The sequence below is a fragment of the Homalodisca vitripennis genome, chromosome 4 (assembly GCF_021130785.1).
Source record: "Homalodisca vitripennis isolate AUS2020 chromosome 4, UT_GWSS_2.1, whole genome shotgun sequence".
In the NCBI taxonomy this organism is placed as follows: Eukaryota; Metazoa; Arthropoda; class Insecta; order Hemiptera; family Cicadellidae; genus Homalodisca; species Homalodisca vitripennis.
In genome coordinates this window covers 48,407,357-48,479,445 of record NC_060210.1, presented here as the reverse complement: position 1 = coordinate 48,479,445, position 72,089 = coordinate 48,407,357, and positions in this window count along the sequence as shown.

The window sequence follows — 72,089 nt, the reverse complement described above, 5'->3', positions numbered from 1 at the left end:
GAAGAGGTGATCTAAATACTACGGTACACGCCAACATACTTTCTCCACCTCGTCACGAAAAGCCATTACTCGGACATCCATAGTACAATATTAATGAATATCATACTTCGTATGGGAGTATATCGCATGCTTTGTCATCAAGAAAATGTGTTATCAACATGTCACTGTTACAATCCAGACAGTTAGTCGTAATGACGCACACATTGTCTCTGCAGCCCAATACTTCAAAGCAAAGTTTTTTAAAAAACTCTTCTAAAACTTAATTAATTAACTACTTTAAAGTTCCAGGAGAGGCCTTTTAAAATAACTAGACAGAGTTGGAAATTTTTGATGGATGTTAGACTGGTTTAACGGAGAAGTTTCCACTGTACGTGCATAAGTTTTTTGTTAGTTCACCAATCTTACTACAAAATATCTCTAACTTCTGTTTAGTGGCAAAAAAACCTATTTTCTGGCCAAATTTGAGCCCAGAACATGGCCTTCGTGATCAACATGCCCACTACTTTTTCACCTACCGTATCGTCACTAATACCTAATTGATACCCACCACGACATTACTTAAAAGTGGAAATTAATTGAAATAAACGAAATAGACATTATTTCACTGTAGTAGGCTTCTCAATGCTACGTATGCTCTATTTATTGAAGCACAATGGAAAATCAACTACAGTACTACAAATATTTAGATCGGAAGTTGATGCTTTTTGACCAAAGTTGGTTTCTGAGAATAACATACCTTTATTAGGTATATTTTTCTCATTACGGGCCACGGATAAGGAAACTGGGCCTCTACATAAGAGATTATTATTTTCTAAATCAAATACAGGAAAAATTCAACTGTATAAAAGGAAAATTCCTTTTTCAACTTTTCAATAATGAACTGGATTGCGTGCCACTCAGTAAAATAATAAAGACACAAAGTAGTATACAACCCCACTAGGTGTTAAAGATTTCACAACAAAACTTCGATATTAGTTTGCTTCGTGAGTGGTACCCTCTTTAACCAGAACTCTTTCAAATTCCATTACGTTTTGTTTTCTTTTGTTTCTTCTGTTTCTGCCTTTACACAAGTATTACTTGTTTATCTCAATAATCCATAGATTCATGTCTTCACATCGTATTCTTTATGAGTTACGAGCTAAAAAGTTAAAATTTAAATACATCTTCTTCAAATAATAATTTTTATTAATATATTTAGTTAAATATGTTTTAATACAATTCAACAAAATAATATTTATAAATTTATAGATTTTAAGGCTGAAAACTGACTATCACAACCAAACTGTGTACACAGGTTGTATTAAACATAATTTTTTTTGTTAATCCATAAAATTATCGCATTACAATTCTTTTAAGGCATGAGTAGTTTTTAAATCTAAACTGTACATGTCTTAACAATTGCCATTAAGTAAGTCGTTGGGTTATAACTTAGTTAAAATATGTCACTAAAATAAAGCGGGGATACTAAATTATATGGCTCTTAAAAATCTAATGACTGCAATCTTCACAGAAGAGATATAATGGTCATTAATAACCACAGGTACTTTAAATGCAATTCATCAAAACTATAACAGTCTGTTTTATGGAATGAACTTTGCATAGATAAATCTCACGATGAAATATTTTATGGCTCACATTCACTCTAATATTAATGGCCAGCGTCGTATAATATTAACGTGCCATAAATGTCACCTCCAATTCCACCGATCGATTCTCACTACTATTATATCTTTGAACTTAGCCACAATAGTTATTATAATTTAACAAACTTTTGAAGACGTTAAAAGCTTGGTCTGTTTTTTACCCAATATAACTGTAGTTCTGGTCTTTATAGATTAATAAAATAGTTTTACGTTATATTAAAAAACGTGAGCAAATCGTGTCACCCACTATTATTGAATCATGTTTAAAAATAGAATATGTAACACGTATTTTTATGTTACCTACACGTACTGCTGTTTTTTATTTGAAATATTTCCTTAATCTTTTAAACTTCGCGGTAATAATTAAACTTATTTATAATTTACGCTCTTGAATTTATTAGATTATTAAAATTAGACATGTTCATTAATACAATATACATTAATTCACTATTTTAAATAAATACAAACCATCATTAGATTTACACATATCACAAAGCGATTCGAGCGCAACGGGGTTGAAAATAAATGGTCTATTAGGAATGTTTAGTTGTAATTGAACACCTAATAGGTTATAAAATATACAATAAGTATATTATAGGGTACTTTAATTTTAGTTTAATGAGGTATTCTGAAAAAATAAAGCAAAACGTATGTTCTATAAAAAACATTAAACACTTTTATGATAAGCTGGAAGAGTATTGCCAAATTATACATGAAAACTCAAATCAATATTTTGATGCCAACTTTAGGTTTCCCCATAAAATAAGTGAGTAAATATGTAAATGTAAAAAATATGCTTTGTTCAAAGACGATTTACTTCCGGTATAATTAGAAGAGTGAAAAATCCTTACTAAAATTCATAGAAGGTTTCATAATAACCGTTTATATTAGATTTGCATTATAGAAGCCTTGTTGTTTTTGGACTCTAGGCTGAAAATTATGACTACCGAAGCACATTACCGTAATATTATATTGCAAAAGTGACATATTACAATGTAAATAAACCCAATAAGTTTCGATTACCGTATGTAAAAACACTTACAGCTTTGTTCTTTCAGGTGCTATTTTTAATAGTGTTCAAATAGTATTTATTATACATCATATGGTTTTAATTCACCATTGTCTCAATACATAGTAACAATTATATTGTAGCTCTGTCTTTGCTATTTGCACTCCACTACTTTAAGCGCTGTGTACTTAATATTTCTTTATTTAAATATATAGAGAATGTTTCAACATCTTTGGAGAAATTTCGCGGAATCAGATCTTACGTTTATTTAAAATATGAACTATTAATCTGGGATAAAATTATTATTTTCACAAATTGTATTAATTATAAAGTCACTATTCAAAAACATGTTGTAGTAGCGTTATTTTTCCTTCATTAAAACCTTCAAATTTATATATATATATATATATATGTGTGTGTGTGTGTGTGTGTGTGTGTGTGTGTGTGTGTGTGTAATGGTAGCACATTCACCCGGCAAGTGAGAGATCCGGGTTCGACTCCCGGCGGAGCAAGTACTTTTTGTGATTCAATGTATATTGAAATTATATATATATATATATATATATATATATATATATATTATATATAATATACATATATAATGTTTATTATTATCTCCAAATTTACCTATATTCAAAATTTATTATATTATATTATGTTATTATTTTTTTACATTATTAATTAATCAAAACTTGTTTAAACGTAAACGTTTAGAACGTTTATTATCAGGTGTTTCTTCTTTTGCTTGTTTATTTTATTCAGTGTATGTTTATACAGTGTACATGGTCAAGTTGTAGTTACAACGAAATATTCTACAGTAAATAACTGTAGTTTTCTTTTAAAACTGCTCTAATAGAATATATATATATATATATATATATATATATATATATATATATATATATATTCTATTAGAGCCCTTCATCCCTTCATATATCCGAACGTATTTTTGTGTTACAGTTAGTAGGATATTATTTCTGCTCGATCGAGAATTTATAAAATATCGTTTATCGGATTGAAAAGCCCACTTATTCAGTCAAAAGGAATATGTCTCTAGGGGTTGCAATATAATGTGTCTAAGGTGTCACAGTCGCGTTTGCTTTGTTGCGTCGACCTAGAAAATATTTGCTTAAGTATAAGTAGTATTCGAAACATAATTTAGTCAAGAAACCTCTATTCTCTTTTTTAATACCGTTATAATTTCCAAAAACTTCATCATACCTACTTTTTAACATTCACTTAAAATATTATAGATATATTTCATCAATATCTTAAACGTTTCTCAGCTCCTTGGTAAAATTTAAGTTACCTAGGATACTGGAAATTGAAAAAAACTTAATTCTACTAGGGGCTGCAACTTTATTTCGACTTCGTGTGTAAAAATCCATTTTATATACGTGTAAAATTTCAACCTATTGGAATGTACAAAAGGTAGAAGATTTGAGAGGGATTTTTGCATTTTATATTAAAATTACTGGAATAAATCATATACAAAAACGTAATCTATGTAAGTAATTGACTTGACACGATTGTTGCACTAATATTTACTCAAACAAGTCACAAAAAATAACCATTAAAACTAGAACTACGTATTTAGTGCTCGGACGGCGTGTACAGCCTAGCTACCTAAATATATAAGTAGGCGTTGATGTGTAAAAAACTGTGAAAGACTTATGTTACATACTTTATGAAAAGCACATCCTTTGAACATCTCCGAGAAACAGAAATCAGGCTTATCTGCGGCTTGGCTTCGCAAAGTCTCTACCTTACGTCTAACGAAGTATATTAAATCACAGTATTGTTGGATGTATGATTTATAGTACTAATAATGCTATTTCTTATTATTTTTACTTAGCTATAAATAATTTTCCGCACTATACTCCTTAAAAATAAAATTGTGTATTTATTATGCATGTCAAAACAAACACTATGAAATATCGGAATAAACATAACCTATAACCAATTAATATTTGTACCATATTTTTCATTTAGGATAGTTTTAGTCAGTTCTATTTTTCTTAGGCAAGTAATTTATTAAGATATTTCAAGAAACATATAATTTGGATGGAAATTATATATACACAATATGACGTATATTCCGTTGAGAATTTTTATATTTAACATAAACTATATACTATTAGTTGTAACAGATAATTGATTTTGAAAAATAATTTAAGATTAATATTTTCATATTATGAACATTGAGACAGTAAGATAAATTTCTAACGCAATAATAGTCAACGGATCGAAACGAGTTAATACTTATGGCCGTGGTAAAAGTGGACCCTTTTACGTGAGTTATCAGTCAAGTAAAGTCTAATAAGATAAAAAGATAAAAGAAACATCCTAAAGTATCAAATAAATATATTGATTACACAAAAGCAGACTATCATTTTAATTGCTTTGTAAATGTCATATATTTGTTTATATCTGTATGGTAAGGTCTGAACAATTGACCTAGCTATTTTGACACGACTACGTATATCTGAGAAATACAGTAAAAAAAATTACTAGTTTAAATAAAGTAGTAATAAATTATCTTTTATATATTTAAATGCAGATTTCAATCATTGCTGTTCAATAGGTACATAACATGCTCTTAGTCAATATTTACTAAATATTAATTATATTAAGCCTAGCATGATTGATAACATTTTGCTCAGAATCGTAACTAATACGGTTCTCGTTTTCCACATTTAGTTGTCCTGCAGTAACACTATACTGATTATTTGTTGTAGGAGGGTAATGTCCATCAGTGTAACTGTAATAATAGATTTCACTACCACGCCATTCACACCTCGTCATGTTTACTGTTTCATAAGCTCAAAAAAGCTGTAGTATCCGTTGTGTTATTTCGTTTCCATTAATATAAATAGCCAACTGTTGCATGAAAACGGAATTAAGTCGATAGGAACTCAACCTAACCTATCCTGAACTAAACTATGCCATGTGGGCTGATGAGATGACACAATTCTAGTATACTCCAGCATACGGTACCATGTGATTCGTCCTCATGCAAGTTTGTCGATAAGTTCAAGCAGTCCGATATATGAGTGTGGTACTCGAGTATATTAAATTTTTAAATTTGAATAATCTGAACATTATTTTCTATGAATAAACTAAACACCATTTGAGAACACTGCGGAATTTTAAAAGCATTCACGCATAAGCCACGTATATGTAAATAGGGCGGAAAATGTTTCATTGTATTCATTAAAATAAGTATTATTAAATACTTACTACTATATATTTCATGTTCTTCTTGTATGTCTTTCCAGAGTTTCTGCAATACTTGTAGTGTAACAACTATTTCATGAGATGAACTACTGAGTGCTAACTTTTGTAGTCGAAACGTATGCAGACAAATATCTAAGTATTAGTTTACGTTTTTCTGACGAGTTGATGCCAGATTTTGCATTCTATTGGTTACTGGGCACCTTGATATCTCCGTTTACAACGACATCTTTACAAAATAAAGTAAATAATTTCGAAAAGGAAACTTAGAATTTGTTTAGTCATCCAACAACGTCTTTAAAAAGTGAAGTAAATATTATAATAGAAATTCTCAATTTATCTGAGACATAACTACCGGTTTACTGTATTAATTCATAGATTTCAACCTTAACGAATATTTAAATATACTTGGTTGCTTGGACATACTTAACACTATTATCTTAGTTTTTAATACAAGGAAATAATTCAAATACTTTCAACGTTATTTAGAAGACACTGTGTTGGACTTTATCAACAAATTTAATCTAATTTGACTTAAGGTAGCAAGAGCCAGCAACTTTATATGGTATTGCCAGCTTATAAAATGTTAACGATTTAATAAATATTTTACAATAAGAACTTAGCTCTAGAACAAGAATGTTCTTATTAATTTGTCTTGCATGTATTTTAGTAAATTTAGAACTGATTCAAACAATGAGAACTTTTTGCAAATTCGCTAGATTATCAGGTTTTCTACATGTGATAAATTCGTCAAACCTTTCATACGTAACATCAATATTCTGTTATGTTATATTTAAACAAATCAAATTTTGCGAAATGACAGTTATATGGTATTCACACATCAATAGTAATTTTAATTTAACATCACTATTACAGTGATAAATAATTGTAGTATACATGTTTTATAGCAAATATTACCTTTTGGTCTTAAATGGTCCATAATATTGATTTAGTTTTTCATAAAATGTCTGAAAATGCATTGGTTGAGGGAACGTTGCAAAAGTTAAACACACTCAATGTTTGAGAGCAGAAAGGGCATGTCCACTCCGTTGATGTTTGAAACTCTCTCGATAACATTAGCTAATGAAAACCATAGCTAGGCTTGATGGAAATCTGTAATTGAAAAAGTTTAAGTTACGTTTAATAATAGTTTCATACTTCAGTTATATATAGTTTGGTGTCCTAATGAAATAGGTTAATATTTTGTTACCTCAGTAAAATAATATTCTACTGAACTGAAAGAAACTGTTTTTTTCTTAGTTATTAATGTTAATGTCCCACATATGTGTGTCAATACCTTATGTACTATGACACGTATTTCACAGCAAAAAGAGGAATTTTAAGTTTAGCCTACTTGTCAGTCACTGCTAACATGCTTTGTTGAAATTTCATGATGCGTCTTCCTAGGAAGCAGTACATCAGGATATGGCTGATGTTGAACACCTGAGTTATTTAACTGATATTAAAACGAGCGAAGACGAGGTTTATTTACTCGTTACGAAAAATGTTTTTGAAAATCATAAAAAGATGTGAAACACCAAGGTAACTTTGCGGGTAATTTTTATATTTGGCAATTATTGCATTTACCTAACTAAAACTAATATTAATCCTGTTTTATACACCTCCGTTTTATGTTGATAAGTAGCCCATAGTGTTGATTAACATAACAGCTTACTGGTCTTGATTTGACAACGCTACTACAGAGTAGATAGTATCACTCCATCGTCAGCGTAGCATTAGGATAGTCTACTCTACGATAAGTAAAGCAATCTTACTGAAAATTTATAACCCGCTGCCACCACAATTCGAGTACTTTTTAGTATCTACCTATTTATTATTCAATTCCAGATAAAAATTCCAATTCTACTTTCGCTAGCATTTACAGAGCATGTTTCATTCATAATCTGCTCGTACAAATAAATCCTTTTAATCCTTTCAAATCTCCACAACCTTCCACTTTGGATCAATTAAGAAGGGCGGGACTCCTATGAACTAGCTGACGCAGAGTGCTCTGTGAAAAGAAACTTACAGTCCATAGGTAGTTCAACTCCAACAATAATCTCCTACCTACGGCCAAAAACAAATAACATCGAAACAAATTTAACGTCATGAACTGGTATTGGTCAACTGCCTCTTACTGTAAACTTCACGGATAATGATTTACTGTGACGGACAATACTCAATTTCACCTGTCGACAGATATCCTTGGTACCCTTCCTTATAATTCTAGTATAAATTAATTAAAAGAAAACGATAATATACTAACTGCAAAATCCTTCATCAGCGACGTACGATCCGAAACAAGCCACCTCTAATGGCTGACCTTAACACCATCCTGAATAGTTATCAACCACTATCCGTTAAATGGTAGAAACTCAAATAAAGTGTTATATGTTTTTACCCAGTCGTCAAAGAAAGGCATAATTTGCCCTTGACCCGAAATACCTCAAACTTGAAGTTACCTACGATTGCTGAAAGTAGTTGTTTTGTGACCAATTTAGGTTGTTTAGACTAATGTATTATAAAACTTATAGCAGTTATAAAAATTACTTAGGCCAATAAATTACAAGAAACAGAAGTAAAATATTTGATGACTATAATACGCTGTTCCAGACTGTAAATGTCAAAGAATGTATGTATTTAGGCTGATATTTAAACGGCCAACAATACTTTGGAGTGTATAAAAGATAATTGATCTGATCAAGCAAAGTTTCTGTACATGCTATACCAGAATCAAGATCTATTAGAAATTAAGTTAACATTTTACACTTCTTAGCAATTGTAATACTGAAACAATACTTCCATTATAACGTATTTACTTTCGATTCAATGAATTATTATAGGGCTTTAAATGGTTTCACTCTCCGACTCCAGGGCCTTAATACATTAGTCTTGAAGCTTAAACTTAAATTTTAGTCATACCGAAATTGATCCGGAAGTTGGTATATATTCCATTGACAGTACGTTTTTCAGTTTTTATCTTGCCCTTGAAAAGTAAACATGAACAGGAAACTAAAATGGATTGCAACCTGTAGAAGAGAAATACAATTTTTTTATTTGATAATTTCCTGAAAAGATAATGGTTTTATACACGTGTTTTTTTTTTTTTTTTTTTTTTGACAGCAGTCACCAGATAAACTAAAGAGTTTTACCTATTAAATATGTTTTATTCAATATGAAATCCCCTACAAAGCACCAGGAAACTGTAATTTTTAAAAGTTAAGTTCTATAGTAGTTTATGTGTAACAAATGAAACTATAACTCCCCAATGAAATGTTTAATGCACTTCCCTCCATCTGAAGTGTGAAGACAATGTTAGATACTTTAAAACCCCCCTCAGAGAGTCTACCTCATTAGTAATTAAGGCATTCTACTACTAATATCCTTAAGTATTCAGGTATTTCGATTCATAATCCAACACTACACTTTTACGCATTAGAATTTCAATGTTGATGCTTCTTAATAGTACCTAAATTAACGGGACATGTATACTTCTTATTACTGTGTCTAATAAGGTGTCCTAAAGAGTAAACGACACTGTAGATCGACACATCATATGGCCGAGGGAGTTGATGGCCTCGTCCAATGGTTTACTGCCTGTACAGTTTGTACTTTATGACCAACGATGACCCTTTAGTGCTAGTAGCAGTGCTTTAGACATGTGCTGAACACTGAGAATCATGCTAAAATAATCATAGTGTGACATTTTAGGGATACAACCTAATAATTTAAATCTTAAGTTCCAAAACACTTAGTTATTATTATTTTAATAAACTACTCCACTTAGCTTGATCTGCATATTTTAACAGTTTTATAAATTCATTACACTCACAACGATTTTTGGACCACGAGTAACATGGCACTGTTTGTATAGTCCATATTGATTTTGATACTGAATTTAAAAAGGTATTCTAAAGTTTTTTAAAACACTTACAGTATACGTAGTTGCAACCCTGTGACAGTGAGAAAGAAAAGACTCTAGAAGCAATTGGATTTAACCAAAGATTATTTTTATCTTAACAATTTTAACAAGTGACTGCTTATTTGTCAAGGTATCATGAACAATACTGGTGATAAACAATGTACTGTTTTCCGCTATAATATACTATAATATCATGATTGAGCTAATTGATTTGACAATTTTGTCCACGCAAATCGTTTACAATAGAAGATTAACTATAAAATAACTTCAAGATATACTGTTTATATATCCTATTTAAATCTCAAGATACATATAAATTCCAAAAGGAAAGACGCCATTTTGTTTGCGAAATCTCGTTTTTTATGACAATTACTGTAGCAGTTAATCGCTATATCGTAACTTGGCTAAAGTTTTAAAAAGACGAATAGCCACGTCCGTCCACTGAGATATAACACATTGCTTAACACTCGGAGCACAGTTAAAATCCAGCGATCTGGTACTAAAAGTGCCAGAAAGTTTTTTTTATTTTGCGAAGAACACTATTTTAACTTTTAATGGAAAGTACTGTACGACATTAAAATTTTAAAAATATCCACTTCTCATCACATGTTAAGTACCGTAGACTTATTATAATGTTTTTTGTGAAAGACTGACTCACTTTTTCATAAAAGATAACATTAAAATTTGTTGATATAATTTCTATTTAGCGCACTTTTTCTTTGATTTTGATACTGATTCCAGCAGCTTGAAATGTTCCATGCAACCTCAGCGAAGCCTTTTACGCGACACTCACTGTGGCGTACTTTTTTATGAACGACACTACCAAAGTATGGTCCTGTCTCCAGTTAAAAAATCGAACACGTCCCTCTAAATTAAGTGAACAGTAGTACGAATAAAATTTAAAGAAAAAATTATTGAATATGTATAAGTATCCTAACAGCTGAAACACAGATTACTAGGATCTTAGAAAGTTTTAGGAAAGAAAACGCACGGTTTCTCATTGCAATCAGATACAACAAAATATTTAATATTACAGGAGGACAACACATTATTATTTATAGCCGAATCACTGTATTAAATTATTAACTTTATGTCCGATACTATCACACAAACTTTGCATACCTTCATTAGGCTGACGCCTTTGTATATTTCGTCAGAAGTAGTAGCCTAACGAGGGAGGTATTGGGTGGGGGAAATCTCTAATATATTACCAACAATTGCTCCCAATACAAGATGTTAACAATTCATTTCTTTCAATATAATGCTTTCTTTGCATAGTATTAACAGTTAAAAATGTTAATAACTACGAAGGAACTATTTTAAAACTGTCCAGTTCCTACACTATCTCACTGAGTGAAACAATTTTTTGGAGCATCCGTGGTGATATTATTAACTTTATCATTAAAGTTAATACCCATCCAGTTTTAAATACTGTGTTCAATATTGTTTTCGTCCAACAATATGTAAATATATATTTTAGGTGTGGTAATGAAAATATTTAATTTCCTATGCAAATTAATAAAAAAACTATTAAATGTAAAATATATTGTTTGTTTTCACCAGCACTTTCATACTGTGTCAACAATATAGCCAGCGTCCAGGCTACCCGTATTAATTAAAAGGCACCAAATCGGGTGATACAGTCTACTTCAATAAAGTATCAAATCAGCTAAACGAGTCTAGAGGATTACTTCAATATTAAAACATTTCTAAAGTAATTATCTGCTAAGCCCAATAATTAGTGACCGGCTAACCTGGTTTTAAGAAAAATCAAATTTTATTACATTATGATTTAGTTATTTTACAAAATTGTGAAAGAAATCTGATGTATATAAATATTTATTACATTTTACAGATTTATGATGTGTAGATTTAAATAATGGGAATTTGTTTATACTTCCTTAGCTTAGCTAAGGAGTCCTTTGATAGAGATCAGGCTTTTCGATCACATGTAACTTTGTTCATTTACATATTTTATAACGGAAAAGAGATAAATATTATAGACTAAACCAAAGGGTAAGTGTTCTCATATATTTTATCCACCACAACATATTATTCGACTGTACTCGATAAAATTTACATAGGTAGGCCAGTGGGATTACATAACATATTCTGAATATCTTCGAAAGTGTTATCATGACGTCAACATGCCATACTAATTTATTAATTATACAATTTAAGTTAATAAGCCCGTATAATTTATCATCATATTTCATAAGTTTTACATGGAATAAATAAGCAGAATATATAATACGACTGTGTCCGAAGAGTTTTGCAGTTTTTGTTTTAAACGGATGTAACAGTTGGTGGTATGAGCGGACAATACCAACTGGATATTGTGTTGGTGGAATAATTTAAAAAGTAACGTTCTGTTTTTTCGTGAGGTTTATACTACTATTTATGAGTCAAAGAGTCATTAAAAGATGAGTGCATATTAGATGCTTAGCGAAAGCCAACTTTTTAATGACATGGTATAAATACCACTGGTATGTAGTGTATCATTATTTTTTAAACATTAGATTTAACTACTATTACTTACATGTTGTTTCATTGAAACTAAAAGTAAGTAATGGACAATATAATTCTGATAAATTTTTTTTATTAATTTTATTTTATTACTAATTAAAATTAAATAGCCGTTCAAACAGTTCCAATCCATTTGAATTTATTTTCCGTTTAACACATACACAAAATATGTGAAAGTATAATAAAAACATTTTTTACAGATTTTTTTACAAAAATAGTAATAAAAAATTATATATGAATGTAAATATTTAAATATTATTTGAAGAAAAAAAAAATATATTTATTTACATTGTACTAAGTAGTGGAGTAAGAGATAGACCTGCCAACGTTGGCTGTCAACGTAGATTGTGGTTATATATCAAGATTGTGCTTACTTCCTCCTCGATAGATTTTATTCTTCTCTGAACATTATTTATAAATATGGGGAAACCTAAACTTTTTAAACAATTACTTTCGAAGGATTGCACGATATGATGCGTGAGGTATACTCAATTGCGTTAAAAAATGTCTGAGTTTGTTGTTTACAGATTTTTTTATAACTTGCTTTAGAAATTATTTGAGATAGAAAATTTTTTCACTGAGAGCAGAGGTTAAAGATGTAAAATTATATAATATCGTAAGTATTAAGTGCAGCGCATTATCAACTTTAAATTAACTACTTTAATAGAGATCTCAAGAAATAACAAAGATATTTACCGGATATTTATAAGCATGAGAACTTAAATACTCATACCTAACTAAAACAATGTCTCTGTAAACGGCCCTTCAAAATTTTGACATTAAAGCAATGTTACATGACAGAGCTTACTTTCACCGTCTGCGACGTGCCTCAAAAATGTGTGATGTCAAACATTGAAAATAATACCTTACTCCGTTAGGAGTATATTTAATCGTACTATAATGCGTAAAATATCAGGTTGCATGTAAGTTCTTTATACATATAATGGTTCATCGTTAACATTATGTTATATAATTACTTCAAACAATACTACTACTGTTTTATAGGTCTAAATTAGTAATATTTTGAATTGTGTACACATGTTTATTCTAATTATTTCCAAGCTAGCAAATATTTATTGTGTGTTTAGTAAATATTTTGCAACCATATAGTAAACATAATCAACGAAAATCAGATTGTTATATCATTTGATGTAAGATATATATTACTGCTGTGTAAGTCGTCATTCCAAGGGCTGTCTGGTAAGGTCTATTACGATGACGGATGGGATCATATAAGAGCGGAAATGTGCTCCTGCAAGACCCACTAGGTTTTGCCACTTTAACGCGTAATATCGTCATTTATCAAACATTTTTAATCCTTCGTTATGGAAACTACATTATACTTGAAGTTTGTTGTTGCTCGTTTTTATAACACTTTGACTGTATAGTCAATCAAGTGACAATTTTTATTTTTTTCATATATTAGGCCTATGTGTAGCTATAATTGGTGTTTTTGAAGTGACTGCTCTTTTGGCGAGCTGTAAATGTATGATTTGCAAGGAGAAAAAACTTTATTTTCGTGTGACTCATGTTTGTTTTACGTTTGCATTCAAATTAGAGTGACAGCTTTACCGAAAAGTAAGCAAACCTTATAAACTCAATATGCTTTATTACTCTTAACTAAAAATAGTTCACGTGTTGAATAATCTGTTAGGATAAATAAAATATATTATATGTGATAAGGAAAATTAAGAAACGCTCCTTTAATTTAGAAGTGTTTTACAGTGATTTGTTTTCTAACTTTTCGATCTGTTTACTCATATAATTATTGACGTAAATTTTGTCTGAGAAATTGCATAATCCTATATATCTATCTTTTCCTTTGCAGAGTTTCCATGGTGATGGAATTAGTCTGGTAAGGTTACTTAAACTTTAATTTAAAAGCTATTAAAATGTACAAAATCAATCCATACTCTGATATTAGTAGCTATGTTGGCTTCAACACAATAAAATTAGATTTTATTAGATTTTTGTATAAGTAACAAAGCGATAAGGGTAATCGTATTCTAGAAGAAATTGAGTTTTTTTGTTGATTATAATTCGTACTTCGTACTTCCAATTCCGCAGGAGTTGGCCCAAACTGGGCTTCTGCAGGTCAAACTGCCCCAGGAAAGGGTCAGGGTGGGTAAGGTACAATGCCCTCACAAAATATTATTATAATATCTATTCAATTATATGTGGAAATACCTTACATTCACTTTAAAAATAAATGAAATAAAACTAGATTTTAATACAATTGTTGCTGAAGAAACGTTAAAGCTATCCATTGACTTTTCAGAAATAAAATATATTTCACATAATAAAATGACAAGAAGACAAGTACAACGAAGTATTGAACAACAATAAAATCAATATTTACAATATACTCGTATTTAGCAATAATGCATTCTAGAATTCTCTATTTCTTATTATAGTTATTATTGAACAACACTTTTATTTTTAGAATACAATGACAATGAAAATGAAAGAATTATTTAGAAAATAAAAACTTATAGTGAAAATTATGTGGACCAAACTGTAGAAACTAATAGAAACAATAATAACGAAATGTATAAATATTTCTTACTTTAATATTTAGAAGTATTATCATTGCAATGTATTTAATTTATTAATATTTATAAAATTAATAGAAAATATTATACATTATGATGAATAATCGAATGTCTTTCCTCAGGTACAAGGTACCATCTATTCTTGTAGATTGGGGGTAAATTAAGCCTCGTGAACATCAACAAAATTCTAGTTTTTTCCCGCTGTATTGCACTTCCCACCGGTTCACTGTCTTAAACCTCTTATTGACCTTAATGAACAATTTCAACTTTAGTGAGTCCCTGTCCAAGAATTAGCGGAATACAAATCCGGTCAACATTGGAGGTTTGCTGTCATATTATCTGCGGCATTCTTTCACCGGACTTGTTCTTTGCCAAGACTTTTCTAGGTCTATTCATGAGTTATAAATTGTTTGAAACGTCTGGGCTATTCTGCACGCAGCCCATTATCATTTTCATACACAATATTGCTGGTGTATAAAATCTACAAAATGTTTATCTCATTACAGGTGCGCATGCCATTTGGCCAATACACAATGAGAGGCTCGATGAATAGTTCATAGACATTAAAGGCCTCATCACCTCCACGCGCTACGATATAAATACATTGCAGGCCAACCAAGCCGACAACAAGTCTGCTTCTACTATGCACGTGGGACATCTCCAGGAAATGCTCAACGCAATTACGGTAAATAATACAGCCATGGCGACATTTAATGGTATCAACTGGCTGTCTAACTATTCAGGCCGCCTGAATCATCAAATATCGCACCGGACATTTTTCTTACCATCTCAACCAGCCAGATGTTTATATACGTCACAATGTGTACCGTTTATTAAAAAGCTATCAACGGCTTCAGGACCATCATATATACTCATCTACTAAATATAGTAATGCACCCCTTACTGTTTGGACTATTTGCTTTCTGAAAGTTCCTGCCTGTCTTTAACAAAATAGCTTCTAGACCCCAAAATAGGTAGCAGAGTCTCCATTGAACAAAGTCACACCCAAATCTATAGGTATATTTGGGTACAACATCTTAGTCGAATTTCTAAAATATAAGGAAATAAAAGTGCGCAGCTCTTTGGTACACACATCAAAATTAGCTCCCGATAGCAATTGCTCTTCCTATCTCTGACTGTTATAATGCACGGTGCGATTTCAAGACACTCCTTTAAATCGGCAACATTTCAGTCTACTCAATGTACCAATAACGCTATTCCTGTTATCTTAAAAACAGTTTTAGCCGAAAAATTAACCTTGCTGGAAAACCGGATCTCAATTATTGTAATAGATGTTACCATCGAAATTTCATTTCATGGTTACATTTTATTTTTGATGCATGAGATCCTTATATTGGACAAAATAACCAGAGCAGCCTTTCATTGCATTAAAAAACATACCAAATGGTTGCAGTCAAATCAAATTTTGAATACGAAATTAGATCTTATTGCACTATCTACTATAAATGGTCGGAAAATGAGTTTCTTCAAGCGTTAAATTTGTGACAGATGTTGCTAGGTTACACATACAAACAACAAAGAGACAACTAATAAAGGAGCTAACATAATGCTTCAAATTGCCTGATTTGTGTGATAGAGCAAATTATTATTTTTGGATATAAAACTTATTTTATAATATTATTTGAAATACTAATCTCAAAATCACTACTGAAAACATTTAAAACTGGGTTTTTTATATCTTATAATAAACTAAATTCAGCCGGTTCAATGAAAGAAAACATTTTAAAACTTTTATCTGCACTTTTGTTGACAAAATGTTTGTTGCTGGTTAATTCAGTGTATAATGTCTCAATGTACTTTTTATACATATAAGTAATGTTTACATAAATGGTTATTGTATCGTTTCAATATAAAAGATAAAATGTTTCCCTGAAGAACGTTTTGAATTATTTAACAATCGTGCTTCAAATTCTTTTTCTAGAGATCAGCGTGTTAAGTTGCTCTAAATCTGAGAGGATATAAATCAGATTCATCCCCAGCGTTTTGGTTAATCCTGCCGGAAATATTTATGACCCAAACGTTCACAGCTCAACTTAACCTCATAAACAGACTGATGCATATATAAATGAAATATTAGTTACACAATTCGAATGAAACTTTTTTATTTTAAAAGTATAATTAGTTGCAGTAACATTTATGAATAGTACAGAGAACATTTTCCCAAAGGATATCAGGCATCCAAAATCCAAAATTAGGATAATTACCTCTAAATATATATGGAAACGAATTTATAACATTTCTTCTTACTTTTTCCATAGTTCGCGATACAGGCTAATTCCTATTTTGGAAATCTCTCCGGACTACGTTCTATTACTCCTAAAACAACAAATAATCTCTTCTTAAACTCTAAGGTAGTATATTATAAATTGAAAGAGCCTGTTAAATGTAATAATTATTTATTAACATTGCATCATTACAGCATGATTATGAGTTAAAATAATTTACCCACTATTTTCAATTTGTATTTATTTTTATAGAGTGAAAGCATAACAAAATTAACAATACTTATTATTTCAACATCGTGGAATCAACAAAACCAATACTGTTTAGACTTTTAACTATTTATGTAGTATATTTTTTTAAATTTACTAATACCTGAACAGTTAAAGTAAACTATTTGTAGACATTTTTAACTTTGCGCATAATTTTACGCAGATGATGAATAATATCTCCCGATATACTATCTTGTATTTATTTCCAGATGCTAATGGCATTGCAACTTTGCAAACACAATTCTTACAATATTTGTTAAAATTTCCTAAATAGATATCTTTAATGAAAACAATCTACAAAAATTTCCATTTATAGTCATTATTTTGGAAGTTTATCACGTATCACCAACTATAAACTTTATAAAGGTCTTATAATTAAAACGTTTAAATTGTTAAGAGCCGTAAGCCAAACAGCAACCTATAATACAAATTTCCTATTTCTAACAGTATATAAAAGTCGCCATTCTTAAGTTGTCAACTAGTTCAAGTTGTTATCTCAGGATTTGTAGTTGCATATGAAGGTTTAATTTTATATCTTGGGTAGTCGGTTAAAATCCATCACTGCAATAACTTAAGGTGCTATTGGTATTGTAGAAACTTATTTTACAATGTCAGTGTGCCTTAGAAGAAGCAAGCAAAAAATCTTAGAAATTTACTTACATATATATTAGTAAGTACAAAAGGGATTAGATTACCAAGAAAACTTTTTATTTAGTTCAAATACATACAAATTGAGTACATTTCTTAAAATAAATTGTGGTAACCTTGCAAACAGCCAAACTCTTTTGTATATACTAAATGCATGTATTGATTATGACAATATGATACACTTGGTAATGCTATTCCTTAAATGCTTTTCCCAGTTTCTATTAGGGAGGAAACCTCGGAGACTTTGATTTTCCTTCGCCTCACTCACCAAGTTTGGATTATAAAAAGGTTATAACAACAGCAACTTTCTTAAAGTGACGACCTGAATCTCTGCTCCGAAATCTTTTATAAATTGACTGTAGGGTTCACACAATTATTTTCCAGTGTGAAAAAGCCGTGGCTATACTGAGATTAGATCCGGTTCCCTGGAGTGGTAATCAGAGACTATAATCACTTAGTTACCAGGGACAGCACGTAACCTAATGATGCCTCAGTATCCCATGACATATATCTATGACACGGTAAATGCACGAGCCTGATCTGGACCTCCACCTCTTCGTCGTATATCATCTTCTCTCCATTCTAACTACCGATAGTTTTTTACATCTGACCTTGTAATTTAATTTTAATATACCCTTTATATGTTTATCCAAATTTATACATACAGGCTTAAATATAAAATAACAAATATAATTTATATAATAAATATATTTATTTATGAAATATATAATTTATATTATATTTATTATTCTATATATCTAAATTTTGCCCCACTAAAAATTTAATGTACACATGTTTGGAGAATTATTAAGAAACCAGTTTGCTATAAGTACTTCTTTTATTTTAAATTTTAGATATATTATTTCAGTTCATCACTTATCGGATCCTTACCACGTGCGTTTCATCATTCCCTTTTTACAAAAACGATAAAGCGCCTAGAAACTATTACAGATTCTGATACATGCATACTTTGCTCGTAGGACTTTTGGTAAACCAATAAAAGGAAGCTTCAACGTTCCAGCAATAATTGTGGTTACCTTAAAATGACGCTGACGTAAAATTAGGACTGGTGTTCTGTTTATTGGTCGTAAAGGCCTTTCAACACTATTATTTCCTAGAATATACTCCATTGATAGTCCAGGTATGATTAGATTTATCTAGCTCGTAAATTTAACAAGACATACTGACGAACTCCATGGTAAACGCTGGAAGTTACATAATAAGTCATGAATAAGTTAAATGCCATTTTATTAAAAAAGAGACAAATTATAGCTTAAATGGCACGTATATCATTTGAATAAATATCCTAATTAGTTAATTGATGGACAGTTATTATAAATACCGTTTAGTAATGATTTCGTTTCAATAAAAGTAGACTAAATTATTAAGGAAATTAGTAATAGTTAATTGAATTAATAATGTATTTTAAAAATTTCTATGACATTAATAAGTTTTCAATGTTGTTAATGCAACAATAAGAAAATCACTACATGAAGATCTACATGAAAATGCAACAAGAAGATCTACGGTGTGTAATATCTTAACAGTTTTATATTTAGTCTACTAAATCGATACCCTGAGAAGTAACTTACGTCCAAATTTGTTCATTAAAATAAGAAACGTTTAGTTAAAATATTTCTCCTCTGAGCTCATGGTACGTTTTACTGGCAGTTCCCAAGCAGCGAAAGGAGAAGCCTGTTAGATGGCTGTAGGGAAATAAGAAACTTTTCTGAGATTTTTAGTATTAAAATCATGTAAACATCTTGCACCTATATTTTATAGCTTATGTTTAACCTACAATGAATTCAGAATACGATTAAAGACAAAAAAGATACACTCACGAGACAAAATTTCAAATACTGCTTGCGAAATGTGTTTGTGACGGATCATTTAGGTATATTTAGAAAGCTTATGTTGGAAAACACTTTATTTAATTTAAGCCTTTAATTTATAGTGAGCCGGTTCTAAGACTTGAGCCCAGTTCTCCCCGGCTCATGTTGTGTATTTATATATGTTGTGTATTTATATAGTATTGTAAGTGTTGTTCGTTGTGGCTGCAGAAGGCACTGACTGTGCAGTTTGAGAGCGCTCTGCTCATACTCATCAGGATGCAAGGAACTTCTACATTCTCGCCTGTTTAGTGTAAGTACGTAATACATTTTTGCATCTTTTAATTATATTTGTTAATTCTTGTTTTAAATTTTACCACAAACATAGTGGCTTAAGTTTCTGTTTTCCACTCACGATGACCAGAAGAGGAGCTCTTGCCTCCTGCTGCTCTCTCATAATGGGTGGTCGCAGACAGTTTCCAGGGTTTTGCAGCTCTGCTGGAAAGCTGGCCTCCATGATGAAACCCCCTAGTCAACATCTGTGATACGCTGCTATTTGTTATTTATTTTTTGTTTAATTTATGTATCTGTTATTGTTACCAGTTATTATACATAGTTTATATTTTGTTACTTATTTTTTAAGTTTAATTTAAGTGCTATTTAGTCTTATTTCTTGGTTTTCATTAGGAGCCCGCCCTAAGCCGAAGGATACCGAGTGCAATTGGCAGTTATTGTTTTATATTATGGCTGTTCCTATTTTTTTTATTTATCCAGGTGCACCTAAGACCTGCACGACCTGTATTGGGTTAACTGTAGTAATGATTTTTTTTATTGTCTGGCCAGTTTTGTTACTTTGACAGAGAGGCCCTTATCTTGGATAAAGAAAACTTGTTTTGTTATACTCTGTGTTGGTGACCACCAGACTAGTAAAAAGTGAATCTGAGCACGCTATCCACGCTATCGATATAATATTATTGAAATATTATATCGATAGATAACGAGTAAGAAATAGTTTTATAATTCTCTTTTCGATGGCAAACTCACTCATAAATATGTTGAGAAATTTCTGCATAAAATACTGGACCAATGTACTCAATTGTATGAAATTGTATAATTTTGATTAAAAAAAAACACACACACAAACCACCGCACAAAGTAAATTTAGGGAGTGAGCTGTTTGGTAATCAGTTCAAATTACCAGTATCTAGGAGCAGGAGTTTGAAATCAACTCACATTAAAAACAGAACTGGACTTAAATCAGTTTCTTTCTTCATTATTTACTCCTTTTTTAATGAATTCAAAACTGTATTAAACAATCGTGCTAATAAATACAAAATATTGAAAAACTATTATTGCAACGACGAACTAACTCTACATGAATATAATATGCCAGTATGAAAATATTGGCTAGCAATCATTATGAGTGAAGTGAAGTGCCTATATTAAGGCACTTGATTAAAGACTAAATATATATTTAAAAAAATTCAGTTGCATTAAAAAAACATTCCGTCTAGTTAGAAAAACCAGTTATAGTTGCAGAATGTTGTTACGATATAAGCTCCGTTATGAAACAGATTGTTTTGTTTCATTATTATCTGTATTTCTTTAGCATACAAAGTTATCAGAAAATCTAAAATTAAAATTTGTTTCTTATGTTTTTAAAATACCTACGAACGTAAAATTATCCCTTTAATGTCTGAATTATATAGTTGGGTATTATATGACTCCTTCTAGTTTTACTTCTATATACATCATTGTTATAAATAAATCAAATATATTAAATAATATTCTTATTAGCATTTTCATAAAAGTTAAAATTATATATACTATTTTCATATCCCGATATAATAATATATCATGATAAAACTATATTTTATTATTTATTTGGCCTCAGTATCCCCTATTAGCTTGGGATAACAAACAATTACATATAAAAATATAGTTCATCATTCGGTTGGTCCACTTCGGTATTGAAAAGTTTTACGACTTGTATTTCATTAGTATATCGTGTGAAAGCTAACTTCCTTTTTACAAAATACAACCACGCAAAAGTACTGTTGCATTTTCTCTGAATCCATATGCCTCATATTTTGGCAAGTTCTGGATCGGCCATGAAAGAATCTCTGGGTACAGCTTTGTTTCAACTAAAATGTCTGTACAAGAACATATAACTCCTGATTCAAAAAGAATTGTTGACAGATTTTTATTTCATTTCTTAATTATTTTACTGCATAATTTGAAAATAATTCAATAAATATAACTCTATAATTAATTATTATTAATTGGTATTACAAATTGTAAGTGAAAAATCCTACTTATATCAAAAGATTGTATAAAGCTGTGGGGGGAAACCTGTTGGTTTTTCTTACAACAGGTATAACGAAGTTATTTAAACTTTTTCATTAATAGCAAAAATGTACTGCACATAATATAGGTTTAAATTTTTTGTACGTAGATTGTAGCCACTTATTTCTTTTATAAAATAGAAGAATCCATTGTCCCATTTGTCACAACATATAACCCGTCTACAGAAATACTGGCTTCATTAGTTAGGCTTTAGTAGGCATTAGTAAGGCTTCATTAGTTTATACTTACTTTAATTCGATTAGTTACAAATATGTTGAGGTAAGGGCTACTTAGCATCGTTTAATATATATATATATATATATAAACATTGAATCGCAAAAAGTACTTGCTCCCCCGGGACTCGAACCCGGATCTCTCACTTGCCGATTGAATGTGCTACCATTACACCACAGAGCCCTAACTTTTTACGATTAATTTTTTTGTATTTGGCCGTTTCTTTCAAATATTCGTTTAAATAGCCAAAGTAACATATGATCGGAAGACCAAATACCTGTCAACTTACTTTTATTTACCTCTACCAACCTGAGTTTAGATGTAGCTCAATTGGCCGTTCCTTATTTAATTTTGTTCTATGGAACCAGTGTATATTCAGATTAGCTTTTATCCGTTGCTTACGCGCAATTATATTATGAATAACAGGAATTTCATCAAAAAATATTTTTTAACAGGATTTTACTCATGAGATACGTGATATAGCAGTTCTTGAGATTTCGTCGTGCAGCATTAGGCCTCTTTCAAACCTAGATGTTTCACCCATATTTCATAAAGATTCCGCCAGTCCATTTTTCTGAGATTCTACTGTTCTTCATGCATATAAATTCTTTTTCTAGTATTTGTAAATTTTCTTTCCAGTAAAAATGTATCAGTTGATGATCACTCTACACTTTTTTTGAAACTACTTGTCCATCAACACGTCTTACGGATGTAACAGAGGCTCTTTCGGTATATTTTCAAATCCTTTTACATCGCTTTATAGATTAATACTTACTAGAACCTATTTGCAAAATCTTATCATAGACTAATTCCTATTATATTCGTTAATTTACTTTAGTGCATCCTCTAATTAGTATAATATTCTACGAAGAGAACCTCAAGTTACTCATTTACTTCCTTATACATACGAGAGTCGTTACCTTTAGTCTGTTTAACGGGATATGGTAATTCGTGAACACCATAATATTGATATTCACAGAGCTCTAACTTATTTTTTACTAGTTTAGACATAGTACCACTTTACACTACCTTCCTTAACTAACCAATTTATCGTGCTCGATTCCTGTATAACTTATATATCCATTACTCACTTCATAATCACTCTGATATCTATTCCTCTCCGCATTACATCAGTAACAGGATAGGCACATAAGACACACATTTCGTTGGTACAAAGGGAAGGTAATATAAAACACGCGCCAGCGAATAAATTATAAACAAAATAAATTATAAAAAGTATAACCAAGATTAATTCTTTCATGACATATACATAGATATTTGTATTACTGATTACAAATTTATTACTGATATTTATACTAACGGAAAATGAAAAAAAAAATATTTTGCCTAATATTTCACATACTAGGGACTGTTAGGAAGGTTACTTATTATAAAACTGATAATGATATTACGACTCTAAAGGTTGGCATTTTGTATATTCCTGCAACACTTTCTAATATTTAGAAACTCTATCTTCTTTCATTCATGTTCAAGACACAACTTATGTATGCATTGAGATTTGTTTATACAATGTGTATTTACATGAAATTAGTGGGAAATTGTTTCTTTAAACACGTACTTACAATAATTCTATAAACTGAAAACAAATTTCACAGCTGTTAAGTACAAATCTTACGCGCTATTTAAAACTAATGTAAATACAAATATTTTTTAAATCATTTGAGCACCCTAAAACTTTTATTTTGTAACAATGAAGGTATTAATAGATTCCTGTATGTTTAAGAATTGTTAGTATCGAAAATCATTGGCAGTCTTTAACTGAAGAAGTATATGTACTCTGAACTGTATCTAATAAAAGATATCTATGACATTGCAATAGTTATTTTCAGCAAAAGTTATTTTTAAAACCACTTGCCTTAGTGGCTTAGGTCCAGACACTATAAAATTATATTTTTAATCTATGTTCATAAATTTCAACGTTATTTTACATAACTATGTTACGTTCTGCATTTGGGAGATTAATGAATATTAAGTAATTTAATAACTCAAGGTTTTTTTATATTATAAATTTATTTGTTATACAATATTCATTTTTCAAGCACTCATTCATTGTTTCTTAATGAGCCCGTTGATTCGTAAATAAAATTACCACCAAATCATTTACACATGTAATCCATAATACACTGTTTGCGAATATCAATATTTAGTTATAATTCAAAACTGTTTAAAGATAGTAAAGAGCAGCAAAAGCCCGGAATGGTATCTGGTGACGTCATATCTAATCCATTATTCAGCAGCTGACCTGGTACATGTACCATAGCTTCTCGGCTGCTAAAGTAGCACCTGGCAGCAGTGAGAGTAGCAGTTACAGTTGTCCCTCAAGATAACCTCAGACATAACCTTATACATTATTCAGTATAAGCCACGTCATATGAATCCTGTGTAGGTGGATGAAAACTTGTCAAATAATTTGATATATCCTCAGTTATATTTGATATGCTAGCAAAAAGACCATATTATGCATCCAAATTAATTATATGTATTACTAATAGTTATACTTACATCAATTTATTTTTCAAATTATAACATTGTTAACAAATACTGTGTGTTTCCAACCATCCGAAAATATACACTTCGTTATTGAATAAAATATAAAAATGGGTAGGAAGATAAGACAGAAAAACTTATCTTACTTATATAAAACACTTCAAACGAGAAATACGCATCTTTTCCATTGGCTTTTCAAAATATCATGCTTACCATATAAAATTACCATTTTAATGTTTTCCTAAAACTATGGCCTTTTCATTATGAGCAAGTCGCATATAAAAAATTAGGCACGATTTATAAATTACTATAAGACAAGTGTACATTAAGAATGTAAACCATTCATTCGTATCCCTATTTTGATATTATGAAGCTAATTAAATCGTTTAGTTTCTGGAATGTATCAAATAGCAAATATTGATTATTATAACAATATTTCATGCGTTTTTTAGAACGCACATCCTTTATTAAAGTTTTGTGGAAAAATAGATTATGGTAAAAACTATTTTTAACACTGCTTAAAAACGTCCAAAAAGCCTTAAAATCCTGTTACCTTACCAGACTATTTGCATTAAATAACAATCTTCAAATAAAGCAATTTTATCAGGTTAATAGCAAGTTAAACGCTCGCTAGACTTCCTTTTAGAATGGATGTTTTGCGTTCAAGCCACAATGTGCAACATCTTTGCCTGGAAAATGACCCTCAATTTACCGATATTTGCCATTTTCAATAACGCTATAATAGTGGCAGAGGCTCAGTTTACATCGGGATCGAACGTTATTGTGTATAAAGACATTCGACATATTCTGCTCAAAAGTTAAATGAAAAAAGATTTGCACTATCCAGTTATAAACGTCTGTTGATTTTCAGGAAGCAGAAGGGTTTCCCTTAATTTCAAGAATAGTATACTAATAGCCTAAGTAAATGCATGCACTCTCATGATTGAATAAAAGTATTTAATATATAAATATGTAATTTACGCACTATAGCACTGTTAATGTCACAATACTCATTGCTTTGGTTCTAATCGTTCTGAAACATAATTTTATATTAAAATCTAAAATAAATATTTATATGTTAAAGGAAATTGGAGCTTTAATTTCACTAGCATACATGGTCCTCAAAGTTAGTTTAAAACCGATACTGTTCTTAAGAGACTGTGGCACATTCCATGTTAGTGAGCAACAATTACTTATAAACCTGTATTGTTCTCATTAACTCGTATATGTCTATTAATTAACAACAGTGAGCTTCCTGTGGTCAGTAATACCGAGTAATGAGTATTATTAATTATAGCAGCAAGGATTGGCAATCTTACCAGCTTCGTTGGACGGCACAGCCAACAATCCCCTTCTACTGACGTATCTACCATTGTTTCCACCCTGGTGAGAACTACCCGAGATTGACTTTTGGTTTGGCACTGCACTGTTTACAAGCTTTGTGTAAAGTTTTGGAATCATGGTTGTTGACTACTTGTCTTTATTCCTTTTTAATATCAATATTTCTTAAATTTCCTGTAGCATTAAGAATGAAATACCTCACTTATTGTTTGTGCACTTTGTTGACATGTTTTTGTGATGTTACGTTGACAACTGGTATTGGGGTTATGTTAACCTGTGGCCAAGGGATGTTTACATGTTTGTATGATGGAAAATGGATCTCTGCGGCTGGCGTTCAGTGTGCAACCATTTATTCTCATAACTTACATTCATTTCATGAACACACAGATTCTCCAGATCATCAAAAGTGCATGGGTAGGCACAGAATGCAAGTCTATCTCATACTTGTGGGGATGTTTCCAGTTTAATAACTTCTGTAAGGTTTTATTCGGAATACTGACATAGTAACGGTTTATTATTACGTCTTATACTATGAATGTAGAAAATATACGTCTCATTGCTCCTCTCCGGTCTGGTTATTAAGTCCTACTTGAACTCTCTCGGTGTCCAATAGGTATAAAGTAGTCCATAATAGACTTTTGCAGCTTGTCAAAGCTATTACAACTCACCTTTAGCTGTAAAAACATATTGTATAGGAGTCCGTTTGCATATCTAAAGCTATATTTACAGTTTCACCAAAGGTCAATTTATTCTCGTCCATCATTTTCATCATGACTTTCAAATAGCTTAACAATTCACCTACCTTCCTTCCATTTGTAGACCTGAACAGTTTAGGCACTGTTATACTAGATTTAGATACTTCTTAAACTTTTCGAAAAATACTTACAGGGAGAATCATTTGACCACCTGACCTCCCAACTAACTCATGTAATCTGGTTGAAGATTTATCTGTAATTTAAGCTCGGAGGCTTCTTCCTCCGCCCAAAATAGTATTCTAAACTAACTTCAAGCCCTTGAATTCGCACCTAAAACTCGTCTATGATGGTTTGCATATATGACATTAAGGTTGCAAAACAGCTCTCTCTTTCATACAAATATGTCATAACATTTATATGCAAGTGTGGTAGCCGGCCTTCGTTTGCCCAGTGGGAGGTGAAAGGTCATCTTCTCTTGGGTTCCTGGCAAGGAAGATTGTATAAACTTTTCGAAATAAAACAGCAGAGTGGAACTAATATATGATTTTTGATAATTAGCACACAATTTGGATTAGGTTAATAACACATTTGGTTTGATTAATACATAATTAAAGATTTTTAATTTGCCTTTCAAAAAGTTTAAATAGGGGTTTAAATAGGGGAGAGAGAGAGATAGAGTGAGAGAGAGAGTGAGGGGGGGTCTAATTTAACGTCTGCCGCGACCCACACACACCAGCCGTCCCCTGAGCATAGCTTTAACATGGCCTGATCCTCTCGTTGCCAAGGCTCCAGACCAATCAGAGCGCGTTTCGTCTTAGGATGGTACTCCGGAAGGTGCTGCCGCCTAGGCGATTCATATAGTCATTAACAAAGTACATGGTGCTTTTAGACTGCTCGAGGCCTGCGTTCAACACAACATTGCTCATTTCAGCGCATTCCGTACACGTGGCTGCGACAACACCCTTTCTTTTGAATTGGCCTTTACGCCTATATTTTCCTATATTAATCCGGATGGCACTTGATGTGTACAGCGGCATTGTTACATATTATGGAAGTCTCGGTTTCCAATATAAAGGTGACTAAAACAATCACTAAAGTAACAATAAGAAATGTTCCTAGAATTCTCAGCTCAATATTAGGTTAAACACATTTTGTTGTTGAAATTTTGGGGCGTTAACACCAAGGTGTAACACAAGTCTAAATGTTCGTAATTACATTCTACTCTCAACAAGCCTACAGATTTAAAATTAAATTTGGATTTATCCAACATAATTAACAGTAAATTATGTTGGAAACCACTATTGTCTTTTAGTTCTTGTGTAAGGTTTAGTAAGGAACTAAGATTATTTTTAAAGTCTGCCAGTAGATTGCTATTATTGGCATTTCCACTTGTTACTCTTATTTCAATAAATAACTCCTTTTTTAAATTAAGGCAACGTGTAATAAATACATGTTTTGATATAACATTAATATTGAAAGTTTAGTGTCTATTTATTCATCAACTGTAAAATAAACTTGTCAAAACGTGTTCAAACAATTCCCCTGTTCATGCATGTTTATTGCACGATTCCTAGTAATAAATTGTTCTAGCAGAAAATTGCTTATAAACAACACGTGCACTACACTAATTAAATTCCATAGCATCGAAATTACTAAGCATATTATAAATGTATGTACTATATTGTCAATAACTACGACAAACATAATTTGTACTTTAGTTCAAAGTAATGAATTTATTTCCAAGGTTAGATGTAACTTTAATGAGCCCCTTTAAAATGAGAGAATTTATGTCCATGTTCAGAATATTAAGAAACCCAAAGATAGAAAGCCTTTTATATTTTTCTTGTTTTAGATATAAAATTCGTTTATACACAAAAAATGAAATAAATAGGATAGCAATTACATGAAAATGTCTTCTTATATTCAACTCAAAATTATTAAAACATGCTTAAATCTGTTTAACAATCCTTATCAAAAACTGTAATTACTTTATTTATTTTAAAAGAAATAATATTAAACCTAAAATAGGTTTAAAATTATATTAAATGCTTGTAAAAATTGCAACAAATATAAAAATATATAAAAGTACAAAATGTGTTAAAATAGGTAAAAGAAAAAAATTGAAAAATAAAATCCATAAGTTAAAATTGATTTAAAAACTATTTGAAAAGTCTCTTGAAACCAAACAGTTACGTTAGACATCAACCATTGAACATATTACTTCTTTTTTTATTTAACATTTTGTTGGATTAAATACCAGGAAATGTTATTTATATAACGTACAATGTATGTATTAAAGTTAAATTATTTCATGATATCAGACGAAGACTTGAAACTAATGAATATAGTAGAGGTTATCCAAGTTTTAAATGAGTTAAAACTTTTTTTAATAAAAAAATGCGGATACTTAACTGATCTATCATACACTTAGCCAGTTCATCAGCTCGAGCCAGGTGTGACAAAAAGGTAGAGAAAGGGAAAGAAAGTGATTAACTGATGAACATGAAACAAACAAACTAGCAGGACCACAGCTAGAATCGGTGGTGGTTCCAACCTAGCCATCGCCATGCCGAATAACGTTAGATACAAGTCGTTTCCTTATCTGAACAAAGGGACCTAGTCAAGGGCAAGTTGTTACAAAACTTTTACTCGACGGTACAATCGCACCATGTGACACAACTGGAATATGGAAGGTTGACTATAAAACTTTCTCGGGCATTATTGAAGTTGTTCATAGCAATGTTTTTAAAATCCATCTCATTATACCGCATTCAGACTCGCAGATCCATAAAACCAACGCAACGTCGAAATCTAAAACCCAATTTTTAAATTATAGTGTTTTTACCATAACAAATTATAACATATAATTTGTATTGAATAGTGTACTAAAATTAATCACAGATTCCACTATAAATTAATCAGTTACATATACTCTTCGTATGGACATGATTTATACCAGCTTGTTATGTATTGTACTGCTGCACTCATGTAAACACAATATATGACATTGTATTTTCTATAATAATTTATTTTCCAAAATAGTATCTATGTCATATTAAAAAATTGTCTTATCGACACGGACTATTTGAATTACTGTAATATATTTATATACATTTATAATCTCCACCTATTTTGAATGTAAATACATGCATTTTATAACAAATCCTATTGAAAAATTAGGAGAATGTACATGCCTTAAAATATCTGTAAACTATCATTTTAAGAGTAAATATTTGTAATGCCTTGATGTATAATAAATAGCAGGTTCTATTAAGAGTAATGCACTGACTGTTTGTAGGTCGACACTACAGTTTTCATGAAGTAAATATCTAGTAGATAGTGTTTGTACAATGACCCATCTTTCCCGCTACTTCCAGGTACAATTAGATTGATGAAAAATGTTTCACTAGGTATATTCCTATCTGGCAGTTGCCAGAGGATATACAAGCAGTAATCTTAGTGATATAACTAATTTAATATTATGGAGTACTCATTGAATTGTCTGTACACATGGATCAGTGTATAGCGTTTTATTAGGTATTTTACTCTAATGATTAATACATGTAGTTGAATTCAATATTTACTTAGTTAAATATCTAGGAGAAAACATAATCAGAAGTTGATATACATATACAATTTCAATCTCTATGTTAAGCTTACATGTGACCATAAAATTTTCTATGTATACTGTATGACAACGCAAATTTTAATGTATTAAGGCACGTACCACTTTATATCCCCTAAATATATTTGATTATACTGCAATATTTAAATATTATCTCCCTAAGATGTAAAAATCATTATGAGAAAATTAAGTTTCGAATTTTAGTTAAAACTAACAAATCAAAACACAGAATTGTGATATGCATAAGGCAGGAATCACAAAAAAACTATATCTATAACAAGTATAACAAAAACAATCTAACAAAAAAAATCTATAACAAAAACAATCAATTATAAAATTTTAACTTAAAAATATAGGTTATATAAGTTTTGCACTGAATATGCGTATAATAACCCTTGAGAATGATTTAACTAGGATCAGGCTTTTCTGATTTAAACTGCGTTAGAAAGCATCTACAATGTAGCAGTCGTTGATATGGAGTTACTATTAATTTTAATGTTTGGAAAAGTGAGTACTTTTAATGAAAACAATTAGTTGCCCCTAAAGGTACAGGTGTTAAATTATGAGCCATTATTAAACACAATTTTTTTATCAGCGAATAATTTTTGCATTTGAATGTATAATGTTACTGACAAGACATATTCGAAAAGAAAATACATGAAAATTGCTTTGTTCGTGCCTTGATAATTATTCAAAGGATAACGTTAGAATGTAAGGCTATTAAATTGGGTATGTAAATGAGAATTGTTAGTTAGCAGAGGCTTACAAATAATAGTTGAATTTTATTTATCTAAATTCCATCCATGTCTAATATGTGTACTAATAGCGAACTTCAATATATTATTATTCTGAGACACAGAGCTCATTTATCTTTAATATTTATTTTTAATACAAACAGAATACTTGTAGAACGAGAAAAACAAATCCTTGAACCAACATTTAGGTCAGTGGTGAACAACACCTACTTATGTTATCTAATACCAAAACTAGGAACAATTTTATTACTTAAGGTAGACGTGCCAGACCTACAGAGCACGCGCCTTCTCTAGTTTGTGTTGTTGTTGATATCACATTTGAATAGCGATAATTCAGTTGAACAATATAGACTACATATTCACATGTGTTTCAATATGTTCGTATTTATCTAACAAGTAAGGTTAATTATGAATTTGTCTATAAACTACATTTACTAGAGGACCACAAACAGTACTACTGTTTTAAAAATATATAATGTAAGTCTAAGCGTATATAATCACTGCTAGCATACAAAATTTATTTTATAATCTACATGAATTTACAATCCAATATCTCGTCTTATAAAAATGTATTACGCTTATAAAATATAAATATTTATTGATTCACAAGTACAAAATTAGAACTATATGCCGTAATAATATATGGGTACAAATAATATGAGTCAAAAGATTGCCGAGCGAGCCTGCTCCCAGCGATGGGTGATCGCTGTGTGATTTTGTCTTTCAAGCATTACACGTAATCGGTAATTGGTTGCTGTTCGGAAATCATCTTTAAACTGGTGATTCCCAAGCTTCTTTTAATCTTACCATTGCCTGTTAAATTAATGCCGCAACTTCAACTTTATTGCCATCTAATTTTACAAAATTTTGTACTTATTATTAAAATTGATTTATAATTCGATAACATCGAAATGAAATATTATTTCTGAAAATTTGGTTCAATTGCGTTATTAAAAGATCCTAATCATGCGTAAGAACTAGAGATATAATATTCAGATATCTAATTTTTTTTTTTTTTCAAAACGTCTTACAGTGGAAAAACGTGGAATTCAATACCGCGTCCACTGTGACGGAAACTTGAAATTTTTGACGCCCAAATAGTAGAATAAAAATGTATTATTTAATTCTGAGGCTCCGTGTACAATTAAATAAAATTGTATTATTGTTTTGTAGAATTTTAAAGATCGACTTCTATGAAACTGCCCTACACTAAATATTATTTTAAAGTTGATTTGCATGTCTTATGAAAATATGAATAGTATTGCATACTTATGATTTTTTTTATTTATATCATAATTAGTCATTATCGATTAGTAATGAGTATTAATGCCACAATTAATATATGATTATTGGTATTTGAATAATATCTGTTAGTCATTTTTTATGCATGGTACAGTCGTAAACATAACGCAGAAGCCTGCCAGCACTAACTGTAAAGCGATTACGCGAGAAGGCGCTTAGTACTCAATGTTAATCCCTGCTGACAAAGCCAACAGGAAATGTGAGCAGATATACAGGGGTCAGGTAATAGTGATTTAGAGTTGAGCATCAGGCTACGATTTCTACGTTTGTAGCGCTGTAAACAGGTGAGAGGTACCCAACGTCTATCTCTGCTGGCAAATCCGACATGACATGTATCGAAATATACAAGGCTCTGATAATAGTAACTCAGCATAGAGCAGCAAGCTGCCAGCTCTACTTATGCAGAGCAGTAATCATGGGAGAAGCGTATCAGCGCTCGTTGCCAATCCCTGCTGATTAAACCGACAGGACATGCATTGAGATATACAAGAGTCAGGTAATGGTGACTCAGTGCAAAGCAGAAGCTTGCCAAATCTACGTATGCAACACAGTGATCTCGTCAGAAGCTTCTTAGTACTCAGTGTCAATTCCTGAGGACAAAACCATAAAAAACGTTAAATTTTAACATCCTATGTCACAAATCTTTCCCTGCGATTTTATAATCAGTTACTGATTCTTCATCTATAAATGTATTACAAAAAAAATTAAATATATAATTGTGTTATTACACTAATCAATACGTTGCTCATTTAAAACAAGGTGGTATTATTGATAATTTTACATACTTTCTTATCTTATTTTAATACATTAATGAATTGATATGCCATAATAAATTTACATTGGTGTAGCTAATGTATACTTGTATTAATAACAATGATTTTATTTCCCTCGTATAAACTATATAAGAGGTTTTAAATAACTAATTCTATTACATTCTCCATTTTAAAATGTTATGTTGATTTCATAAAAATATTATATTTTTCTACTAACCACTAAAAACCGTGACCTATCAGGTTTTGTTTTAAGACATAATGTTTGGACGCTGCTTCAAAACATTGCAATCCTCAACAAAAGAAATATTTTAGCTTTTTGACAAATATATTAAATGTTTAATATACGCAATTTAATATAATTTAGTCAATACATATATAGACATAAAATTGTAAGTAAAATTTAGTTTTAAATCTGTAACATACACAATTTTAGCATTAGTAAAATCTCCCCTTTACTACACTTACAGAATAAGATTTCTTTAAAACAAAAACATGAATGAAATAAATATTTAAAAACTAATCTTAATAATCATTGTTATTTAACCTGTGATATGTAAGCCGTTAACATGAGAGAAGAGTGCTGCAAGTGTCTTATTACAGCATATTTTCCTTCGTTAAAATATACACGGATTGTGATTTTAAATGATTCTTAAATCCAGAATCCTTTACTTAGAACACTATGTTCAAATTGCATATTCTGTAGACTCGTAGATTTTTAAAAATATTTCAAAGAATTATTACATTGATGAGATTTTGTTGATCAATGTTCGCTTAAGGGATATACGATTACTTAATAATAAAAATGTATATTTTTATACTTAAAGTTTGAAAATGTAGTTCTAAGGTGACTATGATTATGTGGAAACGCCATTTAAAAATAATTATATAACGAAACAAGTTCTATTTTGACATTCTTATAAAGTTAATCCTAACGAATAAATATATATTTATTACTACTTACATTTAATTTTTTTAATCTTTAAGTTCATTAAACAAAACTCTAACTTGTCTGAAATATGAGCTATAACATTAATATTTGTACATTTGCAAATGGTTTTTCCATAAGGTATGTAGCTGATACGCTCAGTTAAACTGGTATTTTGTGGAAATTTGACCGTCCTACACAGGCTGAATAATCAACAAAAATAGGAAGATCACGACCTATTATTAAGCCTGAGTGCATACAGAGGCACAATATTGTTAATTATCGGTAGTCAATGAAGTATCCAGATGGTTCTTGATTTTTTTACCATCTTTGATTATTGTTGAGGACTAAGTACTTCATTTTGATGATTTCATATTTTGGACTGGATTCGATCCATTATATTACAATTAGATACACGATTCTTTTACATAAAGATTTAATGTGATAAACTGTAATTTTAAGTGCTCAAACTACTAATATCCGTCTGTTTAACAGTGGTATTTCGTGTCCACAAACTTGTAGATCAACTTGCAGTTCGTAGAAATTTTATTGGTTTACACAGAGTCGTATAATAATACAAAATGGGAAAATTACTAACTCTTATAAACCTGAATATATACAGAGAGGCTACATTGCTTCATAATGGTAGTGAAATAAAGGTGGCGTTGTATTATTCTACTTGAATGTGTTCAAACTGCTAATATCCGACATCTTAACCGTATTATATTGCATCCACAAGCAACTGCCATAAATTAAAAGTTGTTCTGTTGATTAGCTAGTTAGTTAGGTATTTGATGACCCAAGTAAATTATTTAATACTCCAAGATAATGCTCACCTATATCAGCGATACAACTAGCGTAAAAGTGTCAATTAGATAATATATTATTTAGGAAAGTAAATATTACGGAACGCTATTCTTGATTAAATTATGGTTTTTTATAATTTATATTCTTTACAAATAAATTTAGGTATCAGTTATTTTTGGAGATCATTTATGGCAAATGAGAGATTAAGTATAGTTTTCACAATGTTAGCTTTTCTGTTTTCAGAACAGCACAAATTACGATATTATTCAAAAGTTAAAATATATTAAAGAGGTATACTAAAATCAGAGAGAATTTAGACGGTCATCAGTGAAATCAAATAACTATTTTAATACTCAATTTATCAGAAGACAATCATCCTGATTTATGCCTTCATCCAGATTATGTGAATCACACAACTTCACAGGCACGAACTTCACAGGATGTATATAATCTACTCTAAAGTGCGAAGTAAACTGTATACATCCTGATGACGGCAATTAGTTTATTAGTGAAAGAGCTAAATTATTATGTCAGTAAAGAGAGTCTCTCAAAATAGGCTATAAAATTTTCGAACCATAGATCTATACTTCATACTTCAATTTCTGTCTTTGTTGCTTTGATTACATCACTTCGTTTGATATTTCTTAAAGGCACTGTATATGTCCAACGAGTATAAAAAGTCCGCATTGGACTGTCCTCTGGATGTAATAGGCACTGAAATTGACACACAGAAACTATTTTAAAGTACCGTAAATAATACCGCAATCCATAAATTAATTTAACATAGGTTAGATTTTAATAAAAATTTAAGCTATTTTAATGGCTTTTGTTTATTGAGGAATTTAAATTGCTTGATTTATCGATGCTATCTAGTGTATTTACGTAAACAACAGTAAATATTTGTATTCAAATATCCTTCCATCTATTTAGAAACAAAATTAATTAAATTTAAAATATATCCTAATAAAATTTTTACGTAAAGTATTCGGTAAAAGTGTTTTTAATTTATAACCCTTCAAGGATTATCAAATGTATTTGTACCACCTTCAACCAACATGTAACATAGTTTGATCTCAAGCATTTGTTAAGCGATGTGGAATGGGTGTATTCACACGTAACGTAAGGGTGTATTCACTCTTATTTATATTCTCAATATTGCACATTTCACAAACTTCACAAGCTCCACTTGGTTTTACATTGCACTGCATTTATTTCGCAGTGTGTTCTATTAAGTTATTGTATAGTAAGGTTGTATACTATTATAAAATGTGGTATGAATATCATATAATAATATAACAAATATTTATAGGAGTATCCGTTTATACAAAGTATGTAACTCGTACAATATTTTACCTTATTCAATCTTGGTTAAAAGAACCAATACTTATAATGGATGATTGCAAAAGATAACCTGATTGCGGGCATTGTCATCTTTATTGGTACAGAAACATGTGGCGCTTCGCTTAGAGAACTGTTGTCTACAATTCCTTTGTTTAATCCTTGAAGCTAACGTTATATTTTATATAACGTTTATATTTTATATTTTTTTAACGTATAACGATGCAAAATATCCGGTATACTGTTTCAACTTTTTTCAAGTTTATTTTCACTTCATTGGTAAGATTAGACGGTAAAACACATTTTGCATGCCTCATAACGATCAGCTAACTTATTATTGGAATTGCAGATAGTTGGGTTATATGCTGTAGAATACGTATGTTATTCACAGTAGAAAATTATTGTGTCCTAGGTTCATGAGTTATATTTAGCTTGAGAAAAAACATAAGACAAAAGTTAAACCTATTAATAACTCGTTTGCTTGTTATAATCTATAATTCTTTTTTTAGGTAATGTGTTGACTTGAACTATCGCACTCTCTGATTAATACAACTTACAACACATTCATCAATAACCTCTAGCTTTCCTGAAAAATGATTATGAATAATAATTTAAATTCCAATGCATAATCTTGTAAGCAATCATTCTATCCTTATATACAATAAAAAAGTAATTTTCCATCACAATTCGCCCAGAGGTAAATAGTTTTACCGTTTTGCTGTGTCACATATTGGTATGCAGTAAGATAATTACAGGGTGTACATTAAAACCTTTTAAGTCGTAAATGTTATCATTCTTTTTACTGTGGTTATTAGCTAAGTTTAGCTAGATTTTAAGATTCATTATTTAATTATTATTGCCAAGCTAAGTAAAAACTGAAAATATTAAGTCTTTACTCAATTGACAATCCCTTACATAAGGTTAAAAATTGAATTTTTAAGAGTAGATCAGGTTAATTTTTTTTCTGAATATACAGATCAAGTCTTCACAGAGTTACCTTATCAAATTGAAAAGAGCTACCTTGCACAAATATATAACGTGATTTATTACTTCTAAAACCTGTGTTTTAACTGAGAAACGAATACTGCGATATTTATAATCTAGGATAAAAATCAACTCAAACTTACACACAGAAAACACATACATATCGCAAATAACGTATTTTAAACCATTACACTCTTTGAAAAGAATATTTATAATTTGGTTTTGAAGTTTCATATAATAAGTAAACGAACATTTTGTAGCTTACTGCTTCAGTTTCATTATTCAAAGTAACATCTTACAACGGAAATGCTTTTCAGTAAAAATTATTATTTACATATTGATATCAATTAAATGCTTGCACTTACCACGCCATTAGTTTCATGTTGCTGTTTTACACTTTTTCTATGTGTCTGTATCACTGACAAGCCTTAAATAGAAAGCCTGGTGAGACAGGATTTATGGATAAAAATTTACTCAATTTAAAATGAACCAGTTGGTAAATAAGTTTATTTACTCAACTTCTGTTTAAGAAAAAATGTTTCTTTATTACTCGTTTCTTATATATTAAAGGAGAAATTAAAGCTTCTGTAAATTTATTATATTGAAGATTAATACCTGTATCGGGTCTGACGTTACATCACAAAGTATTAAAGTTTGGAATGTTGCCTACAGCCATAAGATGCACAGAGTATTTATTTATATACAATATTCTTTTATATTAATAAATTTATATTTTTACACGGTCATAAAACTCTCTGTAGTCTGCCCGTATATCTAACCTGTAAATATCGAATTAAGAGAAATATTTTAGATTAAGCAACAACTGAAGATCTGAAATAAAATTATATAACGATCCATACATGTTTCAATCATTCGATTTTATAAAAACTGTACAGCTTATTTCGAGCAAAAATCTACTAATTGATAGCTTGAGAACGAATGGCACATATTTTATTTGTACAGTTTTAAATCAAGTAACATAAATGAAATCATAAAAACAAAAAAGCTTTGGTTGTGTTCTCAGATCACGTTTGCATTGAGATGTACAGCCGACGGCGTACGGCCGACATTGAGAATATCTCTTCATTGAATTCATCTTGTTGTAAGTGGATATTACAACTTTTCGTACGTACTTTAGACCTACTAAGTTAAATTGTAATGGGTGTAATATATTACATTTAAATTCAAATGTATGTGCTATGGGTATTTTGGTTACAGCTATAACCAGAGTCAGAATTTTCCATCTTCTTGTAAATCTGAAAAGTATTTTTTTTATTATACTGTCTGTCTGATATGAAAAATTATAAATAAGAGTAATAATACACATTTTAGTTTTCTACGAAATTTCATCATTTTAAATTTCGTTGGGGTTTACTCATTCAAATATCACAACAAAATACGGCCTAAATATTAAGTTCCAACTTCTGGTTTTTACCTATTCAGAAAGACGTTAGTTGTCGCAATACAGCTATAGTTATAGTTATAATTTACATGTCTTCCATAATTATAATGTTAATGTGATAAGAGAACTATGATATAACAAAACATTAAATTGCTTTTAATATTAGCTAATTTATATTTTTATTTTTATTAGTGCTGTTGTATTAGCATATAAACAGCTATAAGAAAATAATTGATAACTTATAGCTTATATGTTGTCCGTATTAGATATAGGGTATACATTTCGACAAAAATTTACAACCAATATACTGAAGTGGGGGAGATTCAGAACTATAAAAGTGTTTTACGAGTGCGGTTCTCCTCTTTAATCTCGAATTTCGTACTTCAAACGTCAGTCTATTGTTACACACGTTTATTGTCTGATAAGTTTAATTGACTCTATTTATGTTTCAGCTTTTGACTTATGGATAGTTTGAAACTTTTGGATTATCGATTAATCTGATTTATAATCATAATATCTCAAATTAATATACGTTGTGAAATCTGTTTAAAATGTTATGCGTAAATGCAAATCATTGTCTTTGTTGCATGTTTTAATATGTAAAACTGACGTTTATAAAATGATGACTTATAGGCTGAGTGAAACGCCCAACAGCTGACACGCTTAACAGTTCTAGCGGAAAATGGAACCCACCAAATTGTTTTTCATCTCCGGCTTCATCAGTTTCCGTACCCACCCGAGATAAAACATACTTCCAAGGACTTTTTATCCAATACTTGGATATTCACGGTCTGTTTTCAAATATAGCTTTAAATGATAGTTGGGTGGTGTTAGCGAAACCTATTTTTTCAAGGACTGGAAAAGTGTCATTACTGACTTTCTATGCATCTGTGTGCACGATATCTCGAAAACGAGAAGATATATAGACTTTAAATTGTGCATGATGCTTCATTTTTTAGATAACGAGCACTGAGAACCATCACAGTATATGTCATTGGATGGGATTTAGCTGAGGGTTATTTACTTGTTTTAACATTGGTTTTATGATTAATCTTGATGGCATTTTAGAAAACTATTAAATTAAAAATACACTCAGTACGCTAATAATAAACTAAAACAGGTGAAATTATAACACATGTAACCTTACTATCTTATAACATTGTTTGATATTATATATCTACGTATATAAAACTATCTGGTCAATGCAAATAACATATTGAAAGAAATGTAGGGCTGTTAGGAATGTTGTTTTATTTGCAAAAAACCTTTTAGAAAAATTCCCAACTATTTAGTAAAATATTCTTATGTATCAAAGAAGAGTCGTCCAAGTTTAAATTTCTAAAATATTTGATAAAAACATGACTTTAGTAGAAAATCATTAAAAATAAAATATAATTTCTTAATAATAACCATGCTTACAACGAATTAACATAAAACTATTATTTTTGCCTCAAAGGCATAATTACTGATTTATATGTAACATTGACAGATGCAATAACTCTACGTAATCTTGCAACATTTCCTAAAGTTATGCTTTAATAAATATATATATATTTATTTATTTATTTAATAAATAAATAAAATGCTGGCCACACATGTCTCGTTAGTTGTCCTTGTCATCTGCAGAGGACGCTTGACCCTCAGAAGGACAAGCTGATCTCCACGCTTGCTGTCAACTTGACCCGTCTGTTCCCCACAAGTCCTTCGCCACTGATAGCTGCTGTCTTCAACGCGCTCTTGGAGGTCTTGCCTTCTAATCTGCTGACTACAAGAAGAGTGGTGTGCGATTTGAGTGAGTGGGTGAGTCTCCCGAAGTCAGGTCCGCAAGATGTTATCCACCGAGAAAATCAAGGAGCAAGGTCCTGGGCCCCGCTTGGGTGCTGAGGTGACGGGAGATTTCGCGTGATTGAAGGAGATCTGCAGCCGTCAGCACTGGCGACCTTTGTGTAGATACACCACGATGAGCCGGGTCTTGAAAAAATCCCACACTGGGGTAACCGAGCAGGGTCCCTTGTCGCTCTTCTGGGGCTTGATGGAAGCCCCTAGCAAGAAGGCTATCCACGATATCCCTGATGGTCGGGCCCAAAAGGGACGTGGCATTAGACCTTCCCACTCCAAACATGCTTATAGATTCCGGGGGCCTTAATAGGAAGGTCTGTAGCACCGGCATCGGTGGCGGGAACCTCTAGGGACTCGCCATGTTTGGGATGGTAGAGGAGGTTGCTGAGTTGTGTCGCTCGCAAAAAGCCTTTCCTCCGCCTGCTCCGCGAGATTATCGGACATAGGAGGAATCAGGCTGAGACGGATTAATCAACCTGTACGGCTGCTTATCGGTCGGACCTTTGCTTCACGGAATGGTTCGATAACAACTCTCACTTGGAGTGTGGCGCCATTGCTGGGGAATCTTGACGTCCGGGAACTCTTCTGATCCGGAACGACGGCCTGTCGGAATTGGATGGTTCGGAGTGGACTCATGCTCATCGCCTTTCTGGCAGATAAACGGACGGGGTTACCAGTGGTCTCGCAATGGTTAGGAGTTCCGTTGACCGGAACTCGGTGGACTGGAACATCTCGTCAGCAAGGCGATTTGATGGGGAACGCAGAGATTTCTGGTTTGGTCTTTGCATCGGCGGTGGCCTCGGTTCCCCCTGTCCCACTCTTGGAGGGTACCCACTGGCGGCCTCGGAGCCCGGCAGTCTGTTCGTCCCGTGGGACCCGGAACTGGCCCGCGCTGATCGGGCTACACCTCTTCCGTCTAGAGAGCCAACACGTCTCGCACCCACAACCACACCGGGGACTGATTGCGCTTTCGCCAACCGCGGACCGCAAAACCACATTTTGTTTAACAGATACTTGTATCGCCCCAACTAGTTACGGCTCCCGGTTCGAGCCGAGTCGGGCCGGCAATTGATTGGATATCGTAGGGAACTGACGGGACGGCTCGGCACGGCATCCGTCCTATCCCCACCGAGGAACCCACACACCCACGCTCCACATCGCTCGGTACCTGTAGGTACTAGGTAGAGCCGGCAGCGTAGCGCACAGAGCCACCGCCACTCGGGATTCGTATCGTTCCGGTAACTATGTCCACTGTACCCGTGGTCCTCTGCAGCACACACGGGTCACTGTAACCCGGTGGTCTCTCTACCTGCACCAACAGATGAAGTTTATACTGTATCCGCACCCGTTCCGGGACAGCGTGTCACTTACCACATTCCCGCCGTTTTCACAGTGACAGGCTTAAAACTAGAGACTTCCACTTCAAAAATCTGTGGTGTCCTTTTTGGTGCCAGCCTCCGCGGCCCCACCATCGCTGCTTGCGTCTATATTAGTGCTCTCTGTAGAAGGCCGGCGTATTCGCCCACCTAAGCTCCCGCCCAGGCCCTCCCCTCTGCGCGCAAGTTATGCCACGCCATCCCCTACCATTAGCCTACCCCTACCCTATTAGTATACCCCTACTTCCTCCTGACACCCTACGGATCTAATCACGTCGCTTTTCAAGTTAATGCGCTTACGATCGGCCAGGTTTCAAAATGTTTTTCTTATTTTTCATTCAAGGATTTCCCCGATAGTTTGGTGCTTGCTATCAAATTTTGTTTGTGTGTTTTGTAACCGTTTGGAATTATTTGTGTGAGTGCTTAATTGTCAATAATTACATTAATAGATCCGAATTAGATTTATAGCTTAATTTAATGGCTCTGAAGAAATAATCAAGGCGGCCACATCACAATCGAATTATTGGTAAATTTTTGATTAGCCTATCTAAAACTACAGAATTTCATTATAGTTATTTTAAAAATTACATGTATTGTATCGGAAGTGGACAACAGAATTTCAATTATTTTTAAACAACTAAAATAAGGTAGTTCCTTTAATGGCTGAAGTAAAGTGGCCACCATCACACATCAAAATATTTGATAATTTATGAATAAGCCTATCTAAACTATTAAAGTACGTTCCGAATAAGAATTAATAGTTATCTATAAGGCTAAAGTTAAAATATAGCGGCCACCTTTCACAATCGAATTATTGATAATTTCTGATTAAGCCCTATCTAAAACTACAGAATTTCATTATAGTTATTTAATATTACCGTATAAGTTTCGGAAGTAGGCCAACAGAAGTTTAATTTTAAAAAACTAATTCCTACACTATTTAAGCCATAGTTTATTCACACATGTGATTTGTTATGCTACCTTAATTTGAAACTTGATGTGACCAATTTTGATTGCAGATTTAAAAATGTAAAATTACAACCAAAATTATTTTAAATCCAGTTAGTTTAAAAGCTTGATTAGTATTGCTACTTAGAGGTTATTTGAGGTTTTTATGCGAACAATATACGTCACTTCAACAATTTGCAATAAATTGAGTTCATTTGACTTCAATAAGTAACTATAGGTTTTTTATGTACAGTCAAACATTCTTCAAGCCTCTATTAATGTAGATATTACAATTAGCACTCAAACTCACGAATAATTTTTTTTTTTTTTTTTTTTTTAAATTTTTTTTTTTTTTTTTTTTAAACACGATGTTACAAAACCAACACTGCAAATTTTGGATAGCAGAACAAACTGTCGGGACACAACCTGGAATTAAAAATAGAAAAAACATTAGTAAACTTGTGATCGTAGGCGCATTCTGCTGGATCCAATGTAAAAACATGGCCAAAGATGGTCCATTCCTGTTTAAGGAGTTCCAGCTTCAGACACACGCACAAAAAGAATATATAAAATGTAAAAGATAATGAAATTCGGTATGTTTAAAATAGCCTAATTAGAAATATCAATATTATATGATTGGTGGAGGTTTTGACAACTTATTATACTTCAGCCCTTTTGGGAAATACTTATTTTAGTATTTTAGTTTTAAAATTAAAATTCTTGTTGGACAGTTCCGATTACTACTACTTGTAATTTTTAAATAACTATAATGGGAATTCGGTAGTTTAGATAGACTAATCTGAAAATATCTATAATTCCAATTTTGTGATGGTGGCCGCTTATTATACTTTAAAGCCTTTACATAACTATAATCTAATTTCGGTTAGTAGTTTAGATAGGCCATTTCAGAAATATCAATTAATTCGGATTGTGATTGGAGGCCCACTTAGTATTCTTCAGCCCTAAATCGGAAAAACCATCTACAGTTGTTTGTGTATTACTCCTGAATGGAATTAACAAAAAAAATTTTTAACAACAGAATTTAATTTAAAACCCAATTCCTACACTACTAGCCCATAGTTTATTCACACGCATGTGATTTGTATGCTACTTAATTTGAACTTATGTGGGACCAATTTTGATAGCAGATTAAAAATGTAAATTACAACAATATTATTTTAAAATCCAGTTAGTTTAAAAGCTTGAATTATGTATGCTAACATGGTTATTTGAGGTTATGCGTTACAATATAATCAGCTTCAATAAATTTGCAAAATGAGTTCAATTGACTTTCAATAAGTAACTATAGTTTTTTTATGTACTTCAAACATCTTTCAAGCTCTATTAATGTAATATTAACAATTAGCACTCACACAATAATTACACGATGTGTTACAAAAACAACACTCAAATTTGATTGCAAGAAAAAACTGTCGGGACAACCTGGAATTTAATATAGAAAAAACATTTGAAAACTGTGATCGTAGCGCATTTCTGCTGGATCCAATGTTAAAAACATTTTCCCAAGATTGGTCCCATCCGTTTTAGGAGTTCAGCTTCATTCACACGCCACAACAAGAAATATAAATGTAAAGATAATGAAATTCCCGGTAGTTTAAATAGCTAAATTAGAAATATCCAATAATTCGATTGTGGATGGTTGGCCACTTATTATACTTCAGCCCTCTTAGTGGAAATAACTTATTTAGTATTTAGTTAAATTAAATTTCTGTTGGCCAGTTCCGATTACTATACTGTAAATTTTTAAATATTACTATAATGGAATTCGGTAGTTTAGATAGAATAATCAGTAAATATCAATAATTCAATTGTGGTGGTGGCCCGCCTTATTATACTTCAGCCTTTACATAACATAAAATCTAATTTCGGATAGTAGTTTAGATAGGCCATTCAGAAATATCAATCAATTTCGTTTTGTGGATTGATGGAGGACTCTTATTATACTTTCAGCCCTATCGGAAAAAACCATCACTAAAGTTTGTTTGTGCTTATACTTCCTGAAGAATTAACAAAAAAATTTTAACAACAGAATTTAATTTATAAAACCCCATTTCTAACACTGACTAGCCATAGTTATTCACACAATGTGATTTGTATGCTACTTAATTTGAAACTTATGTGGACCAATTTTGATTTGCAGATTAAAAATGTAAATTACAAACAAATTATTTTTAAAATCCAGTTAGTTTAAAGCTTAAAGATTTGTATGTACTTAGGTTATTTGAGGTTTATAAGCGAACAATATACTCACTTCAAAAAATTTTGCAAAAATGAGTTCCATTGGACTTCAATAAGTAAACTATAGTTTTTTTTATGTAGCTTCAAACATCTTACAAGCTTCTATTAATGTAATAAATTTACAATTTAGCACTCACGACAATTAATTACACGATGTTACAAAACAACACACAAATTTGATTGCAGCGCAAACTGTCGGGACAAACATGGAAATAAAATTAGATAAAAACATTTGAAACTGTGATCGTAGCGCATTTGAGTAGATCCAATGTTAAAACATTCCAAGATGGTTCCATCCGTTTAAAGGAGTTCAGCTTCATACACTCGCACAAGAAGAAATATAAATGTAAAGATCAATGAAACGTTCGGTAGTTTAACACTAGCCTAATTAGAAATATCCAATAATATCCGATTGGGGGGGGGGTGATGGTGGCCACTTATTATACTTCAGCCCTTTAGGGAAATACATATTTAGTATTTTAGTTAAATTAAATTCTGTTGGCGCCAGTTCCGATACTGATACTGTAATTTTAAATAACTATAATGGGAATTCGGTAGTTTAGATAGACTAAATCAGGAATTATCAATAATTCAAATTGTTAATGGGTGGGCCGCTTATTATACTTCAAGCCTTTACATAAAACTATAATCTAATTCGGGATAGTAGTTTAGATAAGGCCATTCCGAAAATATCAATAATTCGATTTGTGATGGAGGCCACTTATTATAGCTTTCCGCCCTATCGGAAAACTCATCTAAGTTGTTTTGTGTATTACTCCTTAAGAAGATTAAACAAAAAAAATTTTTACAAACAGAATTTAATTTAAAAACCCATTCCTACACTATTAGCCATAGTTATTCAACACATGTGATTTGTATGCTACTTAATTTGAACTTATGTGACCAAAATTTTTGGATTGCTCAGATTAATAATGTAAAATTACAACAAAAATTATTTTAAATCCAGATAGATTTAATAAAGCTTGATTTGTATGCTAATTAGGTTTATTTGTGGGTTTATGCGAACAATATACTCAATTCTAAAAAATTTGCAAAATGAAGTTTCATTGACTTCAATAAGTAACTATAGTTTTTTTTGTTCTTCGCAAAACATCTTCATGCTCTATTAATGTTAATATTTCAATTAGCACTAACACCAAAAATAATTAACACGATGTTACAAAAAACAACACACAAATTTGATAGCAGCACAAACTTTCGGGACAACCTGGTAAATAAAATAGAAAAAAACATTTGAATACTGTGATCGTAGCGCATTCAGCTAGATCCATATGTAAAACATATCCAAGATGGTCCATCCGTTTTAAGGAGTTGCAGCTTCATCGACACACGCACAACTAGAAATATAAATGTAAAGATAATGAAATTCGGTTAGTTTAAATAGCCTAATTAGAAATATCAATAATTCGATTGTGCTGGGGGGGTGGCCACTTATTTATACTTCAGCCCATTTAGGGAATACTTATTTTAGTAATTCTTAGTTAAATTAAATTCATGTTGGCCAGTTCCGATACATATACTTTAATTTTTAAATAACTATAATGGAATTCGGTAGTTTTGATTGACTAATCAGAACTATCCAATAAATTCAATTGTGATGGTGGCCGGCTTATTATGACTTCAGGCCTTTACATAACTTATAATTCTAATTAGGATATAAGTCGTTTAGATAGGCCATTCAGAAATATCAATAATTCGATTGTGATGGAGGCCTACTTCATTATTTCTTCCAGCCCTATCGGAAAACCATCTAAGTTGTTGTGTATTCTCCTAGAAGTAATTAACAAAAATACATTTTACATCAGAATTTAATTTAAAAAACCCATTCCTAACACTACTAGCCATAGTTTATTCACACATAGTGATTTTTTATAGCTACTTAATTTGAACTTATGTGACCATTTTTGATTTGCAGATTAAAAATGTAAATTACAATCAAATTATTTTAAATCCAGTTTAGTTTTTAAGAGCTTGATTTGTATGCTACTTAGGTTATTTGAAGGTTATGCGAACAATATTACTCACTTCAAAAAAATTTGCAAAATGTGTTCATGTGACTTCAATAAGTAACTATCGTTATTTTTATGTACTTCAAACATTCTTCTAGCTCTAATTAATGGTAATTTTAACAAATTATCACTCACACAATAATTAACACGATGTATGACTAAAAACAACACACAAATTTGATAGCAGCAACAAAACTGTCGGGACAACCTGGAAATATAATAGAAAAACATTTGAAACCTGTGATCGTTGCGCATTCTGCTAGATCCCAATGTAAAACATTTCCAAGATGGTCCATCCGTTTAGGAGTTCAAGCGTTCATACACACGCACACAAGAAAATATAAATGTAAAGTATAATGAAACTTTCGGTCTGTTTCAAAATAGCCGAATTAGAAATATTCAATAATTCGATTTGTGATGGTGGCCCACTTATTATTACTTCAGACCCTTAGGGAATAACTTATTTAGTATTTTAGTATAAATTAAATTCTGTTGTGCCAGTTCCGATTAACTTTACTGTAATTTTAAATAACTATAAAAATGGAATTCGGTTAGTTTAGTTAGACTAATCAGAAATATCAAGATAAATTCAATTGGTGATGGTGGGCCGCTTATTATACTTCAGCCTTTACATAACTATAATCTAATTCGGATATGGTAGTTTAGACGAGGCCAATTCAGGAAATTATCAATAATTTCGATTTGTGATGGAGGCCAATTATTATACTATCAGCCCTATCGGAAAAACCAATCCTAAGTTGTTTGGTGTGTATTACTCCTGATGAATTAACAAAAAAGATTTTACAACAGAAATTTAATTTAAAACCCAATTCCTACACTAGTTTATGGGGGGGGGGGGGAGCCATAGTTATTCACACATGTGATTTGGTATGCTAATTCAATTTGAAACTTATGTTGACCAATTTTGATTGCAGATTTAAAAATGTAAAATTACAACCAAGTTATTTTAAATCCAGTTAGTTTTAAAAGTTTTGCTTGATTTGTATGCTTACTTAGGTTATTTTGAGGTTATGCGAACAATATACTCACTTCAATAAATTTGCAAAAGGAGGTTCAATTGAACTCTCAATAAGTAACTATAGTTTTTTTATGTACTTCAAAAATCTTCAATGCTTCTTTTAATTGTAATATTACCAATTAGAACTCAACACACAATAATTACACGATGTTACAAAACAACACACAACAAATTTGAATAGCAGCACAAACTGTCGGGACAGACCTGGAAATAAAATAGAAAAAAAACATTGGAAACTGTGATCGTAGCGCATTCTGCTAGATCCAATGGTAAAACATTCCAAGGATGGTCCATCCGGTTTAGGAGTTCAGTCTTCATTACACACAGCAGCACAAGAAATATAAATGTAAAGATAATGAAATTCGGTAGTTTAAAATAGCCTAATTAGAAATATCAATAATTCGATTTGTGATTGGTTGGCCACTTTATTATACATTCAGGCCTTTAGGGAATACTTAAATTAGTTTTTTATGTTATACTTAAATTCTGTTGGCCAGTTCCGATTACTATACCTGTAATTTTAAATAACGATAATTGGAATTCGGTAGTTTAGATAGGACTATTCTGAAATATCTATTAATTCAATTGTGGTGGTGGCCGCTTATTATACTTCCAGCCTTTACATAACTATAATCTAATTCGGATAGTAGTTTAGATAGGCCAATCTCAGAAATATCAATAATTCGATCGAGTAGTGATTGGAGGCCACTTATTTATATCTTCAGACAATATCCGGTATAACCATCTTAAGTTGTTCTGTGCTATTCTACTCGAAGAATTAACAAAAATTTTACAACAGAATTTAATTTAAAACCCATATCCTACACTATTAAGCCATAGTTATTCACACATGTGATTTTGTATGCTACTTTAATTTGAAAACTTATGTGACCAATTTTGATTGCAGATTAAAAGAATGTTAAAATTAACAACAAATTATTTTTAATCCAGTTAGTTTAAAGGCTTGATTTGTATGTTACTTAGGTTATTTGTAGGTTATGCGAACAATATACTCCCTTCAAAAAATTTGCACAAAATGAGTTTCATTGACCTTCCAATAAGTAACTATACTTTATTTATAGTACTCAGCCTCAAACATCTTCAAGCTTCTAATTAATGTAATATTAACAAATTAGCACTCACACAATAATTACAACGATGTTCCAAAAACAACCACACAAATTTGGATTAGCATGCCTCAAACTGTCGGGACAAACCTGTGACAATAAAAAAGATAGAAAAACAATTTGAAACTGTGTTCGTAGGCGCATTCTGCTAGATTCCAATGTAAAAACATTTCCAAGATTGGGTCCATTTCCGTTTAGGATAGTTCTGCTTATACACACGAACACAAGAAATATAAATTGTAAAGATAATGAACATTACGGTAGTTTAAATAGCTCTAATTAGAAATATCAATAATTCGAATTGTGAATGGTGGCCACTTATTATACTTCTGCCTATTAGGGGAATACTTATTAGTATTTTTAGGTTTAAATTAAATTCTGTTGGCCCAGTTCCGATAACAATATACTGTAATTTTTAAACTAAACTATAAGTGGAATTCGGTAGTTTAGGATAAGACTAATCAGAAATATCAATAATTCAATTGGTGGTTGGTGGCCGCTTATCTTATACTTCAAGCCTTTACATAACTATAATCTAATTCGGAATAGTAGTTTAGATAGGCCATTCAGAAAATATCAATAATTCCCGATTGTGATGGGGGAAATAGGGCCACTTATTTATACTTCAGCCAACTCGGAAAAACCATCTAAGTTGTTTTGTGTAATACTTCCTGAAGAGATTAACAAAAAAAAATTTTACAAACTGAATTTAATTTAAAACCCATTTCCATACACTATTAGCCATAGTTTATTCCACGACATGTGATTTGTATGCTACATTAATTTGAACTTAAGGTCCGATATGTGACCAATTTAGAGATTGCAAGATTAAAAATGTAAATTACAAACAAATTATTTTAAATCCAGTTTAGTTCTAAAGCTTGATTTGTATTGCTACTTTGGTTATATTTGAGGTTATGCGAACAATATACATCCTTCAAAAAATTTGCACTATGAGGTTCATTGACTTCAATACAGTAACTATAGTTTTTTTATGTACTTCAAACATTCTTCAAGCTCTAATTAATGTTTTAATTACAATTAGCACTCACACAATTAATTACAACACGATGTTACAAAACAACACGCAAAATTTTGGATAGCAGCACAAACTGTCCGGGGGACTACCTGGAATTAAAATAGAAAAAACATTTGAAACTGTGATCGTAGCGCATTCTGGCTGGGTCCAATGTAAAACATTCCAAGATGGTCATCGTTTAGGAGTTTCAGCTTCATACATGACACGCACACAAGAAAATATAAATGTAAAGATAATGAAATATCGGTAGTTTTAAAAATAAGCCTATAATTTAGAAATATAATCTAATTCGATTGTGTTGGTGTCCACGTGTATTATACCTTCAGCTCCTTTAGGGAATACTTATTTAGTAGTTTTAGTTAAATTAAAATTACTGTTGGCCAGTTCCGGATACTATACTGTAATTTTATATAACTATAATGGAATTCCGGTAGAGTTTTAGATAGACTAACTCAGAAATTTCAAATAGATTCAAATAGTGATGGTGGCCGCTTATTATAACTTCAGCCTTTACATAACTATAATCTAATTCGGGATAGTAGTTTAGATAGGCCATTCCAGTAATATCAATAATTCGATTTGTGAATTGGAGGCCACTTATCTATACTTCAGCCCTATCGGAAAACCATCTAAGTTGTTTGTGTATTCAGTCCTGAAGAATTAAACAAAAAAATTTTACAACAGAATTTAATTTAAAAACCCATTCCTACACTTATTAGCCATAGTTTATTCACACATGTGATTTTGTATGCTACGTAATTTGAAACTTATGTGGACCAATATGATTTGCGAGATTAAAAAAAAAAAAAAAAAATATGTTTTTAAAAACAAAAAAAAATTACAAACTAAAATATTTTTAAAATCCAGTTAGTTTTAAAGCTTGATTTGTATGGCTACTTTAGGTTATTTGAGGTTATTGCGAACAATATACTCACTTCAAAAAAATTTGCAAAATGAGTTCATTGACTTCAATACGTAACAATATAGTTTTCTATATGTACTTCAAAATCTTCAAGCTCTATTAATGTAAATATTACAATGTTTCACTCCACACAATAATTTACACGATTGTTACAAAACTCAACCACGCAATTTGATAGCAGCCACAACTGTCGGGAACAAACCTGGAATTAAAAATAGAAAAAACATTTGAAACTTGTGATCGTAGCGCATTCTGCTGGAATCCAATGTAAAACATTCCAAGATGGTCCATCTCGTTTTAGGAGTTCAGCTTCATACACACGCACACAAGAAATATAAATGTAAAGATATATGAAATTCGGTAGTTTAAATAGCCTTAGTAGAAATATACAATAATTCGATTTGTGATGGTGGCCAACTTATTATACTCTTCAGCCCTTTATGGGAATACTTACTTTATTTAATTTTTGTTAATTTAATAATTCTGTTGGCCAGTTCCGATACTATACGGTAATTTTAAATAACTATAATGGATTCGGTTAGTTTAGATAGACCTAATCAGAAATATCAATAATTCAATTTGTATATGGTGGCCGCTGATTATAACTTCAGCCTTTACATAACTATAATCTAATTTCGGATAGTAGTGGAGATAGTGCCATTCAGAAATATTCCAAAAATTCGATTGTGATAGGAGGCCACTATATTATACTTCAGCCCTATCGGAAAACCATACTAAGTTTGTTTGTGTATACTCCTGAACGAATTAAACAAAAAAAATCTATACATTTAATGGCATTAGATAAATTAAGTTGTATAAATTAAAGATACTATACTGTTATATAGAAATAGTTTGTTTCATATTTTATCCTTCAGATTAAGTAAACGTTTTATGTTTTTATTTAAAACATCCACTTAACAATTTCACATCACGTCATGTTATACTCACATCACTATCGGTTGGTTTGAAGCGTGATTGAAATGTACCATGAATGAAAGTTAGATATTGTAATAACTTTTGATTAAGAAACCATTTTTATTCAAAACAGTCCCAGGTTGTTACAGGATTAATCCAAAGTGGTAAAATTTTCGAATTATAAGACGTTTTGGTACAGGACAACGTCTGTTGGGTCTGCTAGTATATATATATATATATGTGTGTGTGTGTGTGTGTGTGTGTGTGTGTGTGTGTGTGTGTGTGTGGGCGCGCGCGCGCGTTTACAACATGTTCATAGATTTAAATATATTCTCTTTGTGCGATGAAATTGTACGAGGTACTTGTTATTATTTTATGAAATAATAATGGAAATAAACAGAAAATACGGTCTATCATACACTAAAACTGCTTGGATTTAATACAGAGGGAAATATATTTAAAAAATTATATATACTACATTTTCTGAATTCTACTATTATTTTGGTTAGGCTGCACGTGTTATTATGTCAAGGTTTTAAATGTCACACGTTTGTAATCTGTTTTGTTTCAAAATTTATTTGGTTCGTTGTCATAATGGTTACAGGCACGATATGTGTAAAAATATTCTCCAGCGTTCATTAAAATTTCATGGAGTTACAAGTAACAACATCGAATGAGATATTGCCTATATAGATATTAAGTTTCATAAAAATTTCATATTAATGGTCAGTTTGTTCTGAAAATATCGTGCGGTCAAATAAATAGTACTAATCTTTCCAGCCCTTCAGTAGATAGGCTTCGGTACTGAGCAATTACTAAACGCAATTTACGTTAAAATTCAAAACAATAATTAGCGAAATAAATTTACCCTCATAAATATTAAGAAACGCAGTGATAACATTACTTAGAAATGCGTTTTTAATGCTTTTTTTACAAAGTAGTTACTCATTATGTTATATAATTTTTAAGTAATAACTCTTCATGTATCTGTACCTCCCTTCACCAACATTTACCTGACTTTGATCCCCAACATCAGTCAAGCGATGTGGTACGTGTGTGTTCATACGTGATACACTTATCTATTTTCCTAATCCTTGAAATTTAATAAAACGTATAAGCCCTGGTTGGTTTTATAGTTCATGCTATTATTTTTCAATGGTTTAAAAATCGATACTAAGTGGAAAATTTTTTATCATTCAAAGAAAAGTAAAATGATTTATGAATTTTAAATTAACACACAGTTAATATTTTTAATATTATAAATACCCAAAATTTATAATACTTATATTTAATATCATATTAGCATGTTTTCTTTTAATTTCCACAGATTTATAATTTTGTGGCAAACATTAAGAAATATATTACTATATATTATAGCTACTTTATTATAGGGAGTGCAATTCATTTTTGATTTGAGAATTAGTGAAGTAGATAACATTTAAGGTTAAAATCAATTCATTACCAATATAGTCTTCTCTCGTAAACTACATGTAGGATATTTTCCTAAATAATATATGCCTATCACTAAAACCTTAACATTCAGTCGATGCAGAACAAGGTTGGCAGCACTGATACAATCTTGTACGTATGTAGGAGAGGTTGGCAGCACTGATACAATCTTGTACGTATGTAGGAGTGATTTGAACCATCGACTCTGATCCAAATTATACACCTTATATCATTGAGCCATCGAACCAAACGCTGCCATCGAAATACACGTTAAATGTAAAATTAAAGATCCCAGGATCTTAATTGTACAAGTTTTAATGCTGTACTTCTGCAATTTCGTTACAGTCCTGGTATCTCAATGGTCATTTGTTGTTTGCGTTTTCTACTAAATACTATGAAGATGCTACTATTGCCTAATTAGGTCATAACTACACCCTTTGAGCTATTCTTGGACATTTGAAGCAAGTAATGGGCAGGATTCACCTGAAAGTGTCAACAGCTGTTTAATGTAAGTAAACTTGGATCCTGTTTCGTAATTATAATATTTTTTTATATTCTAAAATATTTCGAAAATTAATCTATTTTTAATTGCCATAAAGAATTTCATAGGCCCTAAGCATAAATTTTATTTAATTAATTACACTAATATTGGTGCAGCTGTCATCAATATAAGCGCTCAGAAACACATGTAGCGAATAATTTTTACTTATAACATTTCACACTCAGTTTAGTAATCTTTGTGTTTTGTAATCCATCTTTTCATTAGGCCTGAGAGTAGGCAAACTTTTTAACATTCAACGGGCTTAAAGTTAAATAAGGCCCGGACAAAGGCAACTTATAATGAACAACTTAGCTACTTATTTCGGTCTTTGTTAGAGTGTTGTAATGAAGTTACCGTTACGCTGAATGTAACACAGTTCAAAGTAAGAATGATAACAAGCTTAGTACTAATAATATTAGCCTTTTCTGTTGCTTAAAGATTAATATAAAAAGAACGTAAACGTATTATCTTTAATTTTTTTAATGAGAGGATGTAAATTATTTTAATATTCCTTAACAATACCGTACGGAGTTTTTAATTTTAATAATAAAGTTATAAATAATAGTACACAATAAGAAATGTTGAATAATTTGTATAAATTAAATAACTATAATTACAAATATTGTGTGTGATAGAAAACCAAAACATTAAAGGAGGAAAAATGAAAGAATAGTTGTATCGGCATATCAATTTGATCCACTACAGTAACGAAATAGTCTCTAAATGAAGTCAAATAGCATTCGACACACAAGAAACATTGCAGTGGTTCATTATGTAAATTAATATCAGTATACCTTATATGAGCAACGCCTTGGAGTTGTAAATCGTAATTCTTATGTGTGGGTTGTACTGTTTTTAACTAATGATTTATCTACTCGTGTAACGTAGCTATGGTGGGAAGCGTTGATTAAATGTGAACTTCTGGTATATGAACGTGACTTAAAAGCTCAAAACGAACTCTTGGGTTCGTTTTGACGTCAGATATGCTTAGATTACATAATATAGTGTAATATAGGTAAAACTTTATTCATATTGTCTCATCAGATGCATACTCAATGCCTACAAATCTCTAATTTCTTTAACATTATTACCGTTTTCAACATCTCTAAGTAGGATGGAGTAACCGAGTTTTCTACACATACAATAGATATCGTGGGAAGGGCCGATAAAATAAAAATGTTGAGGTTAGGTCCAGTTCATCGTCCTCCAAGTCTGTGAAAGCTTCTGGTTCCAAACGCTATCCACAACTTTAATATATTTATACAATGTCTTGAGTGGGGTTCACTTCTAGATATCCTATTCTGGATACTGCTACAACCTACAACCTAACTTATCCTTGGCCAACCGTACATATGAATAATGAAGTTTTTTCCACAGTAATTCAAATTTACAAGACATGGCAATAATGGAATATTACTAACCACTGTTGCAAGTAATTGTGACTAGTTAACACATTGAAAATACATAATAAATATAATAGATGTGAGTTCAGTTCAGTGTATAGTTAAGGTTGACGTGCAGCTTTGCAGTGTTTGTGACGTATCTTGATGTGGGGTAGGCGAACAGTAGATAATATAAAATAAGATAAGAGTTATGATTTTTACAATTAACCTAGACTTAGCTTGTTTGATATGGACACACCGTTTAAAATTACAATTACAAAGTTATTTCATTTCATATATAAAATTTATTTGTGATTTCATATAGGATTGGCCTATTACAAATATTGACATATTGGAATGACGGGTGGTATATTACGGGTTAGATTGGTGGTGGTTCTAATAAGGTCAATTCTTATGTGGAGGATGAATGATGGAGTGGTTGCAGCTATCTTAATCTTAAAGTCTTTTGCTAACCTAGACATAAGTGAATTATGTCCCCTGCCGGCTTTGAATGGAGAGGTTGAAACACAAGAGTTTCCTTCATCCAAGGCATAATTTTCAAGGTCTTGTTAACTAACCCCCTTAATGGGCTATCACCAGGGGGTGGCAATACCCGCCAACCTTACCCATTATGAACATCTTGTAAATCCGGAAGTAGACACAAAGGTCCATTCAGGAATATGTGTGGTACACTTTCATGGTTTTCTTCTCTCTCAGTTACAATTTCATTTATCTATATCTTTTAAAACACGTGGCATGTAAACTAATGTAACCAAAAACAGTTCCTGAATCACTTCCAAGCTATTAGCACTCGATTTACTCAATAGAAAACCAAACTGATTTATGCTTACTGCTCTCGTGTTGAGTCCATTATGGGTGCGAGGAACATATGCTTACACAACTCCAACAGTTCTGTAGAATACTCCCATGCAGACGGAAAATTCTTCAAAACGTGAAAGAAAGTATGCCTTCTCAAGAACTTTTCCAAAATATCAGATCTTATAAATTTAAGTAAAATAAATTTCTGTTGGCCATCATAAGTAATGTGTTGCGTAATACCTAATTTTCTTACGTGATTTCTATGATTCCAACTAATAACTCTCCGTATGTCTGATTAAATTTACTCTACGGATATAAAACTCAACTGACAGAGCTAAAAGCGATTAGAGCTTAGTGAAATGAGGTATAGCACGTCTAATCCTTTTTTCGGCACACGTTTAAATAAATATGTTAATAAATATTTATTACTTTTGAACAAAACTCACATATGTAAACTTTAGATGAACTTACTGCATATAAAACAGGAAAACATCCGCTTATATACAGATGAATTCAACAAAGAGATTCGCTCAATATCGGCCGCATGCCACCGGCTGTACATGAGAATATGATTTCAAAATGAGTACACAGAGAGATTTGATTTCCTGGATTCGTTCATATTACATTAGGTCGAGTTCAAAACAGACTAATAAAATATTGTGTGCTAGTCTTATATTTTTGGTTGTATATTTTTTATATTGAATTAACCATCATTTATAACGAACAGCTGACTATTGATATAATTTTTGAAACATAAACGAAAACAAATAGTACTATAATGATGAAAACACATCTTAGTATTTTGAAATAAATTAAATTGACCTTAATATAAGTTTTTCATTTCATATGGGGTTTATAGAATATTAGCATTTTTACGTGTTTAAAATGGTTAAACCTTAGCATCTGTAGGTGTTTGAAATCGTTAATATTGGCATCTGTACGTGTTTAAGATCGCTAATATTATGATATGTATTTGTTTAAAATGGTTAAACTGTTTATACTACGTTTTTATAGTCACATTTAGCTATTGGTAAGAATAATATCTAAAAAATACAACGCTTTATTTGTTGATATCTGTAGAAAAACGTGAAAGCTCAAAATTATTGTACATAACAACGGAAATATTCTCTCAAGTGCTGCGATTTTATTAGCATCTTATTATTAAGCGTTTCTTCCCATAGAAATTTTATTTATGCAAGGCTCAGAAAAGAATCCATATGCAGTAACAGAAAAGTAAATGCTTAGACTAGCATTTTGTTCAAGTAATTCAATTCTATTTATTTGAAGTTTGTAATTGACGAACCTTTTGAAAGGAAAAGCCCGCAGGTTGTAGACTTTTGAATTTGCTATATATTAAAAGATATAGGTTCCGGGGATTGAAAGCTATCAATTTCCTCTGGTGTCAACAATCCTAAGTCAATAAGTTCAACATAAACTACAAATAAACATTTTCGTTCTGATACAGGTAGATTTGAACTCTGATTATGAGCTTGGTTGGAATAGTGATACTCTCGCTCAGTACAAGAAGAACCGCAGTTTTGAACACTGTGTTCAAGCACTCAGCTGAACAGCCATTGGTGCTAGGAGGTATTCCTGTAAGTTTCTAAGCTGGAATCCCGCTTCCCCCGAAGCGGCTGCTCGAACAAGTCGGAGGCCTCTTACAATGAGTGGAAGGCAGGGCCGATAGGATCGTGTTCTTTTCGATACACGGCTTAACTTGGGTGGAGCTTTCGGCGAGTTTAATTTCGGGACTTAAAATTGATATTAATTACTTTACAGTAATACAACGTAGGAATCTACCAACCAAAACTTCGAAGGCTATGCAGAAGTTCCTTGCAAGAATTGACATCTATGTCTATACTGTGTAGCTCCTACTATTACTATTTACAAGTTCAAATATCAGCAGTTAGTTTAAACTTTTTCTGCAATGTTTGTTAACAATCAGGAAATACCTTTGAGGGACATATTTCATCATGGAATTTGGTGTTCCTTTTGCATATAAGTAGTATTTCATGCAATTATTAATATCTCCAGGCATCCTCAAGATATCGTACGAATGGCCATACAGACAAACATTATTCTAATTTTTTTCTAGCATGTCGAGTAATAAGCTTCGCTGGAGTTCAGCCAAAAACGAGTTATTCATTGTGGTTAGTTCTTAGAAAACTATGTTATATATAAAGCATAATATAGTATAATATATTTAATAATTAACAGTGTAAAACTAAATAGCACAGTGTGTCAAAATGAATTTATTATCAAATAAGAAAGTGTTAATCCAATATCTTCTAGAAGATGAATATTATTGTTTGCTATATTTAATACCATTACTCATTCAATAGCTTTACAAGAAGGAATACTTGGAAACATTGTGAGTTTTCAAGCGAAAAAACTTATTTATGAAACATACAAATTTGTATTATTTTACCCTAAAATTTTGTGTTTATATATAATTTTATAATGTACCTTTTATTGAGATTTGATTTTCTTTAAAATCAGAAACTATTTACCATCAGTATGAAGCCGCTCTATCTTTCGGATGTATAGGATAAGATAGGAAACCTTTCAGTACTCTCTTACAAAAAAGATTAAAATAGTCGGTTGGGAAATCATAAGGATAATAACTTATTTGCTATGTGTGCCCAAGAAATAAAATTTCCTACTCAATATTAATAATTTCCTCAACACGAAACTTTGCTCCCTTTTTCAACAGGTTATTTTTACAAAACAGGTAAATTTATTATTACAAAAGATAATATTCCTGAATCTATACTTTAAATTGTGAATATTAGTTAACGAGTACTTTCTAAAATTTTTCAGAAAAAGATGAGATTGACTATGAGCAATATTATTACCACGAGAAGTGAATTGGTTTTAAAACATATTAGGCACTAATAAAATATCAATAGCACCCAGAACTTCCTTTCTTAGTTTTTATTATGGAACAAATGCATCACTAAATTCTTAAACTTAACAATCAACAATAAAGATTTTATTAAAGCTTTTATTCCATAATAAAGTGGAGGGTTGAGGTTTTGTGAGGAACAATCCAAGGAATCGTTGGTATAGTCGCAAGGTTATAGTATAGAAATAATTGCATACACTATTATAATAATTCCCTTTCTCATCTGTATCCAGACTATCATTTCGAAATTAATGTAACTGTCAAAACTGTACACCAGATATTTATTGAAGACTACACTGGCTCCAGCTGTTTGTATGTCTTATTATTTAGTTTCTTATAAATTATAAAGTGTCCACCTTTTTTATCCATTACAATTCCGGATACTTATTTAAAGTTAGCGAAGGTAGTGCACATGAAATGAAATACATGATGAGTGTTATTTACAGAAGAAAGTATGGTGCTCTCAGAAAAATAATTAGGACCTCTAATATAGTTAAGGTAGAAATTTGGTTTATTGTGAGGACTTGATACGCTTGATGCTAATAGGAAAAAAATACAACTTAATAAACATTTCAGAAAAAAAAAATTGTGTACAATGATATACTGTCAATGTTTGCAATGTCCTAAGTTAACTAGAATTGATACTGAGGCTTTAGTTACGTTATGATATAAGTAATAAGAAAATAGTTACACTTTATATCCGCGTATAAACTGTATCCCAATAGAATGTGTTCATATATAGGATAATTATTATTACATAATATATTTTAATAAATCAGTATACTCTATTTATAATGGATAATGTTTCACCCCATGGAGCTGGCCGACAATAGTAATTAAGAACCAGGGTAATTCCCATGGGATCGCAGCTTAGCTATCGAGCAATTACAGCTAATGCTGCCTTTGTTCGCCCACTCCTGTGATTAAGAAGGCAGCGAGACCAGCACAGTCCATTGTGGACTAACTACAGCTATCGGTGTTAGAATGGTAAACAAACCCATTGCATCAAATGATTGTGCTTTCAGATTGCTAATGTACTGTTACTCTGAACTACTATGTTACATATACACATAGTGCATAACAACGAGGAAGTACCTTCTCCTCAAAATTTACAGGAGATAAAGTTACACAAGAATTACACATGGAGATAAAGTTTCATTTAAAAATTGAAAATATGTGCTAAAACATGCATTGTCATGCATTTCTCAGTGAAGAGTTATTGGCATATTTACGTATGTACGAGGTGTGTAAAATGTCTGGAAACGTTTTTAAATCTTTTAAAAATAGAGCAGATTAAATCTAAAAAACTGCACACCTTGATTAGGCTTTATTTGTTATGTTTATATGCAATAACCATTATGAGCGGACGGCCTGTGGATAGAGTAATAGAAATCTTAAATTCAAGCCTATGTCAATATGCAATTCCATTTTAAAAATATTTACGGCCACTATAAGATATTCTGTTACCCTGATTAATTTTAAAATAACCTTTATACACATCGAAAAGTTGAAAATTATAATTATTCTATGAACTGTAACTCTTATTTGAACCCAAATAAATTAATAAGAGTTTATTTATTTTTTATTTACATACAAATTCTTAAGTTTTGTATTTGGGTCATTAAACTTTTTGGGATATTGGTTTTGAAATGGAGGCTGTTAAAATATATCAATATTTAAGCTTAAAATGACCATTTTACCAGACCAGTATAAACCGGCTAGAATAACGATTTACTAACGAGTAACTACTAAAACTTGAACACAGTATTTATCAGTTGAAATACTTTTTAGTCTTACGAATCCTGAAAAAGTAGCAAAGCAATAATATTGATGGTTTAATGTACGCATTCCATAATAATCAAATTCACGTCTGTTAAGATTTCAAGACATCCGAATTGATCTTTGTAAACGTCAATACATGTTACCTTACACACACTAGGATGATTGAAGTAACCTTCATTCCTAAAAATAGTAATAAAAACATATTCAACTGAAGTAATTTTATGCATTCCTCATAACTTCCAATTTGTTAAAATTATAAGACAGGTAGTATCTTTTATTGTATTAGCTATACATAATATTATTAATTCATACGGACGTGATGTCCTGCGATCAGGGGGAATATTTAAGTCAGTTCCCTTGTCAAATGTTAGGGTTGTGTCTCGTAACTTTGGCCGTTGCCGTTCAAATGTTTGCTTCCTTAACTCTTTTCCACGGCTCAATCGCTCACGTTTAGTGTTCCTCTATAACCTTTTACTTATCTCTTGCACGTAAAATCTTTGATAGCGTTCATAAAAGAAAATTCATTTAAAATTTACACTAGTTTTTCTAAACTACATGGTTACAGAACGAGAATCTAAAACATTTCATACATTGTAACTATAATTGGACTGAGAGGTCGAGGAACAGATTGGTTGGTAAAATACTGTCACTAGTAGAAATGAAGATCAAATAGAAAGAAACAGAAACAACGTAATTATTAGAAAAGGTTGTCTCCCGGAAGTGATACTGCTGACCTTGGTATGAATATGGTATGGATATGGATATGGCACCTTGGTATCATCTTAATGGGATTTCGGCCCACGGTTATAAGCTGGCTGTAAACAAGAAGGTAAGACCAAGCATACAAACTGGGGATATTCCATTAAACTTACAAAATACAGTAATGTGTGATACTATGTTACAGTGACAATAAAAGGTACTAGAGAACTTCCAAAGACTACAGTGTTTAGCCATTACAGTAACGTTAAGATCCGCCTAACAGCAGCTTTGAAAGTCCCACGGGAATCGAAACCTCTACCTGAAGTGGGTGGAGAGAGGTATGGTGAGTATAAATGGGTACGGCTAAATTGCTTTTAATTGGGAGATTTTTAGCTCAAACGATAGTTTAGAACCATATCCTACAACTGTTTAGTGACTGTTAAAAAAGGAGAACAAATGTGATAGATATTACATCTCATATATTGCAAAACTGAAACCTTCAATTTAGGGAAAGGTTGAAAACTATATCTCGTATTTGTACAAATACACACAGGTATTGACTAGAAGCTTTAAATAACCCTAAGGAACAAATCAAAAGATAAACCTTTTGAATAAAAATACTGGCCAATATAACTACAGGAGCTATTTGGGAAGTATGACTAGTTTTAACCTGAGAATTTTATATGTAATTAACTAAGTATGCTACTTTTTATTAAATACAGAATAATGTATATTACTATGTTGTTTGACCCCACTAAATATCAACATTCTTAAACAACAGAATCAAAATAAAGAAACGTTCCTACATGTATTTCTTATATATATATATTTTGTTTTGTATACTACGTAATTTGTAATATTGTTATGGAATACACTACTAACTACTATGTAACAATTAGAGCTATTTTTTAATATAGTAAGATCTTTACTCTTTTTTCGCTTATTCCATAGATCTTACTAGAGAACAAAGTAATAAAGAACCCATTACTCCAGGTCTGGCTAAGAGTCCATTTATCATGTGACCAGGTTTGCTGTTTCTCTGTCTGGCTCTTCAGCTAATAGTAGTGTTAGAGTATATTCTAGAGCTCTTACTAGAGAGCATAATAATAGAAAACGAAAACTCCAGGAGTAGATGAGAGAATAAATATATATAATAAAAAAATAACATGGTAGATTCGTTTATATTAAGTTGTTATTTAGTGTATTTGAAACATATTATAAGGATATACACTCGTCAAATTTTACTAGTGTTGGAACAAAATTCCTTGATTAACAATCAGTTATGATTACTAAGCTTGGATTTTATTACTTTTTGTACTGTATAAATTAGTAAAACCTTTTAACATTTATAGATCGACATTAAAGTCATCAGAGTTTATAAAATTGTCACAAGAGTGATATCATATTTAAACGTAAATAATTATGTAAAATATTTTTGGGTATAATTTTACAGAAATAATACGGATGTCTAACAATATGAACATACAAACGACATGTTATAATTTGAAACTAACAATACAAAACGCCGGATCAAAAAACTGGTTACGTCATATATATATGACCCTCAGCTAGTCCTGGAGTTATTGGTTTTGTATTACTGTGATCTCTAGTAAGAGATCTGGAACACGACTGTTAGCTGCAGAGTTAAAGTGAGAAACAGCAAACCTGGTCACATGATAAATGGACTCTTAGCCAGACCTGGATTTATAGGTTCTTTATTACTTTGCTCTCTAGTAAGATCTGTGGAATAAATGAAAAAAAGATCTAACCTATCGCCTAAAACCTAAAAAAGAATAACCTATCGCAATATACTTATCAGGTCTAGAGCTGGAGTTTGAAACATCAAAACTAGTAACGTAATATATGAAACTGTCAGCTGTTCCTAGATGTACAGGTTCTTTAGTACTCTGCTCTTTAATGAGACCTCTAGAATATACTCTAAGCTGACCAAATAGAGACAGAGCGCGAAACAGAAAACCAGGTTACGATACAAATAATACTCTAAGCTAGACCTAGAGTTATAGGTTCTTTAGTACCGTGCTCTCTGTAATATACTTTACCCTGATCATCAGGTGTAGGCTTTAACTGTTGTTTTTACTAATACAGCGTGAATAATTTAGGGATGAGAAGAAAACACTTTAAGTCTGATATGTATCTTCATTTCACACACGAATATTTTGAACATTTATATCAATCCATCACTGTTATGAGATTTATCATCAATGATACAAGATACTACATAATAACAATAATTATATATTGGTTTTATAAGAAAACTATACACATATGAAACCAAGACAAAAACTTATTGTATAACTGGAAGTGAGTAGCCACTACCTGTAAACGTTTTACTCAGTATGTCTAACAAATTTGTAATTAATTAATTACTTTAATTTAATAACGGGTGTAGTCTGAACTTTGTATTGTTATCAAAAGAATGGTTTTAAGAGTATTTACGTAATTTTTATAATAAATATGGCATCCATTTCCATGAGATAATGAAACAGGTATAACATATAAAGGTTATTATAAACCACCCAATAATGTATAATTAATCTCTTAGTATGTTGGTAATATCTCGGATATGCAACTTCAAGCATTTGGGCAGCTCTGTCTTAAACCTTATGAAATATAATACAATTTCTTAGAAGAACTAGTTTTCAATCACCTAATGTTCTTAGAATTAGTTTAAACCTGATTAAGAAATGATATGAGAATTGAAATAATGAGTTGATATATAAACATATATATATATATAGACACAGAGTTTAAATTGAATTGGGTGTATTATTAATGGCATTTACTATATTATTTGGCCATGGTATATCCATAATCAGATTTGGTTGATTGATAAACGTTCCCAAGATATTTTCTAGAAATTCATCATAAGCGTAATTAAATATGCTAATTTCTATTACATTTATTTGAAAGGAACAACTGTGTTTGTAAATCGCTTAGAACATAGTTTTATGAAATGTAATGCAGTCCTAATAACAAACATTAGGTGCTATAACTTTCATAGCATGAAGAATCGTTATAGTGATTATGTATTTTATTTTAAATACTATTATAAACTAGTAAACCTTTAATTTAAAGATTTATATTATTTAAATTGTATTTTTTGTAGGTATCACTTCTGTTTCAGGTGTTGAATTTTGGGAAAGTGGTGAATAAAGCCAAATTTATAAGGAAACCTATGGGTTGAGTTACGTAGTACCAGCCAAATCTGAGACGAGTTACAATAAGATCTCATTCACTTTCTTACAGCTATAGTTATGTACTTATTGTTTAAGTTAACCGTCGTAAATCACTGCTAGCCTAGTTTCAATAAAATCGATTCGGGTTTTCTTAAAAATGTCTTGACTCGATAGCGAGACCGCAATATCTGAAGAATTTCATATTTGTAGGAAAGTTTAGTTACTTCAAAGCAATCTTAAAGTTTGTCTTTCTTGATAATAACTTGCTACTCATTTCAAATGTAAGGTTCCTTAGATAAAAGCATATAATACTATAGCTATGAATTGACGTATTAAAAATATGCTTCTATTGAGACAGTTTCAAATTTTACAGGCATCATTTCTTATTTTCATGAAAAATTGTTGTACGATTATGAAAAATCAATGGGATGAAGAAACTATACATACCACATTCTGTGATTTCTTGACATTGATGTCACCAGGTGTGCCTTGACTTCGAATATAAAGAGAACGAACATTGTGGCACTTGCTCTCCTTGTCACGTCCTTCAGTAGACTTCACGTTATTGGTTCTTTGGGCCTGATAAGATGATCTTATTCATTCACTCCAGATATTTGTTACAGTAAAAAAAATCCTAATGCTGAATGATTAACATTACCAGACAAATTTTAAACACTTATTTAAAAATCTATTTTAATTTTAAGGGTGCCAATGATGTCATAAAAGAATACAGATTCATAAATCAAACTTTTTATTAATATTTACAAATAAACTTATAGAAAACTAGTAATGCATTATATAAGTTTTCATAGTAAAATATATCATAGTATATCACATTTCCATAAACATAAAGATTATGCTTAAATTAAGAAGCCTAATCGTGATGTTTTTATATTTAACACGTTCCCCTATTATACATACATTTATATATTGGCAATTAGATTTTCACGTATATGTGTAATCTTCGACAATGGAATAAAACTGTTTTATTAATAAATGGTAATGAAGTGATTTTTATTCCTATTTAGATAGGTGACAACATGAAAAGAAATAAGTTAAAACTCTCCCTCAACAATTACATTAATGTGATAATAATATTTAGTTTCAAGTTAAAAAGCATTATAATTTTAAGTTCTGCATAATTAGATGGTGGATCTTTTTAATCATTTTGTTCCCACGCGTTTGTGTGTGTGGTTTTTTGTATAAAATAGAATAGAATGAATTTATTCACCAATCATAAATGCATTTGTCCCCGCTAATTTAGATCTTGTCAGCGGGGTCACCTAACACTAGTGTTAGGAAAAATAAATAAATGATTATATAACATAAGTGCTAGAAAAGTATAATGTAGCAGTCTACTAGTGGCACAATTAAGCAAATCCATGACAACGACAAAAAGGTTGCTACATCTTTACTGCTGTCACCATTAAAAAGAATCTAAATATTATCGGTACAACTCCTGTAAATCATGTTGCAGGAGTTTTATTTCAGTTCTAAAATAATATTTATAACTTACATTTATTATACTTGTAATGCTTTGTTATAAGAATCACGTTAGGGTATACGTGTGCAGTGTTCATGAAAAGGGATGAATTCCAAACGTCCTCCTAACAACAGTCTCTCCCCACCACAAAACACTATATTGCACCAGCTGCGAATCGCAAGACTACAGCGTACGGTTGGTTCAAATACATAATAATTCCGTCCCAACCCAACATGGATACGTACTCGTATATTATATGAATTGCAGTATATATTAATATACAGTGAAAAACCAATTTTACACTGTTTAGTTAGTTCGTTAATTCATATATTAGTATATGCGGAACCACTATAGTAGGAAAAGGATCTAGTACCATAATATACGTAGTAAATGGCGTACGATGCAGTTAAACAAACCAGCCTAACATATTTCAGTAGTATACACGAATTGAGTTAAATGTTGAGAACTCCGGTTAAGGTTTATGTAATGTATTGAATTACAATAATAATTATAACAATAATTATTATACATATTATAAATTGTTACTGGAAAGTTAAAGCCACAGCCAAAGACCAACTGTATGATCGTATGATGCTGTGACGTCATATGGGGTGATCAGTTTGAATAAATGCCATTGGCTGTTCTCATCACGCCACCAGATCATACCACCACTACCACTTCCAGTGTCCTGCCCTTGTCTCTCTCTCAGTTACCCTCCAAATTTTAACCGAGCACAGTCGATGATGTAAACTAATTCAGTCTTTTATTCCGATTCCCCGTAACACGTACACAACAATTGGCGACGAGGTATTAATGCGATACCGCGAGTGCAATGAAACCTGTTCGATTGTGCGTAAATAATTTCTCCGAAAATTATAGTGGGAGGAAGTGTGTCTGTAGTTTGGCGTCACGTGGACTCAAAATCGGTACATTTTGATGTTGGAAGACAAGGTCGTAAATTGGAACATTTCGTCTTTATTTAGTGAAACAGTAAAAATGGCGGGAATTATTGGCGGAATCGGTGACTTCGACAACAGTGCAGAAACTTGGAATTCGTATGTTGAACGATTTGAATTATTCGTTGACTGTAACAGTATTAGTGACGACAAAAAGGTTAGTACGTTACTAACAGTCGTGGGTGTGAAAACGTACAGTTTGTTACGAGATTTATGTACGCCGGAAAAACCTTCAGTGAAAAAGTTCGATGAATTAGTGAAGTTAATTCAGGACCATTTGTACCCGAAGCCATCATTCATAGCTGAAAGGTACAAGTTCAGCAAAAGGAATCAGCAGGAAGGAGAATCAGTCGCAGAGTACATCGCCAGCCTCAAGAAGTTGTCTGCATACTGCGAGTTTGGCGCATCCCTCAACGACTATCTCAGAGACAGACTGGTGAGCGGCATCAGGAGTGAGTCGACCAAGCAGAGGCTGTTGGGAGAGACCACCCAAACTTTCGACCAGGCTGTGAAAATCGTCTGCTCAGTGGAAGCGGCGGAGAAGAATGCGGCGGCATTGACAGTGAACGGCGGCAGCCGGGTCCAGCGGATGGCAGCGCATCACCACCCACATGTGAGAGTCGGCGGCAGCGGTGGCAGCGCGAGCTACAACGCAAGGCACGAAGTCAAGGTGCAGTGTACGTGCTGTGGGCAGTGTGGTCACTATAGGAAGCAGTGCAAATTGTTTGGTGTTGTGTGTCACAAATGTGGTAAAAGAAATCACATATCTAAGGTATGTCGATCTACTGAAATTAGTAAGTTACCAGACAATCAGCTTTCGAAAGTTAAGAAAGGTATATCTTATCAGTCTAATTTTCAAAACAAGAAAAACAAAGATTATAAGAAACATAATTTTGTAAATGATAGTTCAGAACTGTCAGATTCAAATAATTCTAAGAATTATGTTCAGAGTGATGAAAATCATGAGAGTTATGTCGAGGACATACAGAATTTATTTAAAGTAAATGAAACTCACGGTGAAAGAATTAGAGTTGACCCAATTAAGATTAAAGTCCTAGTGCAAGGTCGAGAAACCATATTTGAAGTTGATACTGGAGCTAGTGTCACAGTGTGTAGTGAGGATTTTTATGAAAATAATTTTAGTTCTTGTAAATTGTTAGAAAACGACCTAACTTTGAGTTCGTACACTAATGAACCTATTATACCTGTGGGCAAAGTTAATGTTGATGTTTGCTATGAGAAAATACATAAATGCTTAGATTTGTATGTGATTAGAGGAGGTTCACATCCTTTAATGGGTCGTGATTGGCTTAAAGTACTGGGAGTTGACATTTCGTTTAAAAATAACTTGTGTGTTATAAACAGACCTATAGATAACAAGGCTAATTTCGAGACAATGACGTCCGAGCTAACTAATCAATTTCCAGAAGTGTTCACTGAGAAACTAGGTCAGTACACAGGCGAACCAGTAAAACTAAATCTAAAAGAAAATGCTAGACCTAGGTATTTTAAGCCAAGACCGATACCATTCTCATTGAAAAGTAAGGTAGAAAGAGAACTACAACGCTTAGTTGACGAACAAGTGTTAATTCCAGTAAGCAGCTCGGAATGGGGAACGCCCATTGTACCAGTATTAAAAAAGAACGGTGAAATTAGGCTATGTGGAGACTTTAAAGTTACTCTAAATCAGTATCTAGAAGTAGACAAGTACCCTATACCTAGAATAGAAGATTTATTTGCAAATTTACAGCATGGAGAACGTTTCTCTAAAATAGATCTTAGTCAAGCCTATATGCAATTAAAGTTAGACAGTGAGTCACAAAAATTATGTACAATTAGCACGCATAAGGGTCTTTTCTCATATTGTAGAATACCTTATGGAATCTCATCAGCCCCAGGCATATTTCAAAGAGTTATTGAACAATCTTTGCATAATTTAGAACGCATATCAGTGTTCATGGATGATATTCTTATCACCGCACCTAATAACGAAACTCATGTAAGTAGGTTGCAAGAGGTTTGTAAACGCCTGAGTGAAAAAGGATTTACCGTAAAGAAAGATAAATGTACGTTCTTTGTAGACAAAATCGAGTATCTTGGTTTTAGTATCGATAAAGATGGACTGCATACCTCTGAATCTAAAATTAAAGCTATAAATCAAGCACCTGCACCTAAATCTGTCACTCAAGTCAAAGCTTTTATTGGCTTGGTAAATTATTATGGAAAGTTTATCAATAATTTGTCAACAATCTTGAGTCCGTTGTACAACTTGTTAAAAAAAGGACGTGCCATTTGATTTTGATGAAAAATGTCTCAAATCATTTAGCCATGTCAAGGATGTTTTGACTAAAGCACCAGTTTTGGCGCATTATGATTCAAAGTTGCCTGTAAAACTAGCAGTAGACGCAAGCTCGACAGGGCTGGGCTGCGTACTTAGTATCATAACCCCTGAAGGCGTTGAGAAACCTATTGCATACCACTCTCGTACTTTATCACCAGCAGAATGTCAATATTCACAAATAGATAAGGAAGCTTTAGCAGTAGTATATGGAGTAAGGAAATTTCATCAATATTTGTATGGCCGAAAATTCACATTGTGTACTGATCACAAACCTTTAATTAGCATATTTGGACCGAAAAAGGGTTTACCTGTTTTCGCAGCAAGCCGATTACAAAGATACGCATTATTTTTAAGTGGATACAATTTTGATGTACAGTATGTAAGGTCAGAAAAGCATGGTAACGCAGACGCATTATCACGCTTACCATTAAGCACTAAACACGTTGTAAATAATAACAATGAACCAAGGTGGAAAGGTACCTATTTACACTGTATCGCTGAAAGTTCAGTACCTTTAACTTTTGAAGATGTAAAAGCTGAAACCCAAAATGATCCTATTATAAAACAAATACATAACTATGTGATGTACGGATGGCCAAATTTTTTGTCAGGAGAGAATAGGGAATTGTTACCTTATTTCCAAAGGAAGGACGAGCTAACAGTTGAGCATGGCATTGTTATGTGGGGATATAAAATTGTTGTTCCTAACAAGTTGCGTAGCTACGTATTAAATGAGTTACACGCGAGTCACTTGGGAATTGTAAAAATGAAGTCAGTAGCAAGATCCTATATTTGGTGGCCAAATATAGATGAAAACATTGAAAGCCTAGCGAACAATTGCTCTTCCTATCTTATGGAACGTTCTAGTCCTAGTAAGAGTAATCTACATGTTTTGCACTATCCATCTATGTCATGGGAAAGATCGCATATTGATTACTTGGGTCCTTTCAAAGATAAGACCTACTTGGTAGTAATTGATGCTTACACTAAGTGGTTGGAAGTATTTGAAGTAGGCTCTACTTCAGCTAAGCTAGCTATAGAAAAGTTAAGAGAACTATTTTCTAGATTTGGATTACCTGTCACTATCCATAGTGATAATGGACCACCATTTACCTCAGTTGAATTTAAAAATTTCATGCAACTTAATGATATAAGACATACATTTTCACCAGCTTATCATCCTCAGTCTAATGGTCAGGCTGAGAACTCAGTTAAGTATGCTAAACGTAAAATAAGATTGGCTTTTCAAGAAAATATTGATACTAAAGTAGCCTTGAATAGGATGTTATTTGATTACAGAAACTCCGTTCATAGTACTACTAACGAGACACCTGCCAAATTAATGTTCAATAGACCACTAAGATGCAGGCTAGATTTACTCAGACCTAATGTAGCCAGAACTGTGCAATTAAAACAGGACAAACAAAAAGAATATTTTGGCGGTAGAAAAACGAGAATTCTATTTCCTAATCAATCTGTATTAGTGAGAGATTATCGCTCTAAAGACAAATGGATAGAGGGCATTGTAATAAAACAGTTAAATAATGTGATGTATTCTGTTATGACAAAAACTGGTTTAATTTGGAGTAGACATATTGATCAGCTGATAGGACTACACAGTAGTATTGTTGACAGTGACAGTCAAATTCCACCATCTCAAGACCGTACAGTTGCGGAGCGTGAGACAGGCGCTCAGTGTCCGCCAACTCCAAGCCCAGTCAGAATTAGTAACACCACAGACAATGGATACGTTTCCATTGTCTGTGGTAACACTGACCTCACTAGATCAGCTGGTCTCTCCCCCTCCTCACCGCATCACACCTCTCCATGTCACATCACTACCCCTCATTCTAGACCACGTCTTTCTCTACCCTCAGCTGTTCCTTCTCGTGTCACTAGAACAGCTGATCATACAAACAGATACCCAACTCGTATTAGGAAACCTGTAGAGAAATTAAACTTGTAAATAACTTACAGTACTTAAGGATGACATTTAATAATGATATGTGTTATTTATATTTAAATGTGTTTATTAAATATTTATTATTACACTTGTATTGTTTAATTTATCTATGACTTGTGTGAATTCAATTTATTTTGAAATTTGGAAGGGAGGAAATGTAATGTATT